At 38.5% G+C, this 58,595-nt stretch overlaps 2 protein-coding genes across 2 annotated transcripts; both read left to right on the plus strand.

Moving 5' to 3' along the window:
• Positions 1-8,079: 8,079 nt before the first annotated feature.
• Positions 8,080-20,185, plus strand: LOC115806443 (NLR family CARD domain-containing protein 3-like). Its single transcript, XM_030767140.1, has 13 exons — positions 8,080-8,165; positions 8,548-8,661; positions 9,236-9,349; positions 10,396-10,509; positions 12,015-12,402; positions 12,485-12,704; positions 12,918-14,712; positions 15,389-15,562; positions 17,292-17,465; positions 17,878-18,051; positions 19,137-19,301; positions 19,393-19,439; positions 19,627-20,185. Exons 1-13 carry the CDS (start codon positions 8,131-8,133, stop codon positions 20,148-20,150), a joined length of 4,038 nt encoding a protein of 1,345 aa, XP_030623000.1. The 5' UTR covers positions 8,080-8,130; the 3' UTR covers positions 20,151-20,185.
• A 2,912-nt stretch (positions 20,186-23,097) lies between these two features.
• On the plus strand, positions 23,098-54,313 carry LOC115806444 (NACHT, LRR and PYD domains-containing protein 3-like). The gene is made up of 13 exons (XM_030767141.1): positions 23,098-23,217; positions 23,469-23,579; positions 23,934-24,047; positions 24,442-24,555; positions 25,368-25,494; positions 25,579-25,798; positions 25,971-27,768; positions 28,207-28,554; positions 29,145-29,318; positions 34,461-34,634; positions 52,215-52,388; positions 53,596-53,769; positions 54,136-54,313. Exons 1-13 carry the CDS (start codon positions 23,108-23,110, stop codon positions 54,311-54,313), a joined length of 3,816 nt encoding a protein of 1,271 aa, XP_030623001.1. The 5' UTR covers positions 23,098-23,107.
• The last annotated feature ends 4,282 nt before the right edge of the window (positions 54,314-58,595 follow it).

A 58,595-nucleotide genomic window follows, 5' to 3' on the forward strand; every position in this document is an offset into this window, starting at 1 on the left:
CACTGTGTTGCAAAAATCACATATATCATCATGTTAGTTTCTCTCTCATCAATCGCTGATCATAGGACAAACAGACAAATAAATACATAAATAATAATGTCAAGTGTAGAGCTAATTATAGACCTCATTTCTAGCACTCCGTTCAACAGATAAGGATCTTGTCCCAGGCCCTAGTGAAGAGGGACGTGTCTGTATCATAGGGAAACGCACATTATTAGAGCTGTAAAACTGTTCTTGATGATTATGTTGCTGTAGTTACTTGCTGTATGGTGTCTGAGTTGTACATTTAAACTGAATGTACACTCGGAGGACAGTGTAATTTTGGACCTCTGTTTTGAACGAATCGTTCACATGTATTTCCTACCTTTGTCCACAAGAGGGCACTTTAGTCACAATATAAACGTAGTGACCTGTGAACTGAAATGAAGTCATTCACTTCTGGGGTCATTCCTGAGGACGTGCTAGTGAGTAAAATTCAGAAAAGTGAAGAACAGTGCCTCTGCGCAGGGATTAGAAGATCAGAGCGTCAGTGCAGGTCTTTGAGATAATTGTGCGTATTCATTTATCTCCACACTCTCTAATGTTAGGGAAATAAAACTGGGAGGCGGACAGTGTTGTCATGAATGACACAGTGTCACAGCTGAGTTAAGAGTGGTCTGCCAACCAAAAATATCCAGTCAGCAGCGGTCCTGTGGTCAGAAACTGAGCTCTTATGAAGGACTAGAGGAGGGCTAACGATAAGAGTGCATGGAAAGAGATGGGCCCTCATCTCTCACTTTACATAAACAAGATGTACCTGTGATATAGGTGCATCTAATAAAGTGGCCGGTGTGTGTTTGAAATATAGAAAATTGGTCTCTTGTACAGATTTCAGTTTTAAATATTTTTTCCAAATATCTGCTGCACACATTCGTGTACATACATTTTCACACACACACACACACACACACACACACACACACACACACACACACACACACACACACACGTGTAAAATATATGCAATACACGTTTAAAAAACCAAACAAACGTGTAACGTCCTGTTTTGTTTGTGTGGGCATGTAAAACCCTGTGAGGCTTTAATTAGTGATACTGGGCTCCAAATAAATTTGAACTTTGAAATATAGTTATAATTATAGGAGCCTAGGCACTGCAATCCAGTTGAAGCATTAATATAATCTTGTTTAACCATGTTTCAAAGAAGTGATCAAACAAAGTTTCATTGTACTATGTCACTCTTAACCCTTAATAGTAAAAGGCAAGTCATAAGTGAATCATTATGTCTCCTATTGAAAGGGCCAGGAATCTAGGTGCTGTAATTGTGTTTGTAATCCAGTGTAAGCAGTTATGCTCCAAAGAAGTGATAAAACAAAGTTTCAAAGTTCCTTAACTAGGCAAAGACATGCATGATGGGAACTGATTACGGTATGGTGTTGTATCTGCTGAATGGGGTTAATTAATGGGCTAATTGAAATGCTTGTAGACTAGAACTTATATTACTCTATTCTGCCTTTATATTGACCATGCACTGTCAACATAACCCCTACAATGACAAGGAAAATTCATATTTCAAATATTCTTTCTCACTCTGCCTTCTGCATTGTAGATTTACAACAATTATTAGAGCTTATTATCGGTGTTATCAGTTCAAATGAGCCGTCCAGGCCATGACTTTGTGTGACTCTGAAACACATACAGATGTTATTTTGTAGGAGGTGATTTATTGTTAAATGTTTATGCTGAGAGGTTGAAAACATTCTGTGCATGTCTCTGTAGCTGAACTTCTAAACTGCTGTAAATTTGTGGAGAATGTAATGAAATGTCTGTTAAAATCAGAGGTTGTCTGTAGATAACTAGCACAGAGTTTGATACAGTGTTGTCTGTATGAGTGTATCTGAGATCTGTATCACTGTATTAAAGGATCAGTACAGTAGCTACTTCGTTCTGAGTCGGAATTCAAATAGAGTCAACACCTGTAGTAATCAACATTTAACATTTTTAAGATGCATTTTGGACAAAATAGTGACGACCTCGTCTCCTCCCACAACGATTCCAGCCATTCAGAGGCCTGCGTCGCCGGTCTACCAATCACTGGCCTCTTATCTCATCATCCCATTCACCTGCACTCACCTTGTAACCTCTGACTCCCCGCTCTTTAAAAACCCCTTTGTTTGGCACCTCCTCCTGAAGTCTTCACCTTCAATGTGATTTCTGAACTAGATTGTCTTGTATGTGTTTACTCCAGTCTTTGATTCTGTTTGTGTTTCCTGCCCGTCCCCTCTGCTCCTGTGTCTCCCCTAGTCTGGTTTGTTTTCTTACCTTGTGACTTCTTTTGGATTCAGCAATTAAACACTCTGCTACACCACATGTGTGTCCTGCTCTCTGGTGTGTTTGTGACAAAAATATTCACATGCAGCTCTTGTTTGACCATTAGAAGGTAGATTGTACACAGCACAAACATCATGTACGGTTGTGTGAGGCGGCAGCATGATCTTATATTTTTTTCCCTGGTTAGAGGACTAACAGAAGATTGTGTTACATTTATATGTATACAAAGTGACTTGGAGATGAGAACTGAATAATATTATCCTGTTTTTTTTTTTGACTAGTTTTATTTTTTATTTGTTGTGCATTTTTCACAAAATATGTACAAAGAAGAACATACGAGATCAAAGAACAACATTTATTCTGTTATAAAACCATTTAGTTAGACATGGTGATGGAGAGTAAGCAATAAAGTACGCCATACACTACTCAGGGAAACAGTTTTGAGAACAGCAGAAAAGTAGGTCACTTGCTATTTTTGTGATAGGCTAAGGCAATGACATGATTGGCTTAGGTGTGTAGATATAATTATCCAGTCACCAACAAGAAGGTATTTCGTTATACCGTTGGTTATAGTCTAAGCAGCTTGTACAAAAAGCTTGTCTAATTTATTTCCTTTGTTAACATTACGAGTTTTTTTTTTCATTCCATAGCATAAAGCATTTGGCCACTGAAGGTAGTGTGGCGAAATCCAGCGTAATCATAAATCCACTTAGTAGCTGGAAGGTGCAGATAGACCACGTCACCTGCCTGCAGTAACAATATGACTCCATTAGATGAATTCACCCTGCCACTACGCTGATCAGCATGTGCACCAACAATGTGATGCCCATTCTTATGCAATACTGCTCTTGTACGAGTTGAAGTGCTGCCTACTCCATGGATAAAGAATGTGAACTGGTACACTCCTCTGACAGGTGCTGTAAATACTCCTATGGAGTGGCAAAATATTCCATATGAGTCTAATATTCTCAGTTTGAACAAAAACAAACAAACAATTAAGCAATCACAAACCTAATAGGCCAATTTAACAATTATGTAGGGCTGGGTGATTAATCGAATTTTATTTTCAATTACGATTTTGGCCTCCAATGATTATGAAAACAAGATAATCAAGAAAAAAAAAGATTATTGTGCTGCATTATTTATTTAAATGTGTATGCTGTATACATCAGGGTTTCTGTTAGCCGGTACTTACCAGTTTTAGCCTGGTAAAATTTGTTAAAAAACCAGTAAATTAAAAACTTAATGGCCTACATGAGAAAAAAACCCTAGTAGAAACCCTGATGAATACACACACACAAACACACACATATATACAATTAAGCCTCCACTTCTCAAAGACAGAAAAGAAGAAAGCTTTTTCGTCATCAATTCTGGGGACGGATCAACAAAAGCTTTCTTCTTTGTCCAGGTGAGCTTTTGCAAAGGCTAGGCAAGCATTTGTGTACCTGTCTTGGAGAAGTGGAGTCCTCCTTGGCTGGCAATCACATATATACATACATAAATACATACATACATACATACATACAAACATATATATATATATTGCCATAATGGAGCAGCCCTACTTATTAGCTATTCGGTCAAATAAATTTGATGATGGACTTGGGCTTTTACCTGTGGATGGGTTATAAGCGTTTCCTATGTTGGTGATGACGTCTCTAAAAACCAGATTAATTCCAGTGTTGAATGGTCCAGTGTTTCCATAACCTGACGCCAGCAATGCGGCTGAAAATGCCACTTTTCTCACTGTGACAATCAAAAACGATGGTGAATGGGGAAGAATAGCAATTGGACATAAAAAAATATTGTCCATAAAATCAAGCATTTGATGTGACCTCAAAAAGAAGAGATCAAGTTTATTGCACATTTAAGTACAGGTACCATTACCAAAGCAGAAGAGTGTAGAAATGCAATATATAAGTTAAATTCTCCATTTCAGTGGCACATCAGTAATGTGATAATCATGGTAATCTGAAGCACATTTTGTAATTTCAGGTTTAATAGCATCAGAACAGAAGTTCTCTTCACCTTGGTTCTCCCTCTTCAGGTTCTCCACTTCACTGTCTGTGACATTTGACCAGCTTTTCAGTTCTCGTAGTTCCTCTGTCTGCTGTCGTAGTCCCTGTGCCTGTTGTTTCAGCTGCACTCTGTCCGCTGAAATCACACAGATCCCCACGCGGCAGAATATGTAAACACACAGCACAAATTTCATGAAATAATGTTAAAGTTCATCCCTACTTTACACTCATCTTTTTCTATGGCACATGGTAAGCGCTGTCTTTCACTTTTGTATGTCTTTAGATGTCTCTTATTAACATGTAGATTCACAGCTTCTAAACCATCAGATATAGTACCTTCATTATGTCTCTTTAACTCGTCCACTTGTTTCTGACCGTCTCTCAGTCTGGTCTCCATAGTAGTCAGAGAAGTTCCTAGAGCTGAGTATCCATACAGGATAGAATATGTCAACACACAGCACAAATCCATGGAATGATGCTACGATTCACCTAGACTTTAAACGTAACTTTTTCTGTGGCATAGGGTAAGCACCATCTTTCATTGTTTAGGTGTTGTGACGTTTCTCATTAAAATGTTCATTCATATCTTACAAACTATTTGATCTGTTACCTTCATTCTGTCTCTTCAGTTCCTCCACTAGACTCTCACTGGCTCGGAGTCTGGTCTCCATAGCAGCCATCTCAGTCTTGGTGTGTGTCAGCTCCACTCTCTGCTCCGTCAGCATCACACTCATCTCTCTCAGTACAGAGTGGATGTCGGGCTGAGAGGTCTGTTGGGTGGATGTTGTGTCTGAAGGTGAATTTTCCTGATTCCCGACGTCAATCTCATTCTCTCTGCTCTCACTGTCTTGGTTGTGAGTCTGAGTGATGTCAGTCCCACTGAGTTTCTGTCCCTTAATCAAACTACAGCTCAGCAACAGCAGTAAAGCAGCAGAAACCCTCATTGTCAAAGTAGATTCTTTTCTCCTCTTCTTCCTCTTCTTCTGTTCTACTGGGAATCAGTACTGGCCCTTTCTTTGAAATATTAATCCTTAGTTAATCATCTCTGTGAAATAACAATAACAACATGGGCACAAAAGCAATCAGTTAGTTCATAATTTCAAAGTCCCTTTTTTTTTTATTGTTTTACAGCTGTCTTATCATATGTGTTTGTGTAGCAGTGCCTTTCACGGTGGATTCCTCTGAGCTGTCTTTGTGTGAAGCGCGTTAAACAAAGTCTTTAAACAGTGTGAGCTTGTTAATCATCCCTTGCTGATAACACTGCCATGTGTAGTGTTATTGTTTAAAGCTACTCAGTTGAAAGACAGAATAAAGATTATAATTTGCGGTTATGAAGCGGTTACGATGCCCAGCGTGATATATTAAAACCCTGCTGTAACTGCTTGGTGGGATTGTGCCATCTGGACAGAATGCTGTGAACCAAGTTGTTTGTTCATGTATCAGAAATGGATTGGAAAGACGGCCGTATGAGTTTAGGAATTTTAAGTATTTGTAAATGGGATAACGAGACACGTCAGTCAAATGGTTTTCCAGTGTTGCTCCTGGAGGTCCATATCCCAGCACACTGTAGGTGTCTCCTTGGTCCCATACACCTTCCTCAGCAAATCAACAGCTTGATAACCAGCACATGAATTATGTTATTTAGGGTGTCATAAAAAAAAAAAGGACTCTCCTTGCTCTAACGCGCCTTCTTCTTTAGCAAATCAGCAGCGTGATAATTAATTATGGTGTGATAAAAAAAAGGGAGAGATATGAGATGAGCAGTGTTGTGTGTCTGTTGTGTGTCGGAAACTGTGTAAATTTAAAGTCTGCAACTGTTTTTGTTCATTTAAGATTATAAGTTAATGATTTCTAAAAAGAACTAACCGGTCCAAACCAGAAGGAGTTCAAATGGTAAAAAAACAAGATATTTTTAATGTAAAAAATGATCTTCAGATCTTCAGGTGAGTTTATGGAATCTGTTTTACTGTGTAAACTGTGTATTAATAAATACTGATATCAACACCATCTTGTCATGAATCAAATATACATTTTGGAATAAAAGTTCATCCCAGTGAACTGATAACATGCAGAAAGCTGATATTGTAGAGTTTGTTCACAGGAGAGAGTGTTGTCTGGTTCTTTTAACTGTTCTTTTAAATTCTTTTAAACTAACATTTAAAGTTATTCATGTTTTCTTTCAATTAGATGGATTTTCTTAGCTAGAAGAGTTTAATGAAATTGTGTTATAGGCTATATTTACATTCTGTTTTCCCCCAAAATCATGTAGCCAGTGAGGATGGCTGTAGGTCTCTCTGTCTCAGATGTCTAATCTGTCAGAGAAACCTTGTTTTTGTTCTGTCGTGTGTCTGTTTTTCTGCTCTAGTTATGTTGTGTTTGTAGATCGGTATCAAGTGTTGTGGTCGTTACACAGGTGTTTATGAACATCTCAAACAAACCTGCTTAACTCCACACCACACTGCATGCTGTACAGCGTATCAGTAAAAAGCACTTCTGGGTGTATTATCAATATTTAGTTTTCACAACTTGATATGTAAACTGAAAAAGGGAACAGGTGAAGTAAATCGTTGTAATCTACAGATTATATGCATCAGTAAGATCTATTACTGTGATCTAATGAACTATGTTAATAAAGCTGAAGAATAAATATCATCAACAGGCATTCTGTCAAAAACTATCAAAGTTTTATTCACGTCAGTTACACGTACAACAAAACGAGTCATAAATCTCTATTCCTCAGATTAATCAAAGAGCACTAACGCTCTCGAGTTCTTGATCTGATGTAATATCAGTTTATGTTTTCAAAAGTTCTGCCAAATTCATGAAACGGGTATGTTCCCAGTAGGAATGTTCCTTGTACCTCGAAGACAGAGCATACTCAGTTTCTCTCTCTCACCCTGACATTGCATTTTATATGTATTAATTACATGGTTTCCACGCTCTTCATTGTTGTTCTTTGTCTGATGAAATGCAATGTACATTCATGTTATGCGTGAGCGGGTGAGCGGAGCAGAAGTGAAACCAAAACAAGCCTACGTTTCAGTAACAGGATACAAGCTTTCTTGCCTCCTGGTCGAAAGATCCCTGGTAAAAAATCCCCCAAAATAACACAGGTAAAGCTGATCAGGCTAACTGAAGTACTGTCTCTGTCGAAACACATTTAAATAGCTTTCGTCCAATGTGTCTTTGTGTTATTGGTACTATCAGACGCAGCCGTAACACGCATCACGGATCTACAGCAGCGTCACCGCTGACGATATCTTGAGTTGTAAAAATGGAAGAGTAGTTTGAGGCGCAGTACACGTAAAACGTCGAAACGATTTTGTGAGTTGGAAGATAAACTCCACCGAAATGAAACAACGTATTCATGGATATTTGTGAACCCTTTAAAGATCAAATCCCTCCTCTTTTGTGGAGACATGTTTAGGAAGTCGGGTAAGCAGATCAGGAAGTTGTTTTCTCTCTGTTCACACAATACTGAGTTATAGCTTCTACCCATAACTTCTTTTACAGTTTTTATGTGGAATGATGATTCGTATTGTCGCTTTGGTGTCTGCTTTGTCATATGTGTGTACTGTGTGAGAAAATTCAAATGTTTAATTCTCGCAATGACGATTCCAGGGGGCATAAAGATTTTTCTTTCTTTCAGGTCTACAAATGTCCACGTATGACTTTAGGCTTGTTTGTAAAGGGGAGGCGAATTGAGTGTATGTGGAGAACGTAAGGAGACTTTGAAATTAAACCGTCAGGAGAGCGCAAAGAACCGGGTTCTGTCACTAAGATGAGTTCCCCTCAGGAGTGTAAAGATAACGAGAGGTGAGAAAACCAGTGAAATAACACTGAACCTGATACAGTTGTAAGATCTGAAGCATTACCTTCTTACTCCATGGCTTTGTGTAATAGTCAGTTATTACTTTGTATAATGACTGGTGAATAGCGTCCAATAAGGTGTGTGGTTTAGCAATGTACAGAACTGAGATGTCTGGCTTAATGGGCAGAATGGTGTTTAGTCCATTATGCCCAGTAGTGACTTTCGAATTCCATTTGTAGGCTGAGGGCTAAACCAAACACTTTAATACTTACGTAATAAATGTTTCATGCTACTACTGATTGAGTGTTTTTGATCTCATATGCTACATTTCATGTGCCTTTGTGATGCGGTATGAATGAAGTGTGAAACTTTTGTATTTTCACCTAGACATAAGAAGGAAATACCAGAGTCTCCAACACCATCCTGTTTGTCTATGAAGAGTGATTGGTCGATGCCTATTCCACCCAACTTCAGCCCAGAGCCTCTTGGAGGAGATAAAGGGTGAGTGCTGTGTAGATTTGATATAATATGATGCTCACTTTACTGCAGCTACTTTGGCTTGAAAGAGTTTATAAAGCTATCATGTTTCCATTCCAGATACAAGATATTTAACATATTTCTTAACATAATTATAATATTCAACATATTTGCACAGATCAGCCTGTTATTGAAATGTTTTCAGAAATGAATTACAGTCATAAATGAGTAACACAAAAGCATTTTGTCCAGTTTGTGTCAGGGAGTAAATTTTGGCCTGGTAATACTATACTGAATTGTAATATTCAATGCATGAATAAAATATACTGACTGATATAAATGCATATGTTATTGTTATTTTAAGGTTTGTGTGAATTGAATGTAATGTCAAATTATTGTATCGTATTTTAGATGCGTATTACCACAGAACAGTGATGGAAATGTTTGTGATCATATTTCATATCAGTGCTTTACTTTTAGACATGTTAAATGTAATGATGCCTACATCCCAGTTCATATCTCACTGTCTGCATGTCTGTGTGTTTGTGATGTAATCTGACTGAAGTATGAAATCTTTGTCACTGTGTTTTATTCTCAGACATAAGAAGGAAAGACCAGAGTCTTCAGCACCATCCTGTGTGTCTATGAAGAGTGATTGGTCGATGCCTATTCCACCCAACTTCAGCCCAGAGCCTCTTGGAGGAGACCGAAGGTCTGAACTGTGTAGATTTGATATAATATGATGCTCAGTTTGCTTTGTCTACTCTGGCCTGAAAGAGTATATAAAACTATGTCACGCTGGGTGAAAGAGACTGGATGCATGTGCAGGTCAGGTTCTGTTTTAATTACATTAAACATAACAAAAGACTACAGAACTTACAGAATGCAGATTCAGGTTTTCAGGCAGGCAGGCAGGCAGAGAAACTGACATAACATAAGGCAAACATCATCAGTTCCCACACAGAGAAGGAGGGGAAAACCAGGATTATTTATACAAGTCTTAACAAGGCTGAACTAACTGAAAGTGGGTGGAACCAATGATTGAACTAACAAGACTGAACAAAGAAACCAGGAAGTAACAGACAAGTTAACTAAAACTGACCACTAGAGGGGGAACAAGAGCAACAGGGCCTGACAAACTGTCTTGTTTCCATTCCAAATACAAGATATTTAACATATTTCAGTTTGTACAGATCAGTCTGTACAGATCAGTCTTAGATTAAATTGGATAATTGAATATCAAATCTAAAATGGATTGTGACATGTTGTGAAATATTGACACAAAATCAGTGTACTACACCAACACAAATGTCACTGAAATGTTTTCAGTAATGAATTACATCCATAAACAAGTAACACAAAAACACGTTATCTGCTTTTTGTCAGAGAGTGAATTCTGAGTTAGTGACACTATACTGAATTGTAATATTCAATGCGTTAATCCCGCTAAAATATATTGTTTGATCTAAAAGCATGTATTACTCTTATTTTATGGTTTGTTTAAATTAACTGTAATGTCAAGTTATTGTCTCGTATTTGAGATGCGTATTACCACAGAACACTTAAATGAATTCAGCTGATGGAAACGTTTGTGATCACATTTCATATCAAGCTTTTTTTTACTTTTGCTTTACTTTTAGACATGTTGAATGTAATGATGCCTACATCCCAGTTCATATCTCACTGTCTGCATGTCTGTGTGTTTGTGATGTAATCTGACTGAAGTATGAAAAATTTGTCACTGTGTTTTATTCTCAGACATAAGAAGGAAAGACCAGAGTCTTCAGTACCATCCTGTGTGTCTATGAAGAGTGATTGGTCGATGCCTATTCCACCCAACTTCAGCCCAGAGCCTCGTGGAGGAGGCGAAAGGTCTGAACTGTGTGGATTCCATAATGCTCAGTTTGCTTTGTCTACTTTGGCCTGAAAGAGTATATAAAACTGTCATGTTTTCATTCCAAATACAGCATTAGGTTGCAGTTTATGAAAGTAGTTTTTGGTGAAATGCTGTCGTGTGAAGATGCAAAATCTGGACGGATGTGCAGAACAGGCCTTTATTACCAGAGGATTTCTTGAACTAGCGAAGTAACGAAGGGAAATAACTGTGCAATGACTTTAAACAGACTAAACGGAAATCGCCAAGAGCTAGAATAAGGCAAAGAAGTTACACAGAAAACAAGCGCTTTGTCTCGTACAACAAGCGAAAGACTTTGCAGCTGAACAAGGGGCAAACCGGGGTATTTATACGTTAAAGAACAAAGGGAAGGCAAACAGAAAACCAGTGCAACACATAATTCAATCAGATGGTAGTTAATAAACTGGCAAAAATGTGCACCAATAGCTGAATTACTGCTAGGGGACATGGAGGCATGACAGATATCCTACTAAAATATTATATGTTGTTTAAAATATTTTAATCTGCACAAACCAGTCTTAGATGTAATTTCATATAAATGAGTGTACACATGTGCATGTATCTCCAAAATGTATTGTGACATAAATAGACAGTCATCATTGTTTGAAAAAATAAATGTAATTTTTAAGTGGTTGAAAACATTCACATTGTACATCTTGAGGCAAAAATAAGGGAAGTGAAATGGTATAACTTTCCCCAAAATTCTTGATCCGTTGTAACATGAGGTGGTGTTAAATGTTCACAAGTTTCAAGAAAAAATATGAATCAACAGCATTTACTGGCCACTACAGAAAACATGAGAATATGGCTGTTACATTAAGCATTCTCTCTTAAGGGGTGTTATCGCACAAAAATGTCAAACAACTTTTTATATGGCATAATGTTTTGGCACTTCACCCTCAAACATCAGAGATAAAAATTTGTTTTTTCTGGTCTATTGTCATTGTGAATACTTTCTCAGACTGATGATGCAGCGGGTATGCTTTTAGCAGCTGTATCTGTAAATAAGTCTGTGCCATCCTGTAAAACATTTTGGCCAGAAAGAGGACTTTCTTACCTTTCAGAAAAAAACCCTCATAATTTTGTAAAAACATTATAGAGTTCCATAGAGATTTTCTCATCCATATGTGAGCTAAGAACTAAACTAAACACTTTGACAATAATTCAGATAGTTCTAGATAGTTCCTGGTTGAGAGAACTAAAAGTGTTTGAGTTTCTTTTGTTTTACAGAAGTAATAAATGTTTAATGTAACTGCTGAATTAGTGTTTTTAAATTAGTGTGTCCCTCTCGACTATGTGCACAAAAGCAATTTATTTCATATAAATAAATGTAATTGAAATGTTCATCAGTTTTACCTAAATGGGTAAAAGAAAAACGTGGTCTAAGGGATACCAGGAACTGAACTTCGAGTCAGCAATACTACACTGAACCAAAACATCTACTATGTAAATTCCACTATAGTATGCTGCTTACCTCCAGACATGAGGAGGGGAGAACAGAGTCACCTTTAAATCAAGTCCACCAGGAAGAGTTCTGTCCTGTTCACCCAGACTACTGCTACACTGGACGTAGAGATGTGGCCTGTGATTTCTGCACTGGGTTGAAGCAGAGAGCTGTGAAGTCCTGTCTGACCTGCCCTGCCTCCCTCTGTGAGAACCATGTCAAGCAACACTACACAATACCAGCACTGCAGGGACACACACTGGTGGAGTTGACTGGAGACCTAGAGAAGAGATTCTGTCAGCAACACCACAGACCTCTGGAGGTGTTCTGCAAGACTGACCAGACACACATCTGTAAAGTTTGTGCAGCGCAGGAGCACAAAGGCCACAGTAAATTCTATGGAAAGGTGAGTGTTCACTCTATATGGTTATTCTATTCTTACTGGAGGGGTATAATATGGTTCAATAACCTCTCTTTCTCTGTTAAAGATTTCTAATGTTCCAGACACACCAAGCCTTCTGAAGCTCATCTTGGGGAGCATGAAGACAGACATCTTCAATAGGTATAAGGAGGAACTGAGAGAGAACTATCCAGAGTGCCTAGGAAGCCAGCAGGAGGATCTAGATATCACTGGTGTTGTTAAGAAGATGCTGGAGAGCTTTGGAGAACAGGGAGCTCTACGGCTCACATTGAACTATCTGGATATTGGTATGATTGCTATAAACGAAATGACTAGAATATTACCTATGACTGAGAAATTACAGATATTTGTACACATTTGATCACTTTTATTTTATGTATTTATGTATTTTTAGAGGTAAGATGACAGATATGTAGTTCAGAAAGTGCAAATTGATTCATAACAAATATTGTGCGTAGTCCTTTAAGTGGCTTAAGTGACTTAATTCTTTTTTTATCCAGCTTTTCCAATAATAAAAATCAGTGAAGTTAATAAAGGAAACCTGATGAAAAAAATTCAGCTAGTCTCAGAGGGACTGCCAGAACAAGGGAAACAGAGCTTTTTGAATGAGATCTACACAGAGAACTACATCATAGAGAGTGGAAGTGGTGAAGTCAATGATGAACATGAAGTCAGACAAATTGAGAGGACCACGAAGAGACAAGAAACTCAAGAGAATCCAATCGAATATAATAACATTTTCAAAACGCTGCCTGGACAAAGCAAAGAAATCAGAACAGTGCTGACGAAGGGAATAGCTGGAATTGGAAAGACTGTCTCTGTGCAGAAGTTCATTCTTGACTGGGCTGAAGGAAAAGCCAATCAAGATATTATGGTCATTGTCCCTCTACCTTTCAGAGATCTCAATCTAAGGACAGAAAAGTACAGTCTTATTCAACTTCTTCATTACTATGCTCCAGAACTGAAAGAGATTAAAAACATTGAAGATGAAAGAGCCAAATTGCTCTTAATTTTTGATGGTCTGGATGAGTGTCGATTTCCTCTAGATTTCCAGAACACAGAGATTTGCTGTGATGTGACAAAATCGACCTCAGTGGATGTGCTGCTGACCAACCTCATCAAGGGGGATCTGCTTCCCTCTGCCCTCCTCTGGATAACCTCCCGACCAGTGGCAGCCAATCAGATCCCTCCTGAGTGTGTTCACCGAGTAACAGAGATGCGTGGGTTCAGTGACCCTCAGAAGGAGCAGTACTTCAGGAAGAGAATCAGTGATCAGAACCTGGCTGACAGAATCATCACACACATCAAGTCATCAAGGAGCCTCCACATCATGTGCCACATACCAGTCTTCTGTTGGCTTTCAGCCACTGTTCTTGAGAATATGATGAGTTATGCAGGCACTGCTGAAATACCCAGAACTCTGACTGAGATGTACACACACTTTCTGCTCACTCAGATCAGTTTGAAGAATAAGAAGTACCATGGAGCCACAGTAGAAGACCCTAAGAGGTTGTCTAAATCAGACAAAGAGATGATTCTGAAACTTGGAAAACTTGCTTTCCAACAACTGGAGAAGGGAAATTTAATATTTTATGAAGAGGACCTCAGAGATTGTGGCATTGACATTCATGAAGCTTCACAGTACTCTTCACTTTGTACAGAGATCTTCAGAAAGGAGTTTGGATTGTACAGGGACAAGGTTTTCTGCTTTGTTCATCTGAGCATTCAAGAGCATCTTGCTGCAGTGCACGCACATGTTTCCTTGGCAAACAAGACTTCAAATGTTTTCAGCACAGAAAAACACAAAGTGGATCTAGACAGATTGAAACTGTTTAAACTGCACCAGAATGCAGTGGACAAAGCCCTACAGAGTAAGAATGGACATCTCGACCTTTTCCTTCGCTTCCTTCTCGGACTTTCACTGGAACAGAACCAAAATCTTCTCCAAGACTTTATGACAGAAACTAGTCCAGAAATGAGAAGCTACAGACCTGCAGTGACAACTGATTATATAAAGAGGAAGATCAGGAAGGAATCATCACCAGAGAGGATCATCAATCTGTTCCACTGTCTGAAAGAGCTAAAGGACAACTATTTGGTGGAGGAAATCCAGTCTGCCTTCAAATCAGGAACTCTCTCAGGAAAAAAGCTGGAGCCAGACCAGTGTTCAGCTCTTGCCTATATGTTACTGATGTCAGAGGAGGTGCTGGATGAGTTTGACCTGAAGATGTACAAAGCATCAGAAACGGGGCAGCAGAGGCTGCTCCCGGTGCTGAAGATCTGCAGGAGGGCGAGGTCAGTAATGGGATGGTACTTCCTTTGATATCACTATTGTGATGGCTGTCCTATAGGCTATGGTATGGGTGTTTACAAGGAATGTTATTGACGCATATCCAAACAAACCCATGTCCTGACAGTGAAACACTGCTGAGGGGTGTTCCCATTTCATGCAGGTCATGATATTTACAATAGTTGCAAGCCGTAGTTTACCATGTGAGTCTGAATGACCCTATGCTGATTAAGAAGTAGTTTGTACTCTATATTATAGTTTGTAGTCCTATATTATGATTTTTATATTGTACTTTATATTCATATTTGCTCTTTAATTTCCCTTATGTTTTAGAAACTCTCTGTGTATTTGTTTAGCCCTGTCTTGAATTAACATGTTGATGCACTGATCCTCAGTCAGGCTGCGATATACAAATGTATCCAAATGTGTTAGCAAATTCTGATTTGAGGGAAGCTCTGATTTTTTTGGTAACTTTTTATCCCTCCCTGCAAAAGCTTCCAATTTGCTGTTTGAAATCTCATCATCAATGTTTCATGAAAGCGTTATAAAACTTACTCATGTAATAGGAAAAAAACCCATAAAACTGGTTTGGAGAACCCTCTGTTAGTAAATTTTGGTGTTGTAAAGAACTCTATAATGTGGTGTATAAACTTTTGAAAACTTCATCATTCTTTCCAACAGATTGTCTAAATGTTTCCTGTCCCCTTACTTCCATGAAACTGTGGTGTCAGCTCTTCAGTCACCAAAGTCACCCCTTAGAGAGCTGGATCTCAGCTACAATGATCTTAGAGATTCAGGGGTGAAGCTGATCTGTGCTGGGTTAATGAGCCCTAACTGTAAACTGCAGAAACTGAGGTGGGTAATGTTTATGTGGATACATGTACATGCACGTAAGAAGACTCAGATTTTCGCATTTAAGGAATTTACACTGTTGGGGAAATGCCGCTATTTGCGATTAGCAATAAAAAAAAAATCAGTGGGAATCCAAACTTGCCCTGAATTTTACCCTGCATACTAGCAGAATCCAGCATAATACTATAGAAGGCTCTCTATCTCTGATTAAATTTGGTTTGCTTTAGCAGTGTCTGAGGTTGATGAGGACCGGAATCAGAATCCCTATTAACTGAAGATCTGTTTTTAGCAGAATTCAAAATTCACACGGGTGCTTGATATCAATGGGAAATCATACAAGGTTTCAGATGATCAGGCACTTGGAATTTCCTGAAGTGTGAACAAAGCTGAATAACCATCGAGATTTTTTTTGAGAGTCATTGAGTTTTTTTATGAGGGGTCTTGGGTAATTTTGCATTGTCCCCACCATCTTTTCCTGGGGTTTCATCTGTCCCTGAAGCCCACGTATTGAGTTTCAGTCTGCCCAGGCAACACTTCTATGAGCCCAGCTTGCTTCTGGGCAGTCTAGAGGGGAGCACCCATAAGGTCCAGGCTGATCCGTTTGAAGAGAATTTCAGTGAGGATGAGTGGCACCAGATGGCTGTTGTCGGGTGGTCCTCTGACACACAATGCACCGTTGGTAGACGTTCTGGATGTTTGTCTCCATGGATGGCGAGTGGAAGCGGACGCTAACACGCCAGATTGTGTTTGGCTCACTGGGGTTTGAACCAGGGATAATCTTAACCAAAGACTAGCTGCACAGGTAGATTGACTTTAATCGGTGCCCAAGATGTCTTGGGTGGTGGGTGGATGTGTGCCGTAGTGAGCCAGGGGTGGGAGTAATTAGGTGTACCGTGTGATGGAACTCCCTGATTTTAGCAGTGTCTGAACTGTTCAGCCCCCCAACTGGTTGTGCAATGTGAGATTGGCAGAATAGGTAGTGAGAACAATAGGGTCGTTGCTGCACAGTGGTAAGGTGAGATGAGCGTAACCTGGTATGGTCTTCTCTCAGTCCCAGTGAGCTGGTTTGCCTCCTTAGGAGTTGTAGGATTGATGAAAGGGTGACAAACATGGTGGGATGTGGTGAAGATGTCTTAGAGAAGTGACAGGTTTACTGGTGGCTCTGGAGAGAGGTCTTTGACTTTTTGGAACACATAGAGAGAGAGGGTAAAACAGACAAGCTGCAAGGTCTAGTTAAATCAGTTGTGCATTGCTAAAACTTATGAAATTTCTCATCCAGTTACATTTTATAGTGGGACCTGTGGAGGTGGAAGTCATCCAAACTGGAAATAGTGCCTACATCAGAATTATAGGATGCTGTCGTAAAATTTTCTTGAGTGCAGCATAGCAACTGGACAGAAACGATGACATAACCAATGCTGTTAAAAACAAAAGAAAACAAAACACACAAACTAAATATAACTGTCAGACAGCATACAGTCAATGACCATTTTTTACGTTCTTAACACAATACTTGGAAGAATTTGCTCGGAAGAAGTGCTCTGTTGAAATTCTAAATTGTGCCAGCCACTTACACAATGTAACTTGTACAAATTGAGTACTTAAGCCTTTCCGGTTGATCCGTCCAACCACCTGCCCTCCTTCATAATCTCTGCTCTGTGACCTCAACAATTATCACACCTCACAGAAAGTCCAACACAGAGACTGAACTACCGTCTGATTGTCTCTGTAGGCTGGCAGGCTGTGTAATTGGAGAGGAGGGCTGTTCCTCTCTTGTCTCAGCTCTGGGATCAAACCCCTCACACTTGATTGAGCTGGATCTGAGCTACAATCACCTAGGAGATTCAGGAGTGAGGACAGTCTCTAAGCTACTGAAGAAATCATGCTGTAAACTGGAGAAACTGGGGTGAGTAGCATGTCTCTGTGAATGTATATGTATATGTATATGTATCTGTAAATGTGATATATATATATATATATATATATATATATATATATATATATATATATATATATGTGTGTGTGTGTGTGTGTGTGTGTGTGTGTGTGTGTGTGTGTGTGTGTGTGTATATGTATGTATATGTATATGTATGTGTATATGTATGTGTATATGTATGTGTATGTATATGTATGTGTATATTTATGTGTATTTGTATGTGTATATTTATGTGTATATGTATATGTGTATGTATGTATGTGTATCTGTAAATGTATATGTGTATATACATATATGTATGTGTGTGTGTGTGTGTGTGTGTGTGTGTGTGTGTATATATGTATATGTATATGTGAAATCTGTTGGAATATTTTTTCCACAGGCTGAGTGTGTGCAGTCTCACAGTAGGCTGCAGTGCAGACCTGGCTTCAGTCTTACAATGTCCTCACTCTACACTGAGAGAGCTGGATCTGAGAGACAATGACTTGCGTGATTTGGGAGTGGAGGTTCTCTGTGCTGGACTGAGGCATCCACACTGTAAATTAGAGAAACTGGGGTAAGAGCAGTCCCATATCACTTTAGTAACTCACATTGTGCTCTGGTGTATTGGTTCATCCAGTTTTGATCATGGTTTGTCTTGAAAGAAAATCTTGCCTTCTCAAAGCACAGTTCTTTCATTTTTTTCTTTGAATATACAAATATAACAAAAAAGACCATGTCTACCATAAACAGTAATTAAGATCTCCAAAAAAATTAGAATGAAAGAAAACTTGTATTATTTATGATATGAGTAGTAACACTATATTTTGTTGTTATTTAAAATAGTTGCTCATTTGACACTGTCCTTAAAGCTGCAACAATTGCCTCCTAAGTTAAAGCACAAGTGCATTGCATGGTGAGGACAGTGGATATATTTTCTAGCAAAAACAAGCTGACTGGCTTCAAATTAGGATTAATATTATTCATAATGATCAAAAGTGCAAATAGTATAGAATGATCTCCTTACTAAAAAATGCATTCACTGTGATTTAGCATCATATTTAGAAAAAAAAATGATTCAGTGAAATAAAAGGAAATCCACAGTTCACTACACACGCCACACATGCCGTGAACCAAACCACAGTTTTCATTTCCAGTACAAAACTGTTACACCTCTAGTTCTCAGTAAAATGTTCTTTACCAGGAACATGTATTTTTTTAACAGCAGATGAGTGAAACATTGTTCTGAATTAACCATGGCAATGCCTAAGTTAGTAAGTAAGTAGTGTTTTGTCCTTTGAAAAATGCAAATGATGAACGCCTCTTCTCTACAGTAGTCACAGGGGATACAATTATGTGTCCATTTCAAATGGATACACATTAACTACCTTTGCACTGTGTGAAACCTATCAAAAATTCATAATTACACACATTTAGATGTCAGCAGTTGTTTATAAGAGTTGCACATACAGTAAAAAGTACAACCATTGTGACAGTAACTTTCACCTGTCATCAAATATGCAGTTTTACATCCATACCATTCACTTCCTCTATCTTCTCATTTCTGTTTTAATCCTGGTCTGTGAGCTCAACCTTCATCACAACTACCCTGATGATCCAGTTCAGAGACTGAGTGGAGCTGTGATCTGATTGTCTCTGCAGGTTGTCGGGTTGTCTAATCACAGAGAAAGGCTGTGTTTCTCTGGCTTCGGCCCTGAGATCAAACCCCTCACACCTGAGAGAGCTTGATCTGACCTACAATCACCCAGGAGACTCAGGAGCAGAACAGCTTTCTGCTCTACTGGAGGATGCAAACTGTAAACTGGAGTAAGCATGTTCGGCTACTGATACCTACCGATACAGCGCACTTTCAGTCCAATGTCTTTTACTCAATCTGTCTGTTCTTATTGTCCTACAGATGGGACCATGGTGGAGAGTGCAGGATAAAACCTGGACCAAGAAAATGTGAGCCCTAATATGATCAGTACAAGCGTTCAGAATTTTCAGCTTACCTGTTATCTTAACAGTGATGGCCACTGGCATCAAGGCTGGTTCATTACATTGTTTTTCTCCATTCCCTTGTCACTGAGCATCAGTAATGGTACTGCTTAATGACCCTGGAAATCCCTCATCCATCCCATCTCCTTTACAGATGCCTGTCAGATCTCACTGGACCAGAACACAGCACACAAACAGCTCTGTCTCTATGATGGAAACAGGAGAGTGACACGGACTTTAACGGAACAGCCATATCCTGATCATCCTGAGAGATTTAAGCGTCATCTCCAAATTCTCTGTAAGGAGGCTCTGTCCGGTCGCTGTTACTGGGAGGTGAAAAAGAGTGGAGACAATGTATTCATAGGAGTTGCCTATAAGAGTATAGATAGAGAAACAGGCTCCATGGGAAAGGATGACAAGTCCTTCGGCCTAATTTGCCAGAGTGATAGCTTTCGATTCTGGCAGAACGGCAAGAGAACTGCTGAACTCCACCCGTCTCCTGCATCTAACAGAGTAGGAGTGTTCCTAGACTCTTCTGCCGGCAATCTGTCCTTCTACAGCATCTTCAATGACACGCTGACCCTCCTGTACACGTTCCACACAACATTCACTGAGCCCCTCTATGCAGGGTTTGGGCTTTATCCTGGTTCTACAGTGACTCTGTGCCACCTGGGATAGACCTTAAGCATGGGAGGACATCACAGGGAAAAAGATATGAGTGCATACACTGTGTGTGTGTGTGTGTGTGTGTGTGTGTGTGTGTGTGTGTGCCTATGCCTGTCTGTGTGTGTGTGTGTATGAGTCTATTAAACAAATTATTTGTGAATGCCCCTTTGTGTTTGTGTGGCTTTCGGGTGACCAAATCATTATAAGCGTGATGTTTAACATTATTTCTCATTGTTTTTGCTTTGCTTTGTAGTTTGTGTCATGATTAGTAATCTGGTTGCATAGTCGGGAGCATCTGTGTCACGCCCTGGTCCCTCTGTCTCCAGTGTCCCTCTAGTGTTGCGTCTGGGTTCTGTTTTCACTGTCTTCTCTTGCGCCCCCCCCCCCCCCCTTCTGTCAGTTTTTGGTTCAGTCCTGTTTAGTCTTTGTTCAATCATTGTTCTCACCTGTGTTTAGTTAGTTGTATCTTGTTTAGTTTGATATAAGTACTCCTTGGTTTCCCCTGTTTCTTTGTGTTGGCATTGTTTGGATTTTTCCTCTAGGTCACGTTTGTTTTCTTGTTCTGCCATGGTTCTGTTCTGGAGTCTGTAAGTCTTGGAAATTCTTGTTACTTTAAATAAAGAGAAAAATTGATCTGCATGTGCATCCAGCCTCTTTTGAGAGACGTGACAATCTGACCTTGTTTTTGTTACTTTCTCCAGGCTTCAGTCAGCTGGTCAATCATTGTTATTCTTTGTTTTTTTTTAATTAATATTTACAGTGTACTTAACTGTTTCCTGTGACACTCACCTGTTTGATTTCCATTTGCTGAAACTGGTCTCTAATGACATAATGTTATCCCTTTAGGCCTCAGAAGGTCATTTGTGAATTCTTGAACTAGAACCTCCTCCCTACAAAATATAGTCTGTATAACCGTTACACATCTAGTTGACTCTAGTATCCTACCTCTCTGCATTAGTCTGCCTAGGTCAAGTTAATTCTTTAGGTGCCTATTGCAGCCAGCTAGGCTCTGCTTAGTAGTGCTGATGTCTGAGTAGGCATGAGGTATGTCAATACAAGTAGGTGGATAGTTCAGACACTTATAAAAAGCACTACAACACACATGTGCACAACATTTGATATTTCTATAAACCCTAGAGATGAGCTTTAATCTGATTTATTGTGAAATATTACCTATAATTCATATATTACATCGCATTATATTTAATGCTTTATATTATTCATTATGTATACTTCATATGCATTTAAAATATCATGCATGTTGTGATTTCTTCAGTAAATAACCGTTGTCTCAGTAAAGGGAGCTCAAAACTAGAATTCTTTTACTCTAATACATCTTAAATCTGTCACCATCTTTATCCAAACAGTACAGCTGTGTCAACTCCATTGCTGTTACAGAAGTGTGTAATCTTTTTCAGTCGGTCAGACTTTAAGTTTCATTGCTCTTGACTCCTATTCATTCTGTCTATGCTGAATTGAACTATGTCTCAATTATAAAAGCTTCAATAAGTACATGTGGAAAAAGATCTATCTAGAAGCCAGTGCATTCTTCAATGTATTAAAGTAAACAAACAAACACATTTCTGTGAAATAGGAATTCTAAAAACAGCAGCCTCATGTATCATGTTTCATGGATGTTTTTTCCTCTAAAATGCGCATTTTACAGACATCATTAGTTACATAAATATAAAAAGGTGGAAAGGTGTGTATATTTGACATTTTCATTAAAAATTAAGACTGGATTCTGAGATTTTAAATGTCTGAAGATGGAGGAAACACATCCGAGCAGAGTCTAAGAACCTTTAACTGTTAAAAGACTTAACAGATGATTGGGTGAGGCAAATATTACTTGTTTTTTTTTTTTTTTTTCAAAAAGTAAAAACTAGATGTGAATTTTAGCTTAACAATCTAAATACACCAACTCCCTAGTGTCGGACTTTCCTTGGCCCTTCTCAGTAGTAATAGCTGGGATCCTTCATGCTTGCTGCTACCTTGGGACCACTAAACCCTAAATAATTGAGCAGTTATAGTTTGTCATCTCCAAGGCTGTAATCCAGGAAAAGAAAGTGTAGCAGGAAAATGGTAATAGGAGTTCCGGAGGAGTTCTCTTTAAAGAACATTTGCAATATCTGCAAAGCAAGGCTGAATGCTGCACGAAGGCGAAATGTCTTTGTGTAACCTTAGCGTTTGTCAGTGATTAGCGAAGTCACATGAGGGAGGTCACATTGACTATCATTCAGACTTTCAATTCACATACATTTTTATCGACTCCATTTTTAATTTACGTGTATTTTCACCACCTGAATTTTCACCAGTTATTCATTTTAACTTCCACCCCTCCTAACGCACATATACAGCTGCCTCGAACTACCCTGTTGACAATACCTGATATTAATCCCAGCATGTTGCAACAGGAGGGTAGGCATAGCGTTGTTTGTCTCTGACTACTCAAGCGCTTATAGGATCGTTTAGTAACAAACAGGACGTTCAGCCAACCCAACGCTAGCTAGAAGCAACGGAGATAAAACTCAACTGCGCTCATTGGAACCCGTCCTTGTACGTCACCGTGTAAAACGAAAGTAAAACTGCGAGAGGAACGTGGGAAAGATGACGCACTTTCAACACGAACCCAGTTTGACGCCAAATTCAGCCTAAAATAAGGTAAATAGGAAAATATTAGATTAAAAAATCGTTTAATGATAATGGACCATTACGTATTTCCGACAACATTAATTGCAAGATGCAACTGCCCTTGCAATAACTTACGTAAGCAAGAAGAGGAAACGGCATAAACCATAGTTCAGCATTAAAAATAACCTTCCCTTTTAATTCTTGAAGATACCACTTTAAAACCTTATCACTATTTAAATATTTTATCTCAGTATTTCTTTTTAACGGCAAGTCTCTTTCTCTTTTTCGCGGGCCTTGTGCGTGCGTGCGCGCCCATAGGCCCTATCATTTCTGCTAAAATGAGTGCCTCCCAAGAGAGTAAACAAGAGGACGCAGTTTCTGTGAACAGTTTACCTGAAGAGATTAATGGATGCGGCCTCTCACAGGAGAAGGACAATGATTCCCGGAGGTAAGCGTCCTGCTCAGTTCTAACATGTTTACTGTTTACAGGATAATTATTTATGTGAAAATTTTGTCCAGTACTGTAGTGTTACTCTAATGATTTCTTAAATGTGTAGTCATAACTGAAGTAGTAGATTGTGCAGATGCTGTTTTGTGATATCGTGTGTGTGTGTGTGTGTGTGTGTGTGTGTGTGTGTGTGTGGAGAGTAGGCCTTCTTTTGTAACGTTACATGTTTGTTTAAAATTAATCCCCAACAGATCTGAGAAGGAGAGACCAGAGTCTCCTACACCATCCTGTGTGTCTATGAAGAGTGACGACTCAATGCGACAACCGTTCAACTTTAGTAAAGAACCCTGCAGAAGTGACAGGTCTGAATCACATCTGAAAGGGAGACATTAGTGATTATGTTGTAGGACTTGTATGATACAATAGCTTTATTGACTTAAAAAAACCCCCAAAAACCCCATAAAACTGTGTTGTGCACCTTATGACCTCTAGAGGGCAGCAGTTAATTTAACAGGATGGCAGAATTAGCCAAGAATTTTATACTGCATTCATAACTGAGGTAATAACGGACTGCATGAACTCATACAAAATAACTTGTTAGTGATGAGTGTGTGTGTGTGTGTGTGTGTGTGTGTGTGTGCGTGCGTGTATACATGCATGCATGTGTGCATGTGATATGTTGGAGCCCTGAACTGATCTCTAAGTTTCACCCGCAGAAATGAGGAGAAGAGAGCAGGGTCTCCTACACCGTCTGGTGTGTCTATGAAGAGCAGTGACTCAATGAGACAGCCATTCAACTTCAGCCAGGAACCATTAAGGAGTGACAAAGGGTGTGGTCTATATTTTTATCTGGACACTGCAATGGCTATATTCGGTTTAAATAATATATTTAAAACTATGATATGCTCTTGTGGCCTCAGGACGAGACTGTTCTCCAGAAAGGATTTTTTTTTGAATAGATGGTTTTAGTGCGATTTAACTTGGGGGAAAAATTAGAAAGTCTCTCATGTTTTTTTTCTACAATTTTTTCTTTTACAATCACAACTGAAGTGATGGAGTGCTTGGACTCACACAAAAATACCAGTCACAATTGTGTGTGTGCGCGCGTGCATGTATGCGTGTGTGCGTACTTGCGTGTGCGCTTGCTTGGTTACGTGTGAGTATGTACATGTGTGTGTGTGAGTGTGTCTGTGATCTGTTTAATTGCTAAATTTTTACCCACAGAAATGAGAAGAAGAGAGCAGAGTCTCCCACACCTTCCTGTGTCTCTATGAAGAGCAGTGACTCAATGAGACAGCCATTCAACCTCAGCCAGGAACCATTAAGGAGTGACAAAAGGTCTGGACTGATTTGTGTAAATTATAAATGCAGTAGGATAAACACAGTACTATACTATACTATCCATATTATTTTGTGTGTACATGTACAAGGCTGTGCTGAGAAATTTAACAGCGTAGGACCTTGAAGTCAGAGAATACTATGAAAGCACTGTTCACCTTATAGGCAGTCTTGTTAACATGCTGGCCATCTAACAAGCTAAGTTCTGCATAGCTAATTTATTTCTAATATTACATGTAGTGTGGATACATGTGCAATAGATTTGAACACAGCTCTGACCATCCTGCTGCATTCATGTTTTACACTTGGTTGTGAATTCTGTGGACACTTCTGTTTTTGGATTTCCACTTCCTGCGATATATTACTGATAAACTTCCTCTGGACTGAAATGGCCTTGTGTATGACAAAAACAGTTTTCATTGTTCCATGTGCTGTGTCCAGGGATTAGATTAGAATTCACAGATGAGATTAGGACACAGCGACATAGACAAGTGGAATACGCATGTATTATGTTGCTCAATACAAGTTGGGAGGAAGATCTTCTGTATGTGAAAGCATGTCTGCAACTATGTCTGTGAACAGATCGAGCCATATGAAGAGACTGACCTTCAGTTACTGGTGTCTTGTGTGTAATAGATGTGGTTTTATGACATAGCAGCCTGTGTGTGCAGATTGAGTCCACACTACTCTGAAATTAGAACACTATGATAATTTCAGAGGTTTCTGAGATATGCATGTACTGGTAGTGATGTATTATCAGTAGTGTGATGCATTAGTTGATATAATATTTTGTTTCCTTTGTGGTCACACAGTGTGGAGACTGGAGACCTGGAGCAGCATCACAGAGCTCTGGAGGTGTTCTGTAAGACTGACCAGACAGACATCTGTAAAGTCTGTGCAGTGGAGGAGCACAAAGGCCACAGTAAACTGTATAGGGAGGTGAGTGTTCACTTTACATGTTCATTCCATTTTATCATGGGGTATTTATTATATGGCAAAGTAACCTCTTTTTGTCTGTTAAAGATTTCTAATGTACCAGACACACCAAGCCTTCTGCAGCTCATCTTAGGGAACATGAAGACAGACATCTTCAATAGCTATAAGAGAGAACTGAGTGAGAACTATCCAGAGTGCCTGGGAACTCAACAGGAGGATCTCAGCATCTCCGGTGTTGTTGAGAAGATGCTGGAGAGCTTCGGAGAACAGGGAGCTTTGAGGATTACGCTTTACCTTTTGGATGTTGGTAAGGCAGATTACAGTAATGTTAGGACTGTTTGCAGAAATCTGACCAGCTTTGTTGTGATGCTTGATGTTTGCAAGTTTAGAACAAAATCAATACATTGCACTGGCAAAACAGAATTTACAATGGGAGTAATTTTTCTCTATTTCTCTATTTTTCTCTATTCTCTATGCAGCTCTTTCCTTAAGAAAGGTCCAAACAGACAATAAAACAAATCTGAAAAATAAATTTCTACATGTGTCAGAGGGAATTGTTCCACAAGGAAAATCAACCATTTTGACTGACATCTACACAGAGCTCTACATCACAGAGGGTGGGAGTGGAGAGGTCAATAATGAACATGAGGTCAGACAGATTGAGATGACCTCGAAGAGACAAGTCACCACAGAGACTCCAATCAAATGCAATGATATATTTACAACACTTACTGGACAAAGAAAACAAATCAGAACAGTGCTGACGAAGGGGATAGCTGGAATTGGAAAGACTGTCTCTGTTCAAAAGTTTATTCTTGACTGGGCTGAAGGAAAAGCAAATCAAGATATCATAAATGTCATAGTCCCTCTACCTTTCAGAGATCTTAATTTGAAGAAAGAAAACTGCAGTCTTATCCAGCTTCTTTATCAACATGCTCCAGAGCTTAAAGGGATAAGAGATATTGAAAATGAACAAGTCAAAATGCTCTTAATTTTTGATGGTCTGGATGAGTGTCGATTTCCTCTAGATTTCCAGAACACAGAGATTTGCTGTGATGTGACAAAGTCAACCTCAGTGGATGTGCTGCTGACAAATCTCATCAAGGGGAATCTGCTTCCCTTTGCCCTCCTCTGGATAACCTCCCGACCAGCAGCAGCCAGTCAGATCCCTCCTGAGTTTGTTCACCAGGTCACAGAGATCCGTGGATTCAGAGATGCTCAGAAGGTGGAGTACTTCAAGAAAAGAATCAGTGATCAGAGCTTAGCCAACAGAATCATTACACACATCAAATCATCAAGGAGTCTCTACATCATGTGTCACATACCAGTCTTCTGTTGGCTTTCAGCCACTGTTCTTGAGAATATGATGAGTGATGCAGGAACTGGTGAAATACCCAAAACTCTGACTGAGATGTACACACACTTCCTGCTCACACAGATTAGCTTGAAGAACAAGAAGTACCATGGACTCACCGAAGAAAACCCGAAGAAGCTGACTGAATTAGACAGAGAGATGATCATGAAACTGGGAAAACTGGCTTTCCAACAGCTGGAGAAGGGAAGTCTGATATTCTATGAAGATGACCTGAGAAAATGTGGCATTGACGTTGGTGAAGCTTCAGAGTACTCTTCAGTGTGCACAGAGATCTTTAGAGAGGAGTTGGGACTGTATAGAGAAAAGGTTTACTGCTTTGTGCATCTGACCATTCAGGAACATCTTGCTGCAGTGTATGCACATGTTTCATGTGTGAAAGAGAGTACAAATGTTTTCCTCACAGAAAAATCCAGAAGCGAAGGAGATACGTTGAAGCTGTCTGACCTGCACCAAAGTGCAGTGACCAAAGCCCTGCAGAGTGAGAATGGACACCTGGACCTTTTCCTCCGCTTCCTGCTTGGCCTCTCACTAGACTCCAACCAGATTCTTCTACAAGACCTTATGACCAAAAACAGCTCAGAATTGACAGAACACAGTGCTGTGGAGACCATTAAAACCATTCAGAGGAAGATTACAGAGGAATCATCACCAGACAGTATTATAAATCTATTCCACTGTCTGAGTGAGCTGCATGACAACTCTCTATTGGAGGAAGTCCAGACTGAATGCAGATTGGGAACTCTCTCCACTAAAAAGATGAGCCCAGACCAGTGTTCAGCTCTGGCCTATACGCTGCTGATGTCAGAGGAGGTGCTAAGCTTGTTTGACCTGAAGAGATACAAAACAACAACAGAAGGTCAGCACAGGCTTCTCCCAGTACTGAGGACCTGCAGGAAGGCCAGGTGAGTCACTTTAAGAGTAGATTAAATTCCCACTGCAAATCAGAATTTATTCTGTGTGACCTATGATTTAATTTCTTGGGCACAGGTGTTATAGGGAATATGTTATGGGAAATATGAATATCACTCAAAAAAGTGGACTTTGTACAGTCTGAGAAGAAGACAGTTTTGCCAGTCTGAGAATGTGAAGACTTGCACTTGTGTCCTCCAATATTGTTAATTTCTAAAGTTGCCTTCAGAGGAGCATTCCACATCCCTTTTTCTATGTCTGCATTCCTATATTGCTCTTTGGTTTGTTTGATAATGTATTGTTTTCTAAGACCATCACAGAACATTCATTTTTGGGGATATTCCTCAATTATAATCCTTACGTATCGCATTGCATCATCAAGGAAAACATAGTTACAATTGTGTCTTAATTTTCCTAATTTCCTTCTACAGACTTGATCAGTGTCATCTCTCATCTGAATCATGTGTAACTGTGGCTTCAGCTCTCTGGTCAGTGAACTCAACCCTGGGAGACCTGGACCTCAGTTACAATAACCTGACAGATTCAGGAGTGAAGTTGCTCTTTGCAGGAATGAGGAGTTCTAACTGTAAACTAGAGAAACTTAAACTCTCTTGGTGTGGTCTTACTGAACACTGCTGTGAAGATCTGGCCTCAGTTTTTAGATCTCACCACTCTAAGCTGAAAGAGCTGGATCTGAGAGATAATGACCTGTGCGATTCAGGAGTGAAGCAGCTCTCTGATGGACTGGGATATCCTTACTGTAAACTGGAGAAACTGGGGTAAGTGTAAAAGATACTGTCCCCCACATTTAAGAGATTTCGTTAATGTAATGCTTTGTAAATTGTGTTAAAATTATGATCTACATAGAATCTAGAATTTCTTTCTTTTGTGCCATTTGTACAAAAAGAGCCATGCTTTTAAAACAATTTAAATTAATTAATGATTTGTGATGCCAGGGGAATCTCTCCCTACGCTGTTTCATCATTGAGCTATGCTTAAGACAGAGCAATAACTGAGAGAACATGTTCTAAACTTGACAGTCGCTGATTGAACAAGGCAGTACTTCTCAGATCATTATTAAATATACTGCTGCCAGGGCATGTAAAGTCCTCTTCGTTGTAGTCCACATTTACTCAGTAATTAAATTCAGATATATTGAATTCCTCTAGGTTTTATGATCATGTTGATTTAAACCATAAACTGTGGTATCAAATGTACTAAAACCCAGAATAATAACAGCTGGAATGGATCACAAGAATACATAACTGGCATGAGTGCAATAATAAAACTAAAATCATTCAGTACCTTAAAAGAATATCTGATAGAACTAAGATAATTATATAAGTGAATGATGTGATTGTTCCTACAGACTGTCGGGCTGTCTAATCACAGAGGAAGGCTGTGATTCTCTGGCGTCAGCCTTGAGATCAAACCCCTCACACCTCAGAGAGCTTGACCTGAGCTACAATCACCCAACTGGCTCAGGGTTGAATCTGCTCTTGACTCTACGTAAGGATCCACAGTACACACTGGAGGAATTGATGTAAGTGCATTGAGCTTTACCACTGCTACTGTAACCTGCATTGTTTGTACGGTCAAACACGGTCCCGCACTGGACTCAAACTTGCGACCTCGGGCATGGGAGGTGGGTGCGCTGGTAAGGAGGCTAAAACCCATAGGTGCTGGCCTGGGTTACCAGCACGCCTCTGAAGGTGTCAGGGAGTGAGCTTTACTCACTGCACAGCACTGTGCCTGCTGGCTACCGTTACACTACAATGCATTTTAAACAACTGCTATTCAATTTTTCTGTTCTTATTTGCCTACAGACTGGACTATGGTGGAGAGAACAGGATGAGACCTGGACTGAGAAAATGTAAGTTTGTCTGTCATTTACGATCATCTTCCATCAGAACACAGAATGCCAAAAGTACTGTTTGCACAGCAACAAACTACTAAAACATTTCAGGTCATTCTTTCATTCTCTTTGAGCTTGTCATAACAGTAATGCCTGAACTTCAGTAATATTAATGTTTAATGACCACAGCAATCATTTACCAACCTGATATTATAATAATAACTTCCCTCTTGTCTATAGATGCATGTCAACTCACACTGGACGAGAACACAGCACACAAACTGATTTCTCTGTCAGAGGGAAACCGAAAAGTGACTGGGTGTACAGAAGAGCAACAACATCCCGATCATCCTGACAGATTTCAGACCTATGTCCAAGTTTTGTGTAGAGAGCCTCTGACTGAGCGCTCTTACTGGGAGGTGGAGAGGAGTGGAGTAAGGAATTGCATTGGAGTTGCATATAAGAGTATCAGTAGGGTAGACAGCCTTATGGGAACAGATGTTAAATCTTTTATTATGCTCTTACTGGACTCTATGCATGGGCCCTGTTTTTGTCATAATGGTGAAGTGAATATAGAACAAGGTCCCCTGTGTAAAAGAGTAGGGGTGTATCTAGACTGGGCTGGTGGCACTCTCTCTTTCTTCAGTATCTGCAGTGACACCCAGACACACCTGTACACATTCTATGCTGGATTCACTGAGCCCCTTCACGCGGCATTTGAAATATCCGTAGATTCCACTGTGACTCTGTGCCAGCTGGAATAAACCAACAGAGCATGTTAAGATTAAGAGGAGAGAGCCAATACACTTGCCAATATAGTAAACACATGTACAGGGAGCACTTACTATGGTGACCTTACAAATGTAGTTAAACAACTTCAGCAAAGATTTTTTTTTAATTGTGATTATTATTGGAGCACAGCCTCCTTCCTCTGCCCCTTTTCAAAAGACTACTTTATTTTTAAGCATATTTACCTAATGAAAAACAACATAACAACACACAAAACCTTTTTGGTATTGTTATAATTATATGTAATATACATTGTAATTACATCATGACAAAAATGATTAGCTTAGAGTTACATTCATTTTATGATTATGATTAAGATCATGATGATGATGATGATGATCTTTAGCAATAATAAACACATGCTACTTTCTAGGCAACTTTCTAAACCAAACAAACAACAGCCATAAAAATATATAAAATAATTTTAAGTAAAACATTTTAGGTACAGACACTTCTAAGAGAAGTTAATGTGTATATTTGTATTTATATTTAGCTAATGTATATCTATATTTGACATCACTGAAAGATATCTGACCTGGGCTTCGGATTTGAACCCCATGTCACCTTGGTTTTCTGTTTCACCTGCTTTAGAAGATGCTGCTCTGTAAGTTTCGTTACTTTTTAACCATATCCTTTGGAAATAAAGTAAAATCATAGAATTCTACCCAAAGATGATTTTACAGTCTTTTGTTTTTCCTTGTGTTACGTGCGACACACTGTTTTATTTGTGTGCCTTGTTTCGTTTGCGTCTCTCTCTCTCTCTCTCCTCAGGTACCCAGCTGTGGCGCGAAAGGCTGTCAGTCCATCTGGCCTGATGTTACGTCCCACCTTCCCGTGCCAGCCTGGCCAAGCAGCAACAGAGTGCCCCTTTTGGCTTGGCCAACCGGACGGCGGAGCGCCAGCATTTAAAGAGGCTAGATGTACTGCGCTGTAGATTTCGATCTTGTTGCTTGTCTTTTGCCTTTCGTGTGTTTCTACTATTATTACAAACTTGCCATTCTGTGTTCGACCCTGAATTTTCGTTTATTGACTTTGTTTGTGGATTGCACTCTGGCTTTGGCATTTTGGTTATCGTAGGAGAGAAGGACAGGTAAGGAAGGGGATCCCCGCGGTAGTGATCACGCTGTATAGGGTTAGGGTAGAGGCGGGTGCCACTCTTGTATTTTTTTGTTACTAGGTAGTTAGTGTAGTCAGGTTTCCTTTGGCTCTGCCACCTTTTTGTTTTGTAGCTCAGTGTGTTTTTCGGTGTAGACATTTAGGGTAGTTTTTGTTTTACTAGTTTCATTTCTTTGGCACCGTCTGGCATCCTCTCCCAACTTTGTGTGTTTTCTGTGTGTCCTTGTAAATATCCCTGTAAATATTTTGTATATATCACTTTGTAAATATTCCCAAATATATTGTGCACTTTCTTTTACACTGATTCCCTGTGTCCGTGTTTCCCTCTCCCATCACACCGTCCCAAAACCAGCACAGGCGGTGGGTCCTTTATGCTACATCCCCCCTACATACACCTAAATACCACACTACACCGGGGACGTAACACCTTGAGTGGATTAATGAATTCATCTTGTAATGTTTGCTATCTGCTTTGTCACGACAACATGTGTGCAGTGTGACACAAGTGGAAATGTTTCATTCAGGCTGCATCACAATATGGCTGTATATTAATTACCCTCAGTATCACGCTCCTGGAATTCTGTGACAATTAAATGATAGAAAACAAGACTTGCAACACAGGGACAAGGTTAGCACGATTTTTTTTTGGCAGAGGGGGACAGGTGAGCTCTGAAAAGGTGAGTTTTCAGTTTCCTGTGGAAGATGGCAAGAAATTCCGCAGTCCTGACTGACTCAGTGAGGAAGGTCATTCCACTACCGCGGAGCAATGGGAGAGAAGAGGCGTGGTCGAGAAGAGAGGCTGCCGGGTTCCCGAAGTGAGGGGACCACCAGCTGACAAGGAAAAGGACCCTCTTGCTATGATGAGTCTCATGGGAGAATGTGAGGAAGGAGAGAAACCAGTTTATCTTGATTGTCTCTATTGCTATATGAATGTTTTTCACGTCTATTACCATGGTAAGAGAACCACTGAACTTTATCCTGGTCACCCCCATACTAGAGTAGGAGTGTATCTGGACTGGGCAGCTGGCACTCTGTCCTTCTATGCCATCTTTAATGATACACTGACCTCCTGTATGCATTCAGTAGCATATTCTATGAGTTTAAAATTCACCAAAGCTCAACGGTGACTCTGCCTATTGTGTAGTGAACTCCAGAGAAATAAAGCAACAAAAAAGTCAGAAGGTCGGAAGATACAAAAGGATGAGAGCATTGCAACCAAATTACATGACTGATCTTCTAAAAAAATAAAACAAATAACAAAAAAAAGATTTTGGACTCTTTTGCATCGTAAAGTAGACACAGGTAGACACACCTGAGTATAGGTAAAGTGAGCACCACTATCAACAGATTAAGGAAGGGTTTGGAACGTATTGTCTCTAAATGCACAGTCTGCAGGGTAAAGAGGGAGGGCCAAAAGATGAGATCTGTGTTGTCCAAAAATCACTTTCTAACTGTCAAAACACCACAGCGAGATTTATATAACTCTACTTATATGAAGATGATATGAGGATGATGGCAGTTAGAGGGCTCTAATTTTTTTTAAAAGTCATTTAGAGTAGCATGGTGGAACTGTCAGGGTCAAACTGCTTTAGATTTATTTGGTTATGCATCATGTCTGCTACTATAATCATCACTGTTACTTCTCTCATTGTACAAAAAAAAAACCCATATATTTTGTCAAAATTAGGTTTATTGTTTGGATAAACTGCATGCATTTCAGTCACTCCTTAACCATGTCACAATCCAGCCCGGTCCTTCCACCGTCTAGCCATGTTTTCCCTCTCTCCTATCGATGCCCTGTTCCTGGGTTCCGCTCCAGGTTTTTGCAGGTACACCTATCACCAGCCCTCTCTCAACACACCTGTTCACTATCACCTCATTAGACCGTTTTAAAAGCCATGTCTCAACCATTCAGTTTTGCCAAGTTATCTTGTCTGCTCTCAGGAGATTCATGGGTCATGAGTACGCTTACTCTTGTTTCATGTTTTTGACTACTGTCTGTTTTTGGATTTTTGCTCTTGTCTTGCCCTTCTGGTTTTCGTGATTGCCTGGTATTTTTTGCCCTCCTGGTTTGTGACCTGTGGCTGCTGGCTTCTATTACTGTTTGATACCACATGAGTATCAAAAGATTACTCAATGCGTCGTAAGTATAAGACCTTCAATCACAGTTATACTCAGTTCTCACTTCTTTCATCGTAATCACCCAAAACCTCATACATCTCGTGTTTACCACATCTCTTGATTGCATGATTTTTAAGTAACACTCTTTGATGTTTGCACAATCACCTAACAACACATTTCTCAAAACGTATCGCCATCATTAAGGGACACATACCTGTGCTTGTAGTTACTGAGTTGGATTGCCGTTAATCCATATTAATTTTGTAATTTAACCTCTCTGTAAGATGACAATTATCACGAATATAGGTGTTTTAAAGTGTAGTTTACTGGTGGCTTCATAAAAATGTAACAGGGCCATTTTTTTTTTTTTTTACTAAGACTCAGCAATCTCTGCAACCATTTCTATTCTCATTCATAGTCCACCCCCTCAATATTTCCAGCAAACATACGCTTATGATTATATTCTTAGAAAATAAACAGTTCTGACTGGATTCATCATACTAACATGTGTGATTCACATAGCTTGGAATTTGATTTTGTACCACATGAAAATGTGGCCCAAATCAGAAAATACATCACTCCATTTATTTATTTATTTGTTTGTTTATGAATATTTTCACTCATGTACTTGTGTTAAATATGTGGAGAAAGTCGTGGTGTGAATGTAGCCTAATTCTTCATATACATAACTTGCTTCTTTCAACCCCTCTTCTTCCTTTGTCTCTCTGCTCTGTAAACTTGATCATCACACCTCACATATGGTCCAACCCAGACACTGAGCTGTTGTCCGATTTGTCTCCGCAGGTTGTCTTCCTGTCTAATCACAGAGGAGGGCTGTGCTTCTCTGGCCTCAGCTCTGCACTCAAACCCCTCACACTTGAGAGAGCTGGATTTGAGCTATAATCACCCAGGAGATTCAGGGGGGAAGCGGCTCTCTACTCTTTTAGAGGATCCACATTGTAAACTGGAGAAACTGTCGTAAGTGGGCTTAGAAGAGCCATTGATAATGTAGCTTCCATACTACATTGCATGTAGAATTTTTAAAACCCAGCAGTGTGCCTGTTGTGTTTTGCATTCCATAGTGCATTAAAAGACATGCCAGAGGATGGTCTTGTGCAGATCTGTTAATGTGCAGAGAAGAAAGGCAGAAAAAAACCAAGAGGAAAACGGTGAAACTAGCCAGCTGATTAGATTCAAGACATTTCCTACTATAAATTGTCAGCAGTTGCCAAACAAATATTTAGTCTGTCAAAGTAGAGTGCTACTCCTCCTGTTCAATCTATAAATTCTTATTTCCCTACAGCCTGCACCATGGTGGAGAGTGCAGGATGAAACCTAGGCCACAGAAATGTAAGTCTGCTTTATTGTTCAGTATTAAAAATGATTTATAATTAGTTCACATGAAGGAAAGTAATTTAGGATGGGCAGGGAATATGGATAGATGTCCAGTCATATAGAAGACAGAGTATACAGATGTTAAAGTTTTGGTTTTAAAGTAAAAAAAAAAAAAAATGTAAGATTCAACTCTTTGGGCCTTTTCTGTAGTCCTATTAAGATTAATAACTATATGGCCCTTGCTATCACCGTCCATGATGATACTATGCTGATAACTTCTCTCTTGTCTACAGATTACTGCCAGCTAACACTCGACCAGAACACAGCACACAGAAGCCTCTCTTTATCTGAAAGGAAGAGGAGAGTAAAATATACTACAATAAAGCGGCCATATTCCGACCATCCTGAGAGGTATACACTGTATCCCCAAGTTCTGTGTAGAGAGCCTCTGGCTGAGCGCTGTTACTGGGAGGTGGAGTGGAGAGGAGAAATGGACATTGGAGTCACATACAAGACCGGGAACGTCAAGAAGAGCAACCCTTACATTCAGAAGATGAGTCTATCAAATAAGGGTGTCAGTTGGCCTGAGGTCTCTTTTGGAATGGATAAGAGGTCTTTTGGTTTGGTTTGCAACCGATATGTGTTCTACATCTGGCACAATGCTGAGAAATCAGCAGAATTTCGCCCCCCTCCCCCAACTACCAGAGTAGGTGTCTATCTAAACAGGGCTGTTGGCATTCTGTCCTTCTACAGCATCTTCAATGACACACTGACCCTCCTGCACACATGCCACAACCCGTTCACTGAGCCTGTCTATGCAGGGTTCAGGGTTTACCAGGACTCTGCACTGACACTGTGCTAATTGGTTCAGAACTAGCCAGTGGGTCTAGGTCATGCTGAGGAGCCCACATTATAACATGTTATACTGCAGGCAGCATAGGCCAAAAGAAATGCAGGAATACTGTAAGCAGCTACTCCGAAGGTCCAAGGAAAACAGCAACAAGTTTAAGGACTGGTGATGTGGTGGATGACCAGTGTATCAAACCTAACACAATGCTGTGTATTTATATTAACACAACTACTTACAAGCATGCACTTAAATGCATTATTTCATAATTTAAGTTAGACTTAAATTTCTCAAGTTTTCTTGTGAACAGAAACCTTTACTCTTGGTGTAAAGAGGTAAGGTAGATCCAAACAGCCACAATCCTATACCATCTATCAGAGGATTGTGCAGTAACCTTGTCAGTATACAGATATAGAACTAAATGAATTGAGGGCATTTGAATTTCACTTGTTTTATGGCCCTTGCTTGTAAACATTAACAAAATGTAGATTTTTTGACTGAAGGTTCAATGGCTCTGACATCAGGTTTACATGTTGGCATAAGGGTGAAATTATCATATAGGGATGCATACCTGAGATGAAATGTGCATATTCAAAAGAGGCAAGTTTTCCTGCAATCAAGGATTTTGCCAAACCTCCTTTATACAGTGTATCTTTAAGGCTAAAGATTCACTACCATTTGTGTAAAAATATAGGCACCATTATCACTGCCAGATTTAAGATTGATTGGTCCAGTCTTCAGGCAGTTTTTAATAAATACGTCTTGCCCTTTACTGTATTTAGGTAAAATATGATTGTTTATAAATGGATGCAAGAGGTTTAGTTGCATCTGCCATGTAGCCTTGATTTTGAATGTTTGGGGGATGTGCTCACACCACCACCTGACATCACATCCCTCCTGTGATTCCAAGGCAATTGACATATTTTCCCCATAAACAGAAGATGAAAAAGTCCAATTACTCTTCATTGTTGATGTTCTGGATGAACTTTGAGTTTGTATCGTTGTGTGATACCTGCTTGTGAGTCTCATCTTTGCAGATGGGTCCACCAGAAAAGGGGATGCGGGTGGAAAGAAGGCCTGTTTATACAGTTCCCAGGGGAAGGTGGAGCAACCGCCACAATAATTGCCTGAAGGGACTGTGCATAAGTTTCACTGTATACTTATTCTTTAGACATGTTTTGTTTTTTTTTAAGCAATCCATTATAAATCTCAGTTGTTATGTTTATTTTACTATACTTTTACTATTTTATCATTCCATACATCTGTGTATTCGTTAGTTTCTATTGTACTGGCCTCTCTTTGTCAGTTCTTTTGGTGCTGGCTGCCAGAGTATATGCATGTGTGTGTTGGAGCTCCATGTCTTGTCTACATTTTGATGTCTATGTGGTGGTGTTTCAGAGCATTGGTGTGTTTGTTGTGTGTGTAGGGGTGAAGGTGTTATTCTGCTGCTGATTTAGGCCTCTGCACTGAAGTTGGAGACAAAAGCAGACTCAAATTTATTCTTCATTTGAACATTTAATTGTTATTTTTTCTTTGTTTGTTTGTTTTTATTTCAAAGCACTTTGAGTTTTCCATTAGTTCACTTGAATTTTTTCAATTAGCTTATACTCTCTGTAATAAACCCCCTAAATTTTGTGCTTTGCCCCCTTGACTGCGTGGGGTCAGTACTTTTCTATATGATATTGTCTCTATATGATTGAGTGCATGACATCCAAGACATAGTTATATGTGCTGGACAAAACATAACAGTCAGATACTTTTTTTGTTTTGTAGCCAATATTGTCTAGTGAAATAATTGCTAATATAAAAGCTTACGGTTTCTCAGCTAGCACCTGTGGAGACATGAGCTGCCTGCATTTCTCTTGGATGATGGACAAGGAGGAAACAAAGTCAAGATACAAGACAGAAAGAACAAAATCCTACAGACTCAAAGACCCATAACAAAATCCAGAGATGTACTGGTGAACTGCTGAGAATCTTTGCGAATGCTCTCTACACAGGAGATTATCCCAATGTCTCTGGTTAGAAATTATACACTGGATCAGTGTTCCCCAATTCTGCTACCAGGGTCTCAGTGCTCTGCATACGTCTGAACTTTCCCTGCTCTCACTCACCTGATTCAGGTAACACATGAACAATAAGAGTGAGGTCCTAACATGGGCAGGGCTGTGGACCTCTAGGGTCATGGTTGGGGTAACATGGGTTAATTTAAAAGCATATTTAAAGCAAAAGTAATCAAGATAATTCAGAGTGATCAACACTAATTCAGTTAATGATAAGCATCCACTGCAGAGAAACTGAATTTCAGAGACACATATAATATGGTCTATCATGATATACCTGTTTTAATAAATGCATTAAATATCTTCACAAAATTAAAGGGCTAATAAATCTGTTTTTGCAGAATTTGGCTCCTTATCACCACTATTTACTGTAGTGTTGGGGTAAGGGTAGCCTACAGCAGTTTATTCCAACACACATTGCTATATTGCAGAGGACTAATGCCTTTGAGATACCTTTATGCAAAACTGCAGTAAGACAACTGTGATACTTGGCAAAAAAAAACCTGTCGTTAACACTTTAAGGTAGATTTGAAATACCATTTTAGTACAAACAATTACAACAAATTAAAATACATCAACTATTAAATGATTTAATGGCAAATGCTGTCAGAAATTTCAGTATGGTTTCACAATGTTTATTGCAGATATTTGTTTTAAAACATCGGACTTGCAGCAAACATTTCCTGTGCTATCTGAAAGACCTGCGCATGACAGCAAGGTTTCAGTGAAACTGAAAGTGTGCTCTTGCATCAGAAGCAGGGGTGCCGTAAGGGGTGGGTGGGTGGTTGTTAGGACAATTCCAAGGGCCCAGCACTGACAGGGGGCCCCTCATAGAACACCATTATTATTATCATAAGTAAGCTAATGTCGTTAAAATTAGAATTTTATCTATCAAAAAGTTACAAATGAAACAAAATGGTGTTTGTTTCTCCATTCTGGTAAAGTTATCTGGATAGCCTTTATATCTCACCCCTCTCTCTATCCATTGCATGGTTCAGTCTTGCATAGATACACTTTGCGGCAACGATCACAAAGCGCGCAAGAATCTTTGCTTTCCAGTAGCTGTGCTTACAAGCGGAACAGATGGCGGACTGTCAGAAGATTTGACATGCCGTCATCGAAGAAGTCGGGATATCAACAAGAAAAGCGAGGCAACAGAAAGCTTAGAGGGAGAAAAAGGTACAAAAGATTTTTTTTCCAAAGAAAGGTATATTTATTTATAGACCTTGCTTCAGTGCCCATTAACACGTAGCTACCTTGTCAGCATTACTACTGAGGCAGCCACTGCCTGAATGATCTAGTTAACAAGTTAAGTTAATTTACAGTGCAGTGTCGGTGTCATCTCACTTCAGTATTCGATAGGTCAACTTTAACGCCACCGAAAATGAGAGAGTGCAATTTTGGTCCAAATATAAATTTTGAGTCGTCAAATGGGTTTTCTAGGTTTGGGGGGCCCAATATTATATTCTTTCATAGGGCCCAACATTTGTAGTGGCGCCCCTGCTCAGAAGAGAACAGTTGCGAACCTTTGCTGGTATGAAACTCTAAATATCTAGGTAGCCCATAGAACATGCCAAATTGGACATGCTGAAAGTGTATTACGCTGGGATTTCATCTACTTTAAACATATCTAGTGCGATGTACGGATACTAGCAATGTCAAAAATTTGGTTAATGGCCCCTAGATGAGCTCACTTGAGAAGGCAGTTGGCGATATCCAGAGCATTATTTATAAATGTCTGAGATTATTTTAATGGACTCAATGACATTTCAAAAGTCAAAATAGAAATTTTGTGCATAGAAGGATACTGCATGGGTTGGTTAGCCAATGTTCAAGAATCTCAGATAAAATCCTTCAGCTCGTCGACAATGTTGAGGAAGTGGTTTTTCTTCATAGTGGGGGAAGGGAGACAGAGTGTAAACGAGGCTTCAGGAAGTGACTGTTTAACAGAGATGCATACGGCTGTCATATTCAGTTGAATATGTGCATACTCAAATACTCATGCTATTTGTTCATTTAGCTGAAAAGAATTAATATAGCCAGTTGAAATCTTAATACAAAAGTCATATGTTTGATCCAGGATTTTTTTAAATAATGGTTCCATCGTATATGGTTGTGTGTCCTCCTTGTCATCACAAGTTCAGTATGCTGTGTGAAATAATTTTTTTCAGTCAGCCTTTACTGTTTTAGTCACTGACACAAAGTTTCTTTCTCATCACAGATCTGTACCTTTCCTGGAGAGAGGAGAGGGGTGGGAGTGGCTCAGTGTCTAAAATGAGTTCAGCTCAGCAGTGTAAAGATAATGAAAGGTAAGAGACCAGTTCATCTTCATCAGTGTAATAAAACTGTGGTTGATGAGACTGTAAAGCGTGAATTATTATCTTTTTATTCCATGGATTTGTTGAATATTCAGTTCTGATTATGTCTGTACAACGGCTCAATCTGCAAAAATTTAAGAGTAAACGTGCAGAATTAAATTAAAGTTTATCTTAGCAATGGGTATCATTTAGATAATAATCAGAGCCTAGAGGTAGAGTAATTGTTTGCAGCACACTCTACTGATGTACTTGAAACATCGGCCAAAAAAATAGTTGAAATCATCATTTTGAGAAAATAGTTTTATAAGCAGCTCTGGAATAAGCAGGATAATAATCAACAAAACAGTCAGTTTTTAAACACAAGCCCTTTAAAGACAAACAAAACCAATCCAAATTGCAAATCAGGGTCACATCATCCACCTAGGGACAATTTTTTGACTTTATTAAGGTTTGTCAGGCACAACAATGTCAAAATTTAGGTCCATCCAGAAGAGAGTTAATCAAATATAGCTAGTCCATAATTTCTCACTAAAATTTTGTCTGTGCTTTCTGATGCTGCAGAATAACAGAATATTGCACATTAACTGCTCAACTCAAACTACTGCAAACTCCTGTTATTGTGATAGGAATCCACATGCAAAAATACATTTTGCTGATAGAAAAGTCTAATTCTTGCTAACTAGCGGTAAATGGTACTGTCTCTGTTTCTGTTTAAAGTGTATGTTTCCAGTTGATTTAAACAAAAATAGTTTAATGAAATTGTTACTGCTATAAGATTATTGGTGCTGAGTTTGTGCTGAATGTAAGCATATGTAGCACTTTGGGATCAATGTTTTTTAGATAGGTGAAATATACAAAAATGTCATGACATGTCAAAGTACCTGAAAAGTGGCTGGCAAGCCTCAGACTCCATAGGGTTAAGGCACCCACCGATATTTTTGCTTCAGAATTCGGTTTTTCTCTCCATGACTGTTAGGATTTTTAACATTTGCAATTTCGGCAACTAAATGATCTCTTATGTATAACTACAGCATTCAGCACTCACTGGGCAAGTTCATCAAAAGTAACACGAAGGATTGCAGTTAGATATTAAATACATCTAATCAACCTCAAATAAAAAGGCAATATTAGATCCACAGATATGGAATATAAACTTATTCAGTATTTTTCATGACAGATATCAACCCATCACAGATTTGTTTGCCTTTTTTCATTTGGTGACTTAAATGAGATTCTAGCATGTTCTGACATGTCATTTTTATTAACCATCTTGAATATGCTTGCAGAATTATCCTTTTTAACAAAACTTTTAAAATAACGTTAAGCTAATGCACTAGTGTGTGTGTATATCTATCTATCTATCTATCTATCTATCTATCTATCTATCTATCTATCTATCTATCTATATGTCTATATGTCTTTATGTCTATGTGTGTATATACATTTTTGTGACAGATAGGTACTGTTATAATAGGTACTGTTTGTGTTCAGCCATAAAAGATCTTTTCAGCAACATCATTTCAAATTCTTTGTCACATGTGTTTTTGAATTTTACAGTTGTTAAAATCTGTAGTGCCATTTCAGAGTGTGCAAACTTTCAATGAGAAATAAAAACATTTGATATTAAGACAGGTTTGTCTTCATCAGTGATAATACTGATGATACTGTACTAATGATACAATAATACTGTACTTAATTTTGTGCTAAATTATAAATTATTATCTTTTTATTCCGTGACTTTGATGAATACTTAATAAGGGGCCTCGCAGAGAAGCTGCATGCACCTATTGTAACTGTTAGTATTCTTCACTATTATTATTGTTTCCGACATGGGAGTCTATGGCAGCCCCAAGATCCGTCTGGTAAAAAGTTGTGAATTTGGCGCATTGATAGAGGACAGTCCAAGGTATCCAGGCACCAAATTTGGGGTCAATACATATATCCCTGTAGCGCCACCAATAGGCCAAAAATCAAGGTACTTTTTTGGTACATATTTGCCTATAACTTTTGAACCCTTTGTCCTAGAGTTGTGATCTTCTCTTTCCCTGAAACCTTGGGTCCTGATGAGTCCAATGCACCCATTGACGTCAATTTTAGCTTAATCAGATTTTCCGCCATTTTGAACTTTTTGAAAAAAATACTTTTGCAAACTAGTCCTAGACTGTTGCTCCTATCACCACCAAATTCGGTACATATCATCTTGAGCAAACTCTGGCCAGTAATTATCAAAAAAATCTTTGCTGGGCCAAACGGTATCGCCACTATAGTCCAATGAATTTTGATGGTAAAGGCTACAAACAGGAAGTGAGCCATATCTCAGCAATGCTTGGGTGGATTGATGCCAAACTTGGTACACTTCTTTGACAGGAGGAATACTGAATCCCCACCAAGTTTCATGAAATTTGGCTGCTTGGTGGTGCTATACCAGGAAAACATCAAAAAATGTATTCAAATACCTATAACTCCAAGACAAAAGCAGATATTTCATCGAAACTTCTTGTGAATCATCACAGTATCATGCCCTAACTGGAATATTATGACCCAACCTGTCAGCCATTTTGTTTGTTGGTCATCTTGGAATTAGCAACTTTCAATGGCATAGCTTAGAAGCCCTTCATGGGTCATGATGAAATTTTGCACCTTCATTAGAGCAGAGTAAAAGGTATCCAGGCACCAAATTTGGTGTCATTCCATCATTGCTTCTAGCGCTACCAACAGGCCAAACGCTAGAGGACATTTTTGCTCACAACTTTTGAACTGTTTGAGCTAGAGCAGTAAGTCTTACTGTCCCTCAATCTCTGTATCATGGTGAGTAGAATGGACCCATTTTATGGAAATCTGCCTTATTGAATTGTCCGCCATTTTGAATTTTCTGAAAACTGTACTCTTGCAAGCTAGTCTGAGACCGTTGGTCCTATCACCACCAAATTTGGTACCCATCATCCACAGAATAGTCTTATAAAAAGTTATCAAAGCAATCCTTGCTTGGACAAAGGATATGGCTGCTGTTACCCAATGAATTTCAATAGCGAAGCCTCCAAAAGAGGAAGTGAGCATATCTCAGCAATGCTTGGTTGGATTGATGCCAAACTTGGTTCTTTTCATTGTCAATGGGAGTGCTGGATACCTACCAAATTTCATAATATTTGACCACATGGGGGTGCTATACCAGAAAAACACACAAATGTATTACATCTCCCATTATCCTAAGAAGACAGCAGAGTACTTCAACCAAACTTCTTCAGCCTTATCACAGTAGAGGACCCTAGGCGAGAAATTATGAACCCTCTGTGTTGACCATTTTGTGTTTCAGCCATCTTTAATATCATTATTTGTTCAATACTTTTCTATGACAGGCCTTAAAAGCCCTGTGTTGATTTTTGTGTGTGTAAGAGTGGGTGACAATGGGTCTGTTCACCCTGTGATGAACTGCTGTCTTGTTCACGAGTTCTTCTGATTACTTGTCTGCCTGGTGCCCATGAGCTGCTTGGCCCCTTCATTGGTGCACTCTACTAAACCAGCTTCTTGACTCCTTGATCCCCTACCTGCTAAACTTTACATAGAACTTTTCTCGGTTCTCGGCCCAACAATCTTAAACACTCTAAATATGTCACTTAAATCTGGTGTTGTACCCTCCTTTTTTAAGACAGCCGTGATCAGGCCTTTACTTAAAAAACCGAACCTTGATCCTGAAGCCTTAAATAATTATAGGCCGATCTATAATCTCCCGTTTCTTTCAAAAATGCTTGAAAAAATTGTAGCTGCTCAGCTGATAGCCCATATGTCCTCTAACAGTCTGTTTGAAATATTTCAGTCAGGCTTCAGGTGCTTTCACTCTACTGAAACCGCGCTTACTAGAGTAACTAATGATCTTTTATTAGCCATGGATGCTGATGCTACTTCTATTCTTATTCTGCTTGATCTGAGTGCAGCATTTCACACGGTCGATCACGCTATATTGTTAAAGCACCTGGAAAACCAAATTGGCATTCATGGCCTGGTGCTCTCTTAGTTTAAATCTTATCTCTCTGAGAGAAAGCAGTGTGTCCACTATAATAATGTGAACTCTGAATACCGTAAACTTAACTATGGTGTCCCTCAGGGAACAGTCCTTGGCCGTCTTCTATTCTCTATTTACATGCTCACTTTGGGTGACATTATTCGTAGTTACAACATTAACTTCCATTGTTATGCTGACGATACTCAGATTTTCTTACCTATCCAGCACAGTGACCACTCTGAACTGGCTAACATGTCTTTGTGCTATTAAGGGTTGGATGTCTTCAAATTTCCTGATGCTTAATGCAGGCAAGACTGAAATGCTGATCATTGGTCCCCCTATGCATAAGCATCTTTTTAGTGATCTTACCCTAAATTTTGACAACTGCATCATCTCTCAAAACTCTTCAGCTAAAAACCTTGGTGTGATCTTTGACTCTAGTCTCTCGTTAGTTACTCATATCAAGAACACAACCAAAACTGCCTTTTATCACCTCCGTAACATTGCTAAAATTAGGCCCTTTCTAAGTATGGCTGATGCAGAAACTATTATTCACGCATTCGTCACATCTCGCCTCGATTACTGCAATGTTCTTTACTCTGGCCTGCCTGCCTCTAGTACCAATAGTCTTCAGCTGGTCCAGAATGCTGCTGCGAGAATTCTGACCAGAACGAAGAAGTTTGATCACATTAGCCCTGTCCTGGCTTCCCTTCATTGGCTCTCAATTCATGCAAGGGCAGATTTTAAGGTCCTCTTATTAAAATTTACATGGCCTTGCACCTTCCTACCTGTCTGACTTAATTACACCCTATAACCCACCTCGCACCCTGCGCTCTCAAGATTCTGGATTATTAGTCCTTCCAAGAGTTAAAAAGAAGTCCGCTGGCAACCGAGCCTTTTCCTACTGCTCTCCCTTCCTCTGGAATGGTTTACCTACAGAAGTTAGGGAGGCAAACTCTCTCAATACTTTTAAAACAAGACTAAAGACTATTTTCTCGAACTTATAAATAATATAATTTTGATTTGACTTTGTTATAGACATGTAACGCCCTTTGAGACTATAAATAGTGATATTGGGCTCTAAATAAATATTATTATTATTATTATTATTATTATTATTATTATTATTATTATTATTATTATTGCTGCTTGCAGCTATATTTCTGATTATTTCTCTATGATGACTCAATCAGTAATGAGTAAAGAATCAATGTGCAAAAGTAAACTAATGTTTAGCTTAACAGCAGTGTGGGCCTGAGAAGCAGAGGCTGGGAGTGGAACACATTCTGGTGCAGCGCATTCTAGAAATGTACAAAACAGAAAACACTTTACAAAAATGAATTTAAAAGCTGATTTTGAGAAATATTTTGATAAGTAGCTGTGGAACAAGCATAATATTCAGCAATGCAGTCTGTTTTCGGAAGCATAATATTCAGCAATGCAGTCTGTTTGTCAGCTATTTTTTTAGGTTGCATTAAGCCTTATCCAGTACAAAATTATTTGTTTCACAGTATGTACACAGTTGTGAATGTTATAGTGAATAGTGTAGGAATCAGGACTGATCTGTAGGACTGATAGAAAGGAATTAGCACTGATCCAGTTCCTTTTATTTAGTCAGTTGTAGTGTCTGTGTCTTTATGAGTGCCAAAGTTGCCAGGTAGCTTTATGGACTTCAAATGGTCAATTTTGGTCAATTTTGGTCATTTTTCCAGTCACAGCTGCATGTGAACAGGGCAAAGGGAGATGTCATTCCTATGGTCAAACACCGTCATCTGATGTAGTTTTTGACTAACATGGTTTTTACATACCAGCAGATTTTTACAAGTGTAATGTGTATTTGACCATAAAATATACAGTCACCTCTGTTGTTCCAGTGCTGCTGCAAAACTGTTGGAAACTATTGTTTGTATAATCAAGTTCAATTCAAGCTGATGAAAGCGAGCTCTTGTTACACCCAGCATCATTTCAAATTCTTTGACAAATGTGGTGTTTAAGTTCAAACAAAGCCACCTATTTAACATGGCTTTTTCTTTTTGCTGTATGCCCAGAAATAAACTATAAAGATTGATTTTTAAAACACTAATCTCTACAGTCTCATTTTAAAATGTGTAAACTTTCAATGAGAAAAAAGAACACATTTGATATTAATTATGGCAATATAAATTACCTGATGATTTTTTGTATATATGCTGTATTAGACAAATGTAGACTGCCAAAAATTATTTTGATACAGCTCAGTGACTTTCCAAGTGAGATCCAACATGCAATGCTGAGCCTATGACAATTAATCAACCTCTCTCTTTGAAGCTTGCAGAGTAATTTGCACCTTTGTGGGGTATTTTATTGGCCCTTATCCCTTATCCCCATATATGATACAAAAATGAGCAAGCAACTAATATTGAGACCTCATCAGAGCGGCAATAGAACTGAATATAGGGCAATATAAGGCAGTTGGCTATCGAGTCTTTTTCTCCATTTTTTGCTTGGGCTTTTGCTTGTCATCCATAGATCAGTAAGTTAGTCCCTGCACCAGACAAGCAACAGGTAATTGGTGCTCAAAGAGAGCCTTTTTTTTTGCTATCAAACAAAGAGTAAGGCTTACTGTAAGACGTACTAAAAGGCAGTCATTCTGCATGCAGAACATAAACATATGTGAGAGGATTGTAAGTACAGAAATATCTGATCTTTGCTGTCTTATTCAATCTGCAGCTCCCATATTAGCTCACATTAGCTTAACTGGATGTTACATGATTTCTGCAGCTCCTACACTTTCAGGCACATGAATAATTAAAAGAACGTGCCAATGGGAGCCTTAGTAGTAATGACTCTGTCATTTTCCTCGAACTATACTGTATTTCTTATAGTAAAATGCTTATAATTATTTTGGTTTTGAAGTGTATTTCTCCAGTATGTTTAGAGTAATTTATTTCTGTAAGAAAACCAAACACAGATGGATGCTAAGTGAACAGTAGTAATGATATATTGTTTTGTACCTTAATATCTGTGTTAATTTCATCCTTATGATAAACATAATTAATGCATAACTAAAACATCCGAATACTAATCGAATCAAAAACATGTATTGCAGGAATCATATGACATAACATTCATGAAGATATTACTGTAAATTTTGAAGTTTGGATATTTGAAATTTAGAAACATTGAGTGCCACTGATTGTATTGTGGAATACATTCAAATTAATATTATTTTTGTTTGTATGTGTTTGTGACGCAGTCTGAATGAAGTGTCAAGCCTTTGCCTCTGTATTTTACTCCCAGACTTAAGAGGGAGAGAACAGAGTCACCAGCACCATCCTGTGTGTCTATGAAGAGTGACCACTCACGGCAAGAACCACTCAACTTCAGCTCAGAGCCTCATAGAGGAGACAAAAGGTCTGAACTGTATAGATTTGATATTGTAGAATGCTTAGTTTAAACAATTTTGTTTGGTCTTAAAGAATGAACAAAACTATCATGTATCCAGTCCAAGTATGATACCAGCTTCCAACTCACCCTAATCATACATGTTGGTAAACTCTATTAAAACCAAGAGTTTCTTGACATCTTGTTTAACACATATTCATCTATCAATTTTTTTTTTTTCAATTTCGTATTAAGCATTTGCTTTGAACTGTTTTATGCAGAAAAAAAGTGTGTAACAATTTTGTGTAGTATGTTTTCCTACTTAACCCTTAAAAACCTGAGATTATTTGTACATCTCAGACAGGTGTACATCCATTCTTATGTATGCAGGTGTACACTCTGTAGAGGGCATTGCTATAACAACGACGACCTTTAAAATAAATAAAAAGCCTTACAGTTTAGCATTATTTTGTAACATCAGGACTGATCATTATCACCATAAGCCTTTTCTCAAGTTGCTAGTGCAGCAGATATAATTGTATGCAAAATTACTGAATTAAGACTATAAGAAGGGCCAAGCAAACACCAAATGACAATTTCATTTTAAATCACCGAGACATATATAGGCGTATATATAGGCTATGTTTTATTGTGGTCAACACAAATAACATACTAGTGATATACACTGATTAAGCATATGAACATTTCATATGTTCATATTAAAGTACCACAAAATGTTCATTAAACAGAATGAGGTAAGCCCTTACAAACGTCTGCCCCAGGGTTTACTAACTGGTACAATCAAAAATAAAAACTCTGGATAAACTCTCCACACATAAATTTTACAGAATCCATCAAAAAAATGATAAGAAATGGGACTGAATTTGTTCTTAACATGCTGTTATTGCTATGAATCCCTGTACTGACATTTGCAGTCTCTCCGTTATTTTGTCCATTCCCTGTAGTTTGTAATTTTAAGGCAGAAGATTCTCTAAGATACGATAGAAAGCATAATTAGGTTTTGCGAGTCTCATTGATAAGTACTAAATGTGTGAGATCTGAATGATTACATATGACAATTTTGACATCTCCGGCTTTTTGTGTCTTTACAGTGAGGTAGCAGACAGTGTGCTCACAGAGGATTTCTTCCAGTGTGAGAAGTTTAAGGAGAAACCAAACGATCTATTCTCCATTGCCTGTAGACAATGTATCTGCAGATGGGATTTGTCTAAACAAGTTCAAGTCCATCAGGCAGAGTTCAGTCCTGTTCACCCAGACCACTGCTACACTGGACATGGAGATGTGGCCTATGATTTCTGCACTGGGAGGAAGCTGAGAGCTGTGAAGTCCTGTCTGACCAGCAGTGTCTCCCTCTGTGAGAACCAGGTCAGGCAACGCTACACAATACCAGCACTGCAGAGACACACACTGGTCCACAGAGCTCTGGAGGTGTTCTGTAAAACTGACCAGACAGACATCTGTAAAATTTGTGCAGTGGAAGAGCACAAAGACCACAATAAACTCTTCAGAGAGGTGAGTGTTCACTCTAGATATGAACCTGATTTTATTCAAAAATTATTATATGCTGTAATAACTATTCTCTGTCTGTTGCAGATCTCAAGTATGGAAGACTCTACAACACTTCATAGTATGGAACTGTACAATATGAAAACAGAGGAATTTAAAAGTTTTAAAACAACATGGGACAAGAATTGCCCAGAACGCTTAGGGAGTCATGTGGAGAGTCTTGATATTTCTAGTGTTGCTGAGAAGATGCTGGAGACCTTTGGAGGAAATGGTACACAGAGGATCATATCGAACCCTGTGGATCTTGGTAAGACAGTGGCAACTAAATTATAGATACATTGCAGATATTTGCATAAGTTCAGTTAGCTCAAATATGATGGCTGTTGATGTGTTTTTGAGTTTAACAAAACAAGAGATTTGTGGAAGACTCTTAATGAAACACTAATTCATTATGAGCAATTATATGAATACTGTTCTGGTACTTTCTGTTTATCTAGACACTCGTGTAAGAATGGTCAGTAAAGCCAATAAAGAAAACCTGTGGAAAATGTTTCAACACATATCAGAAGGAATTTCATACCAAGGAAAACTAACATCTCTGAATGAGATTTACACAGAGCCCCACATCATAGAGGGTAGAAGTGGAGAAGTCAATAATGAACATGAGGTGTTACAAACTGAGATGAACTCCAAGAGACAAACTACTCAAGAGACTCCAATCAAATGTAATGATGTGTTCAGAGCACCTCCTGGACAAAGAAAACAAATCAGAACAGTGCTGACAAAGGGGATAGCTGGAATTGGAAAGACTGTCTCTGTTCAGAAGTTCATTCTTGACTGGGCTGAAGGAAAAGCAAATCAAGATATAACAGTCATAGTCCCTGTGCCTTTGAGAAATCTTAATCTGATGAAAGAGAACTGCAGTCTCATCCAACTTCTTCATTACTATGCTCCAGAACTGAAGAAGATAGAAGACATTGAAGATGAGAAAATCAAGCTGCTCTTTATTTTTGATGGTTTGGATGAGTATCAATTTCCTCTAGATTTCCAGAACAATGAGCTCTGCTGTGATGTGACAAAGTCAACCTCAGTGGACGTACTGCTGACAAACCTCATCAAGGGGAATCTACTTCCATCTGCTCACCTCTGGATAACCTCTCGACCAGCAACAGCTAATCAGATCCCTCCTGAGTGTGTTCACAGGGTAACAGAGATCCGTGGATTCAATGATGATCAAAAAGTGGAGTACTTCAAGAAAAGAATCAGTGATCAGAGCTTAGCCAACAGAATCATCACACACATCAAGTCATTAAAGAGCCTCCACATCATGTGTCACATACCAATCTTCTGTTGGCTTTCAGCCACTGTGCTTGAGAATATAATGAGTGATGTAAGCACTGGTGAAATACCCAGAACTCTAACTGAAATGTACACACACTTCTTGCTCATTCAGATCAGTTTGAAGAATAAGAAGTACCATGGAACAACAGCGGAAAACCCAACGAAGCTGTTTCAGTCCGACAAAAAAATGATTATGAAACTGGGAAAACTGGCTTTCCAACAGCTGGAGAAGGGCATTTCAATATTCTATGAAGAGGACCTGAGAAATTGCAGCATTGATGTCAGTGATGCATCAGAGTACTCTTCACTTTGCACAGAGATTTTTAGAGAGGAGTTGGGATTGTGCAGGAAGAAGGTCTTCTGCTTTGTACATCTGAGCGTTCAGGAGTATCTCGCAGCAGTGTATGCACACATTTCATGTGTAAATAAGAAAACTAATGTTTTCAGCACAAAGCAATTCATAAATAACAGAAAGCAAGCGATCATGTCTGATCTACACCACAGTGCAGTGCACAAAGCCATGCGAAGTAAAAATGGACACCTGGATCTTTTTCTCCGCTTCCTGTTTGGCCTTTTAGTGGAATCTAACCAGACTTTTCTACAAGACCTTATGACAGAAAACTCAGAAATCAGACAGATCAGCACTGCAGAGACAGTTAAGTTCCTGAAGAAGAAAATTAGAAAGGAATCCTCACCAGAGAGGATCATAAATCTGTTTCACTGTCTGAATGAACTGAATTACAACTCGCTATTCGAGGAAATCCAAACTGCCTTGAGATCAGGAACTCTCCCAGATAAAAAGCTGAAACAACGCCAGTGTTCAACTCTTACCTATATTCTACCGGTGTCAGAGAAGGCACTGGATGAGTTTGTCCTGAAGATGTACACAACGTCAACAGCAGCAGGTCAGCAGAGGCTGCTTCCAATACCAAAGATCTGCAGGGAGGCCAGGTAATTCTGGTTGTAAAAGATATTGATAATCTGTTTTTAAATCTCATCACAGAATTTAACACACCATTTAACCACCATATGCAGTCAGGAAGTCCAAAGAGTATAAAAAGGTTCATTGTAAGATAGCATCCATAGTTGTATTGGTGAGATGGAGAATATGAAGATTGGGATTATATGAGTCTCACTGACTCATAGTAAATAGTTTCTTAATATGCAAAATATTAGAGAGACGTATCTGAATTCAGAGGGGATCTCAGTCCTGGCTGCCCGAACCCTATTCAGGGATGCACAAAATAATGTGAAATAAACTAAATTATAAGTGCCAGGAACATGCAATAGATTCATTTTTTTTGCATAAAATAAGGATGTGGGCTTCAGTGGTTCGTGAAATCCTGCTATGCAGGTTTTGGATTGTTTAAAGTTTTTTTTTAAGTGGGCGGGGGGCATTCGTCAAGAAAGAGAGCCTCCTCTTCTTTGAGGGAGGAGAAAGGTACAAATGTAGTACTGTGTATGGTAACATAGTTATGTTGGAGATTTGGAACACTTAGAGGATACAGTACACTACATATGCACTATGTCATCAGTCTCCCATTAAATAACTTCCAATACTGTCATAGATCCACTGCCATTTCTGAGCTTTGGTTATAGGCAATTTGGGTTTCTCCGAACATAAACCCATTTATGAGAAGAAAAAAGCTTACAAGACAGCTTGGTATATGACCAGCACGATAACTACTTCTACTATGACTACCGCTTTTTCTTCTTCTCCTTCCTCTTCTTCTTCTTCTTCTTCTGTCTCTTTTGTTTCGTGAGGCTAAGGGAGTGTAATCTGACCAAGGGCTGCTGTGGAGATCTAGCCTCAGCACTGGCATCTCCTAATTCCAGCCTGAGAGAGCTGGAGTTGAGAGACAACTACTTGAGAGATTCAGGAGTCGAATTGCTTTTGGCTGGACTTAAGAATCCAAACTGTAAACTACAGTCAGTAGGGTAAGTAAGGATGTTTAGCACAATTAGTTACTGATGATTTTTTTTATTTGTTTGTTTTTTAGTGAACATGGTTTAGTCTCAGCATTTAAATTAAATTTGCAAAGGAGAGTCACATCTTAATCATACATAGATTGCTTTCGTGAAGGAACCAACAGCTTATGTATTTTCCAGACTGTTGCTTTAGGGCACTAAGGTATTTCATTAATGGTAGGATGCTAGAACTGGATATTTTTTATTGGAATTGAGTCTGTATATTTCATAGGTGTGCAGGTAAGAGCCCCTTATCTAGTCAATCTTGCCCCCTTTGCCAACTGTCATTGTCCGATGGTGATAATATTCAATATTCATCTGTTGAATATTCAATATTCAACAGATGAAACATAAATCAAATACTATTATTATTATTATTATTATCATTATTATGTTTTGTGTTCAGAGGTAGATTAACAAACAAAAATGAATTGCACAAATACTTTTATTATAAATAAGAAAAACACAGTATAATATAAATTATTATGCATACAAATTGATGATGTGTATGTATGTATGTGTGTGTGTGTGTGTGTGTGTGTGTATATGTCAATGTACAACATATAATAAAATAGAACGGAATAGAATAGACTATTACAAATGTTACAAACGCAAATATAATGTACACCTAGGTTGACGAGGGAATGACAATGACCACAAATCAGTTTGACTATTTAATGAACAGTAATGATCAAGCAAATGAACAGAAATGACTGAGCAAAACCTCAACATTAGCTGCTAAAATGTGGGCTATTATGAAACATCTGTAACCTGTAACATCTGTAACTTCTTTAAAAAAAGGCTAGGCCTACGTGGCATCAAATGTAGCCTATAGGCTACCAGGTAACATTTTATTTTCTCCTTATTTTATTTTCTCCAAGTCCACCGCTGCTGACTTGAAATCAAATGTATCCAATGTGTCTTTGCAGCTTGCAATGCGTATAAGCCATGTCACTCTCTCCTCCTCCAAACGACTTTGCAGCGCCGTCTTAATTCAATTCGTTATAGCTACGTTTTGTATGAGGATTATTACTGCACATTTTGATTTGCAAGTCTTTGTATGTGTGTGTGTGTGTATGTATATATATACGTTTATATAGTTCCTTTATAGGAGTAGCCCATAAGATGACATTTGTACGTGTTTTTTATGCGTTATCTATTTTCCTTGTCTCATCAGACTAAGAGAATGTGGCCTCACAAAGTGGTGCTGTGAAGATCTGGCCTCAGTGATGCAATCTACCCTCTCCATGCTGAGAGAGCTGGAGCTGAGAGACAATGACCTACAAGATTCAGGGGTGGAGCACCTCTCTCCTGGACTGAAGGATGCAAACTGTAAATCAGACAAACTAGGGTAAGCATGGCCATTCAGTGAAGTTGGATTTTGCACTTAATTTTTTTATTACAAACAAACAAACTTATAAATAAACAAACAAACAAACAAAAACCAGAGAAACTTCAGAACTGCAGAGTCTCAAATGAGGTAAAAAGGCTTTAAATGGCACTTTATCACTTATAGTTGAAGGAATACATCATTATTGTCTCAGGCATGCACTAAGGTTTTATAAAGTTTTTTTAAGACTAATTGTTTTAACAACTGATTATTCATTTGCATGTGCCACTTCTTTGTCAACCAAAATTTATGTTTGTATAAATGTGTTTATACAATACAATGCAACATGGGTATGAGTAAGGAGATATTGTCTGCTTGTCTCTGCAGGCTATCAGCCTGTCTGATCACAGAGCAAGGCTGTGCTTTTCTGGCCTCAGCTCTAAAATCAAATCCTTCACACCTGAATGAGTTGGATCTGAGTGACAATCATCCAGGAGGCTCAGGACTGAAACTGCTCTCTGCTTTACCAGACAATCCAGACTATAAATGGAAGAAACTACAGTAAGCATTTTGAACTCTTGCTTTTAATTATTGCAGTTCAGACTCATCCTATGCAATTCAGGACGGGTTTACTGAAACCACTGAATTTTAGAGAATGACTTCATAGTGGACATGGGGAGCATACGATGGCCCAATAAACATTCCTCAAAGGCTTTGTAGACCGGGCCTTTCTGAGTGAACAAAGTGTGTTACTGTTTATGCTTCCCCTACTCCTGGTCAGTAACAAGCATGATTATTTTGAATATAAATTATGAATTAATTATAAATTCGCAGTGTTATTTTTAGTTCATAGACAAGATTTCAGAATGTAGAAATGTTGAAATTTAATTTACAACAATACATTTAAAAGAGTTTGGTCATGCGGAAAACTATGATTAACATTAAAATTGGACAACCAGTCCAATTTAGAAAAAATCAACATGAAATGACAAGCAATTCTTGAAAGAGAAAACCAGCATGAATTTTCTCTGCATCCTGATTTCCGAAAGTTAAATAAAATGAAATGTCATGTGAACATTATAAGAAGCGGATTAACTTGGTAACACACTAACGCATACATTATACATGCTTTTGAAAGTATAAATGAAAATGTAACTGTATGTGTTTCATGGTTTTTCCGCTCCAACAATGTGGTACAACATAAATGCCCTAGCATTGCCATTTCCTCTCATATTCTCTGAGTAGAGTAACCACTGTGACAGCATTCATTTTTAAATATCTTATGTCATGATCTCCTTCCTCTCAAGAATATCAATAATTATCTTGTAAAATGTAAAATTGTAAGAAAACATTTTATTTCAGTTGAAAATAAGATATAATTCATATGTGATTCTTCTTCCTACTAGTAATAACAAAACATAATCTGGCAAAATGTAATCTGATAATATTTAATTTTTATTGAAGATACAAAATGAAATACAATTTTGATCTGTGCTGATTATGAGTAAGGTGGTTGGATGGCACTTAAAAGAAAAAAGCAAGTAATGAAGAATGTTTAGAAACACCAGTGAAGTTCCAAATAAGTTTACAGGGACTGTAAGCACTATGACATTCCTGTCTGTTTGGGAAGCTCACTGCTGTCTGTTTTTAATTTCCATCAGACTGGACCATGGCGGACCATGCAGGGTGAAATCTGGGCTGAGGAAATGTAAGTATAATAAGTTCTGGTGACACCTCAGAAAAAATGACCATACAGATCAGATGAATGCAGTAAGCTCTAGTTTAAACAACACAACACCTAGAGCAGCTTTTTTTTACCTATTGTGTTTCTCATGAGCCTCATTACTACACTAAACAAATTTTCCTGTTCTATGACCCTTGAAGTAATTTACTGTGATATAATTTCCCTGCTGTCTACAGATGTCCGTAAGCTCACACTGGACCAAAAGCCAGAGCAAGTTGTTCTGAAAAATAAGGATGCTCCCCCACTTTTGTGTAGAGAGGTTATGAATGACCGATGCTACTGAGAAGTGGAGTTGAAGGGAAAAAGGCTGTCATAGAAATAACATATAAGAGCTCCCAAAAATGTTTTTAATGAAATAAATGAAGGGCGCTTCAGTCTTCTCTGCCAGAAGGACAGATTCATTCTTTTCCAAAATCATATGAAAATTGTTGCATACACACCTAAAAATGTAATTTCTGGTGCATATAAGTCTTTTCCTCCTCCCAATAACAGAGTTGCTGGGTTTCTAAATTGGGCAGCTGGCACACTGTCCTTCTACAGGAAGTGACACTCTTACTTGTCTGTACAAATTACACACCATGTTCACTGAGCCCCTCTATACTGGGTTTAGGGTTTTCCCTGACTTTACAGTGAAACTGTGCCAGCTGTAATAGACCCACCAAGCTGAACATTACACAACTGCATTCATTAACACAGCCCATAATAACTAGAACTTTCATGCACATCAGTCTGTGTAAGGTTAGCCCATTAATGTATTATAGTGTGATGATATTTACTGTTTATACCATTTATTATATTTAAACAATATTTTCTTAATATTGTTTATTTGTCATTGTTATCCTCTTAATTAAGTAGCACCATACTTAAACAATATATTTAAGACAAACATTATACAAAACGTGTTAGAAAGATTGGAAGGATCATCCAGGAAGTCCCCAGTTCACAAAGTTCAGCACCCACTGACTAAGTCTTCATCCCAGCTGTATGGCCACATTAAGCTTCTCATAACATCTCTGCTTGGCCCGAGGTTATTTAAGGACGCAGTATAGTCTGTGTGGGAGTCTTCACAGGATAAGACAAAAGGCAGTGTGCTGAGGACTATCTCCCTGGATACTTAGAGGCAAAAAAGCCGGCCAAGACAGAGTGTTACCAGAGCCAGACCTGACCCAGTTGACTGGAACACTGAATACTGGAATACTGAATTTGAGTTGCGGTGAAAAGGACAGGATAAAAAAATCTAAGCATCCTGGATGACGAGCAGAGAAAGAAAATGGGAACAAATGTTTGGGATGACATCTGGTGAGCCCTGATCATGTTACTTGTCAGGCATCATAAGAGATAAATATAATTAATCTTTAATGCTACAGAGGGAGCATTAAAGATTAATGAATTATATATATGCATTTTAGCTATACCAGCAAATAGAAGATTTTTACATGTCAAAGGATTTTGACAGTAATTAGGGGAACAGGTGTCCTTACTCAGAAATGTATCTATTTTTCTGTAATTTTATGCTGTGTTACGATTTGTTTTCATTTATTATTTTCCTTTTTTGATTTACAGCAGTCAATTTACTATCAATATACTTGTACTTCAATGTTTTTTGACAATATTTTTGAAATAACAATTACTTTTTAAAAGCACCAATAATTATTTGTAATTTTAACTAATATGATTCTATTATTATAATGTTACCCCTTTGATGCAATATTTAAGAAATTAAATATTAAAATTTCAGGTAATTAGTTTCTAATTTCACATTGTTGCACAAGTTTTATCATGTGGTTACCTGATGTAATACATAAGATACGACATATTTTAATTGAAGTTAATTACTGGTAATTTCAGATTGTAAACACCTTTTTACCAGTCTATTACCACTTTATTCTGATGCTATATTTAAGAAATTACATTGAGATATCACAGGTAATTTAAAATTATTTCACCTGTGACATCATATTGTTACCCCTTTATTCTGATATAATACCTAAAAAAACCATATTTTTAAATCACAAGTAATTACCAATAATTTCAACTTATTACACTGTTTTTTTTTTTTTACCATGTTATTACCCATTTATTCTGAGCTGTAAAGTGCTACCATAAAAATATATATTTTTAAAAATATATATATTTTCAACAAAAGCTCATACATTGTATATCGTCGTATGATATATGATACCATGTATGACAGAGGATAAATATTGTGAAACTTCTTTAAATTTCTTTAAACCTCTTTAATAAATGTACTGTTATCTCAGTAAGAACCATGAGAGTTTCCTTATGAAAAGTTGTATGTACCAAATAATCCAAGTTGGTCAAGCACATTATGCTTTTAAAGTTTTAACACAGGGGTTCACATTTAATTGCTGTATAACAATCCTTAAATCCCAGCATATTTTCTCATCTTTACTTATTGTGCAAGACAGAAACATATGCAACTATCTTTCTACTGAGCAGTTGGGAGGCTTGGATGATGTGAATCTTCCAGTTTTGCCACCATCTAGTGGCATTTCTTTCCTTTGTAATGGAACACAGTATAGTGCTCAACAGAGTGAAATATTGACATTAATCATTAGAATCCTGATATGCTTTGCTGTTGCAGTCTGTTGGTGTGTGTCTTGTAATGGCACTGATAAGTGTACTTGATAAATTGTGTTTTTCATGATGTTTATTTTGAAATGAAATTTGAACTTGTGGACATAAGTAAGGTTACATTCTGCTGTGAATACACTGCAACGTCCAAATAAGTCATATCAGCTTAATGCCATTGCACATCTAATCTTATTTTTATGCATAGAATAGTGGATTTTAAATACTTTTACTTATTTTTAGCTAGTGTGATTAAAGTATGTAAATCAATGTTAAGATGATCTCACTGTTTAGTTAGCATCTAGGATTTACTAAGTTTATGAGGTTAGTTTGCAATCTACTTACATTACTGTATGTAGCAAAGGCCCTGTAGCTCCACTCTTTTTTTGGGGTGCTTTCACACTTGCAGCCTTTATTCCGTTTAAATTGAACCATAGTGCGTTTGGCCCCTTGGTTGTGGAGGTTTGAACACAGTAATCGCTCTCAGACCCGCACCAAAATAATTCACTTG

The sequence above is a fragment of the Chanos chanos genome, chromosome 3 (assembly GCF_902362185.1).
Source record: "Chanos chanos chromosome 3, fChaCha1.1, whole genome shotgun sequence".
NCBI classification, from domain to species: domain Eukaryota; kingdom Metazoa; phylum Chordata; class Actinopteri; order Gonorynchiformes; family Chanidae; genus Chanos; species Chanos chanos.

What these genes read in the sequence shown, in the direction of transcription:
- LOC115806443 (XM_030767140.1), top strand. Translation starts at nt 8,131, where the DNA reads ATGAGTTCCCCTCAGGAGTGTAAAGATAACGAGAG. An exon ending in CCTCTTGGAGGAGATAAAGG is followed by an intron (nt 8,662 to 9,235) that starts GTGAGTGCTGTG and finishes TTTTATTCTCAG; the next exon opens with ACATAAGAAGGAAAGACCAG. An exon ending in ACAGTAAATTCTATGGAAAG is followed by an intron (nt 12,403 to 12,484) that starts GTGAGTGTTCAC and finishes TCTCTGTTAAAG; the next exon opens with ATTTCTAATGTTCCAGACAC.
- LOC115806444 (XM_030767141.1), top strand. Translation starts at nt 23,108, where the DNA reads ATGAGTGCCTCCCAAGAGAGTAAACAAGAGGACGCAGTTTCTGTGAAC. An exon ending in AGGACCTGCAGGAAGGCCAG is followed by an intron (nt 27,769 to 28,206) that starts GTGAGTCACTTT and finishes TTCCTTCTACAG; the next exon opens with ACTTGATCAGTGTCATCTCT. An exon ending in TGTAAACTGGAGAAACTGTC is followed by an intron (nt 34,635 to 52,214) that starts GTAAGTGGGCTT and finishes TTGTTTCGTGAG; the next exon opens with GCTAAGGGAGTGTAATCTGA.